Genomic DNA, 60,948 nt, shown 5'->3' with positions numbered 1-60,948 from the left:
TGAGAAAATAAAGTATAAAGTGAATAAAGTAGAGAGAGTAAAGTAGGAGAGAAAAAAATTACTATCATATAAGGAAACGACTCAACTATAAAGAAACTACCTGAAATGGTAAAATGATTCAACTATGAAGAAACGGAGGGAGTATTAGAGAATATGGTCTATCTCATTAGAGAAAAAAATATACCAAAAATAAAATAAAATAATTTTATAGAATGAGCCAAAATGGAAAGAGTCTCTATTTTTTTATGATAGAAAGAGTATTATAATAATGTACAATTAGCCCCGTTGAATATCCAAATTTGGCAAATAAATTTAATAATGTTGTTATAATACAGATGATGTCACATCTGCAACGGAGCTTTACATTAACTATATCATCAATTATCAGTACTATTATCTAAGTCTATGATACAATTTGCAGCCTTTAAATTACCTCTAAACAAAATGTTTTAATTAACCATGCTAAATTAATATTAAGATACATCTGTGAGGGGTCTCTACTTGAAACTACTCCATATACACTGCTTGTACCTGCCAATGACAAGCATGGAGGGCCACATCGCGTCGTTGGGCTTCCACACCACGCCATCCCCAAGAGCCGGTGACACTTGGACCCTCTTATAAAAAAATGGAGGTCGGATGGCGCTGAATACAGCTCATGCGCCCTGAGACTCTGTATTCAGGAGGAGAGATGCCCGTCTGTGAATCAACGGAACAGTTCCGGGAAAGACCACATTATGAATTTGGCGAAGATGTCCGTCTCCAGGAACTCAATGTGAGCAGCACGTCCGATCAAGGTGTTCAAGTTTCTTCTTTGTAAGGAGATGTCGAAATTGACATCACAGCGCAGCAACACACGGTGCTCGGAGGAAGGTGCTCGGATCTGGTCCAGATATTCGTTTAGCATCTCAAGGAAAAGTTTGCCCTTCTTCGAGTAGTCTCCTGAAGATGCAGGGCACATTTCGATTCTCGCGGAATGATATGGAACATAGCCATCCTGAGAATCAGATTACCAATGAGTTGAAAGGAAAAACAGAATAGAGGCAAAATTAACCAAGGAAAAGAGAAACTACCTGAGGTGAAGATAACAGAATTATGTTTTTGAAATGCTCCAACGTTTTTTCCTGCAAAATTTTATAATTCAAGAAAAGATTATTAGAAAACTCGAACATCTAACACAGGAATTCTATATACCATTTGATCCTTTACAGAATAGCAAAGACTTTTTAGGTTTCACCTTGCACAGTTTGTATAAGAACGTATTTTGCAGATCAGGATCATCTGTGAAAGTCAGCTGATGAATGCACTGTGTGCCTTTGAGCTTCTTCAAGAGCCACAAACCCCCATTGAATAACGAGTTCGAACTGTAAAGATAACCAAGATGTGGGCCAGATACCGAGACATACGTGTGCAGGAATCTCAGATATGGTTCCATAATTGTCTCTGCAGGGAAATGTGAAAATGAGCAATGGACAAGAAGTCAATTGAGTGAGTGTTCGTTAGAGCTTTAGTGTCTAAACCTGTGAGTGCAGTTCTTAGAATGATATTTCCGATGGAATGACCAACGAAGCTAAGTTTGATTGTTCTCAAGACCCCAGATCTAGACGCCTTATCCATTTTCTTTTTCACGAATGATACAACTTCTTGTGCTAGCCTCTGGCCCATTTCTCTGAAGTCTCCAGATGTTTTATCTTCGTTAACCTCCGACATAAGAAATTCTGCCTTTGGTTCTATTAGAAGCCATTGGTTTCGGACAAGCCGCAAGTCCAGATGATGGCCCTGCACATTGTATGAACCTTTTGCAATTATTAAGTGACAAATACACCAATAGCAGCTGACAGAATAATGTCTGTGATAAAATATCCTTTTAGAGAAGCCATAGCAACAAAACAAATGAACACAATGTTGCATTTCCATTGTCAAACTAACAAGTGAAGCCAACGAGCACCATAGAACATGCCTGGAATCCATGGACAAAAACTACAATCTTCAGGACACGACCAGTTTGATGAGTGGGGCCAGATAGCTTGTTTGAAGGGATAGAGTCAACTCCAGCAACCAAGCCGTTTGTATATTTCTGGTCCAGCTGATTGAAATAGAAATTTCCACTGGTTGAACGAACAGGGGCACTGACAACTCGCTCTACAATTACGATGGGGATGCGTGATGGGTCTCCAAATATATGCAAGTCTTGAATAGAACGATTATTGATCTGCAGTCAAGCGTTACATACTCAAAATCTTTGTATTGCTCAATCTCCAACCAGTGAGTGAGATAATGCCACAATCATAAAGAAAGCTAACCCTCATCTGTGCAATACTACGCCTATGAAGCTCCGCCCTCATAGCAGCAGTCTGAGCAGGCTACAGAGAGGACCCGAAAAATGTTAAAAATAAAATTTACACAAACTGACTTGTGTAGCTAATAAAAAAATTACTGAAAATGATAAGGAATGAAGTAGTTATGGTGATAGAATTACATCGCAAGTTAATTTCCGCACAGAGGATCCTCGACCACGTAAACCACGAATGGCGGTATCATCCACTACACTGCTCATATACTGATGGGGCATCTCAGCCTTAGTGTAAACCATCCAGATGGACCATTCAGCTTTACGATCAACAGCCCACTGGTTGCAAAGAGATTCAAGAATCTTCTTCGCGTTAGCCCTGAAATACCCACAAATTTTATAATTATAATTGGAGAAATTAGGTTACTGAGACAATGCAAGCATGTCTCACAACCACATAATTGCGAAGTAATATTCTACTACATTCCTAAAAGTTGTGGCTTCTCTATATTGCAATTGTAGCATGAACAATGCAGAATCAGAAACATGATTAGTAACTGACGAGAAAAAGTTTAACTGAAAGACAAACCTGTGGAAGTTTAAAAATGTACTCCACAAGTAATTCACTTGATTGCTTATCAAATCGAGTGACTTGACCAGCATCTCTTCAGAGAGTGAATAGAGAAAACCATCAGGCTGAAAATCAACTTTACCATTGTGTTTCTGCAAAAAAAGGAATATAGCAAAAGATTAGGTTGCAAAAGCTAACATGTTATAAAAAATAGAACTGATAGGGCCAAGGGTCGATCACAGTGACGGAAAGTTCATAGCGTGAAGGACCTGTGAAACTTCAAGGGGTTTGCTTGAAACTTGCACTCGAATTTCAGCATCTGACGAGTCCTGATCAGATCTTTGAGTGGTACCGAAAAATATGCTAGAAGAAATATCTTCCACTTCAATTGGTACATCAATAGCCTTGCTGAGCTTTTGTAGCTCTTCTAGAAGTATGTCGTGAGCACTTGATAATGCTTTGAAGAGCATAACCTGTTCAAAAGAATAACATAGCAAGAACTTTACACAATGACAAATGGAAAAGAATGAGCTTTGAAAGTTCCACCAGAAGCATACAATTTGCAACAAGTGACGAACAAGTCAAAAGTATAAGGCATCTAAGCAACAACACATATTAATCAGTGGAAGCTCATACCATCATACAGACTACTACCTCCATCCCACAATAGGAGTCTCATTTAGTGTGGGCACGGGTTTTAAGAAATGTAAAGAAAAGTTGGTTGAATAAATTAGTGGACTATGGTCCCAATCATATATATTAGTTTTATAATAAAATATGAGTGGAATAGGTTGGTGGAATGTGGGGCCTACTTACCATTTATGGTAAAAGTGAAAATGTGACTCTTACTGTGGGACGGACCGAAATGGCAAAATGTGACTCTTATTGTGGGATGGAGGTAATACTATTTTAAGACTAATAAAATATCATGAGTAACCAGATTCTAGAGAAAGCATCAGAGACAGATAGCAACACATGCACAATTGCACATGTAAGGGTATGAGTTATATATGATAGGCATAAGGAAGCAATAGAGAGATATATATCACAAGAAAACGTACTTGCTTTATTTTATTGTGCTCCACAGCAAGGTCATGTTTGTCAGATATAGGATCACTGGAAAAACAGAAGCTCTTGTTACTTCAACAGAATATAAGAAAGACTTTGGCAAAAGAAATACGAATTAAAGAATTATCTTTGTAATATGTTATATGTTCAACATCATTTTCTTCTCCCTTAATTCTTTTTCCATTAATTCATCTACATTCCTGACCAATGTCAGGATGTCCACAGTCCAATTATTTATCTAAATCGTGTCCTAAAACTTACTCATCCCTACAAGAGAAGTTTTACAACTCCTAAAGTATCAAAGCCCATGCAAACAGTGTAGCCTACAATGGAACATGCAATGGTAGATGATTTAAATATGAAGTCAGTGCTCAGGATTATGGTCCAAGCCCACCTAGGTGCATCAGACATGATCATCAGCAACAAGTTACCAACACTAAAAAGTGGCGGAAAAAAAACAGTTCTCTGAGACAAATTAATATGATTTAAAGAAAAGGAACGGACCTGGGTACCTTCAGCGAGGAAGTGTGAACCTCACTTTTCAGCAGGCTAGCATGTACACTTGTATCAACTAATACCGCGTGAAATGCATCAAAATGAACGGGACAGTAGGCATGCAACCCTAAAAGTGCTTTAGGAGGGAGTCGGAATTCATGGACTGCAGCAGGGGATGTATCCAAGCAAGCATCAACATTATACCTAGAGTATTACATTCAAATGACTCAGGCCAAGTTGAAATAGAGCTTAACATATTGGTTTATTATCTCCACTCACTATAACATGTAACAGAAAACAAACCAGAGTTGTTTCTATGTCACTTCACGAGAAATAAATTAAAAAAGAATTAGATCCGTTAACCTGTTCTCCAAAACAGGAGCATACAACAGCTCAAACTTCACAATAACAGCAGAGGTCGAAGGATCCTGGAAGTTGAAACAACAATTCAGATGCTATAAAAACTACAATATGAATAATATAAGTGAGCCTGCATGTGAGTATGAGTGAGAAACCAAACAAAAGAAAATATGATATTCCTGCTCTAAAACAGTGTCCTGCACAAGCTAGAGATGGCATAATAACAGTTGGCTCTAAACTCCACCTAAATGCGTAGTGGCATCATTTAAACAATTTATATCTCAGCTACATTCGCTTTATCATAAAAATCATTCGACTCTAAGTCAGCTATTGTTACTTCATTATAAACTAATTTTGATTTTATTTCCAGTTATTACACAAAAGGTAGGCCATCCACTTTATCTTTCTATGTTTGTTTCTTGACCTTGAGGAATTTATAGTACTCCAGTACACATGGATAACATAAACGTTACCTCAAGTTTGCTGAGAGATAAGTTGAAAGAGACCATCATTGCCAAAAGTATATCCTGTCTTGCATATCTGATGCGGAAAGGTTGTGTTGAAAAGCTATGGTCAGTGTCATCAATTCTCCACACACCATATATATCATCAGAACCCAAATCAGGTGCTGCTTCGGATACAGAAACTATGTCAATCCTTCCAGTTCTCATGATATTAAAAGAGAAGTCATTCCACTAACTAATCAGACAGCAAGCCTTTCCAGATCATTACAAGAGTTAGGGGTATATACATGAAAAGACTGCCGCAACATATGGCCTATTTGCAGAAAGCTACTGATTGAGTCATACAGTACAAAACGCCACTAAATTATCATCAAGAAAAAAACAGATTGACCTTTATTTATTTTCAAAAAGTTGCACACCAAAAATTCAGACTTGATGAAAATATCAATATTAATAAAAGATACAGAATCACAGATTGACCTTTATAAATTAAAGTTGATATCTAGTGGAGTAGTAAATTAAATTGGAAAACTAACACATATATCAATAAAGTACTTTTAAATTGTTCACCTAAGGTATAGGGCCCTAGAGGATATTTTGAATTTGTCAATTTGAAAGAAACCAAGTACAGTAGCAATGTTTTTCAGTAATTCCTAACTCAGCTCCACAGAATAACATGTCTAAAAGACATTTTAATAAGATGAATAACATGGACAAGGTGGACGGAAAAAAAACCCGCCTTGACTTTAGAGAGTTTGAAACATATAATAAGCACACAGCTTAGTATCGACTAGATTCATGGGGGTTTAATCTCCTCTGTCTAATTCTTCCGTCAAGTTCATAAGAGGGGAGAACATTAGAATCTGGGAGTTATTCTTCATCCAAGCTCATATAACAGTGAACTATTAGAAAATTTGCAATAGCAAATATTGCAGAGCCATGGATACCTCACAAGACAAGGGATCTACCAATTAAGTAAATGCTAGGAAATTACCTTCATATTGAACTACTCTTGCTGGCGTTCCAAAGGAACCAGAATCATCATTCTCCCACCTAATTGTTATCTTAAGTTGATACCATCTAAAATGTCAAAAAAAAAGCAGATAGAAATTATTAAATGCAAATAAGCATGCCAAAAAGGTTCAACAATGGAGTATAAAAGTTAAACTACATTAAACCTCACCCTTGCTGAAACAAGTCAAGGTTGTGAAATCGATGGATGTATATTGAAATCTCATGTATAGCCCCTAAAATAGGCAATTTAAGTGTTTCGCTTTTATGTTTGAGATTGATAGCATTCAATGGAGACTTGTGAGGCTGAACAAACTTTGGCTGATGTAAGGATTTGGCATCAGGTCCCTTCAACCTCCTAGGACCCATCGATGATGATTTATTGAACCCATTGATCATCCATTTGAGATGCTGAAGTAAAACTGACATTTATGATATACTTCCCAGGTAGAAGTTAGCATCCCTCCAGTTCATCAAATCAAAACACAATTCTTTATTGGTTTAGATTTTTTATGCATAGTATAGAAGCTTCATGGCTGGGAAAATGACATTGAAAACATTTCCCCCCGACTATATAAGTGTCTCTAAAAAGCAGCCCCTTCACCAGAGATCTTCTGCACTATGATATAAATACCTCATCATTAATATTAAATAAAATGAGGACTTGAGAAGAAATACAGAGTAGAAACAAGACACTCGACGCACGAGTTTTCTAAGTGTGTTACTGTGCACATCGTACAAGGATATACATTTCTCCTTGGCAACCGAGTTTTCTGCGAAACTATTGATACAACCTTAAATAATGTTTTTGTAAATTGATTGACCAATCGGTCTTTATATTACTTAAAACATCTTCTTATAGCATCAAAGATACTCTATAATTTTTTGTTTTCTAGAGCTGATACTCAGTCATCAGTCAGTCAACAATTCACTCACTACCAATCAAAATTAAAAAATCAATAGGTTATAAATCCTAGTACTAAATTTCATATGAAAGAACTCAATACATCAAATCCTCCCACCGCAAGCAGCATCAGTCTACAACAAAATTCCAGCATTACTCTGTCTGACTATATGTAAGTAAAAAGGATCAAACAAGATCAAAACTTTTGCAACCGTCAAATTGTGGGATAAATACATAACTCATACAAAATGTACCACCTTTATTTCATATTATACAAAAAGTTTGAAGTTTACATAAATCATACAAAAAGTTTCATTTGTGTTTCAGTTTAGTAGATTCCGTTATATGTATTTAAACGTCTTTAACTCTTTGTCTATGTGAACTTACTGCATTCGGATACTACTAAAACTCACTAACTTCAGTCTCACTACCAAAAAAAACTCATATAATTAAACTCACAATCAAATACTACTACTCAGCATATCCAAATTGCTACAAACAACAATTAGAGGTGAAATTGAATTCAAAACAAATGAAACAAGCAATTAGAAAAACATTTCGAGGCATTGGCAGTTGAATCCGCTAATCTCAATAACAAATGAGTTGGCAAACCTGGGAACGGGGCCTCCGTTCACCTTAGCAGTTGAGAGGTATAGTCGAGAGAAATAAGGAGCTTTGATCCTCGCAGTCGCAGAGAGAAGAGGGGAGTCTTCAACAGTAAGGTCGTATTTGGGTAGCTCAGTTTTCTTAAATTTTTATTTTAATATTTTCTTTCACTTTTTATAGCTGAAATTATTGGAGTTGTGACTATGCTTTAGGAAACATTTTGTTATGGACACATATTAACATACACCTTACATTTGGATGGATGCTGAAATTATTCAAATCCGAAATACTAATTTATATCCAATAAAATTGATCCTCTTCTTTTGACCTAAGAGAGAGAGAATAATAGTAGGTGGATTTCAAAAAACCACTTCAAATACACAAATTTTTATTCATGTAAATTGTATGTATAGTATTTTTTTTTATTCATTTACTATTGTATTTAACATTATACATCGATAGATAATTTACTACTACTATAATGCTATAAGAAGAATTGTTATCTACGTTTAATTTTAGTTCAATGTTTTTCATTAGTAGCTATTAAATGGGCTTACTACTTTTATAAGTAGGATTGCTCGTTATTATATTTTGTAGCATGGTTAAAAATGACAGATTCACATTGCTATTTTATTGTTAACTTTGTTGATTTTCTCTTATTGTTAGTTGTATGATTGTTATTTAATTCAGCTGTTTCTTTATTTGGACGAGTTCTAATCTCTAACAAGCATGGATAGACATTAAAGTAACAATAATTTAATTTCCTATATTTTATCTCTCAATTATTAGGAGCAAATAATGATGAATAGTTGGAGAGTAATTTTAACATGGGTTGCCTGGGATGAAATCACGAAGATACATCCAGATAATGATTTTTTAGAGCTTTATTATTGGTCTTTACCCTATGGGCAGCATGAAAATAGAATCCTTAGAGCATCAATAACACAGCTGGGCCTGGCCACAACTCGCGAGTCCTGGCCCGTTTTTAGCGTTGGAGCAATTGGAGTCACGGTCCGGGACGGTCCTGAGGACGCAGTTGCGTCCCTGAGCCGCTCCCGAGGCCCGTCCCGGCCTAGCGTTAATCGTCTTGGGCCGTGCCGCGGTGAGTCCCGGCCCGGCGTTATTTGGGGTTCGGGCCAGGATGCTAATTCAAATATTTTTATTTTTTTTAAATTCAAAAATTTATATATAATACCACTCTTCCATCTATTTTCATATTACTTCAACTTCATTTCTCTCACCCTCACAATAAAATTCAAAAAATGCCTCCTCGTCGTGAAGGTCAACGAGCAATCGAAGCTCAAATGGCTCGAATGTTAGAGACGGCGATGCCCGCAATCCAAGAAGAAATCAACAACGAGGTGGAACGCTATCAAGCTGCTATCCAAGCGTGGAACGAGCAACACGACCGGGAACTGCGTACTCAGATGTATATCCACCGAGACCGTGAACAAGCTGGTTTGCGGCTTTTCATGGATTATTTCTCTGCAGATCCTCGATGGAGTGATCAGATGTTCCGTCGCCGGTTCTGAATGTGGAGGCATGTGTTCCCGCGTATTGTCAACGCAGTTGTAGCTCGTGACGCGTACTTTATGCAAACCTTCGATGCTGTCAGGCGGCAAAGTATATCGACTTTGCAGAAATGCACATCCGCCCTCCGCCAACTCTCTTACGGAATAACTGCAGATATGTTTGATGAGTACCTCCATGTGAGTGAGCATACTGGACGCGCTTGCCTAGCCAAATTCTGTCGGGCAGTGATCGAAGCATTCAAGGACACATACTTGAGAAAGCCAACGTCCGACGATGTTCGCAGATTGGTGCGAATGCACGAGGAGACCCACGGCTTCCCGGGGATGCTGGGCAGCATCGAATGTATGCACTGGCAGTGGAAGAATTGTCCAATGGCTTAGAGAGGAGCATTCACTAGCGGGCACAAGGGCACACATCCAACGATTGTGTTGGAGGCCGTTGCCGACCAATGGTTGTGGATCTGGCATGCCTACTTTGGAGTCGCTGGGTCGAACAACGACCTCAATGTGTTGAATGGGTCTCCATTGTTCAACGACTTGTGTGCCGAGCGAGCGCCTACCGTAGAGTTCACGGCCAACCACCGTCGGTACACTATGGGATACTATCTGGCAGATGGGATCTACCCTAGATGGCCCGTGTTCGTGAAGACCATCATATCTCCGACCACGGATAGGAGGAAGTTGTTTGCCAAAAAGCAAGAGGCGGCTCGGAAAGATGTGGAGCGCGCATTTGGAGTTCTCCAATCACGTTGAGCTATAGTGAGCGGCCCGTGGTTGGCACCGTCCCCTAATCGCCGACATCATGTATGCATGTATCATAATGCATAACATGATCGTTGAGGACGAGGGAGACAACGCCACTTTCTGGAGTGACGATCCGCTCGCCAGCGCCAGCAGTAGCTACACCGTCACCGATCCGGTCGTGCAAGGTGTTCCTCCCGACGTGCGCAATGTCATGGCCCGTTCAGCGGCGATGCGCCAAGAAGATCAACACACACGCCTCCAAGCGGATCTAATTGAAGAAATTTGGAACCACAATTGACTTATGTTTTAAATTTTTTTTTCGAATTTTTAAATTTCAATGTTGTAATTTTCTATTTTCTTACTGAACAATGAATTTTCCCGGTTTTAATTGTTCAACGTATTCTATTTTACGATTAAAATATGTTGTGAATAGTGCAAATGAATAGTTGTGACCTGAGTTGTGGCTCGAGTTGTGGCCTGCGGTGTTAGTGGAGTTGTGGCCTGGAACCCCTAATTTGAGGGAATGATGACGTGGAGGGAACTTGCGGCCCAAATCCGGGACGGAATTAAGGATACTCTTAGTTCCTCTTAGTTCCTAAATTAAGCTATAGATACATATAAAAGTTCACCTTTTTAAAATAAAAATAGCATTTTTTTCCTAAACTATATCCATTTTTACACATTTTACTCTCTTAGACTATCTTTTCTGTTCGCCTCTCTTCTCTATCTCTTAATCAGTACGTGGTACTACATTAAGAGGAGGAATGTATTGACTATTGATTACAAATGCAATAGAAGAGATTAATGTGTATTTAAATGAGGGTAGCAAAACAAAAAAAATAACATTTCATCTTAAAAAAAACACTTAAACACATGTTAAATGAAATCAACTAAATAATAATCGTGGTCAGTCTTAGTTTAATTTTGGGCATATTGTGACTCGGTCATGCCTTATCAAACTTTGTATCCTAGTTTGATTTTTGCCCAATTTTTAAAAATGATTCGAACTACCAATAAGTGAACTATTTTAATTTTCTAAACTAACAAATGTCACAAGCGTGTGATAGTATTGTTCATTTTTTAATTAATCAAGGTGTTCAGCAATGTTTTTAAATTTTGTGAGCAATAATTTTATGTTTTACACATTTCAAATGCCACAGTTGTCTCATAACTATAACAAGTCTTTCGTATTAAATATACTCGATCTGTATGAATTTTGATTTGTTTACACATACTCCTTCCGCTGTGAACTGGAGTCCGGTTTTTCTATTTTAGTCCGTCCGCGAATAGAAGTCCGGGTTCACTTTTACCATAAATGGTAATATGGTACCAACTTCAACTTACTCATTCCACTCATATTTCATTTAAAACTAATATACACAAGTGAGACCTCTATTCCACTAACTTATTTTCATCCACTTTTATTAACATTTCTTAAAACTCATGCCGCCTAGGAATGAGACTTCTAATGATGGATTGGAAAGTATATATCTACACTCCAAATTTCAAAAGATAGATCCGAACAATTATGATGACAATAAAATTAAGTGATTCAAGTTGAAAGAAAGTACATACGACATACCTGCGAAAATGGACTTGTATGTATACAGAATTATGGTAGTATTAAAAAATTAAGCAATGACATATTTGCTATTTTTGACGTTATTTTTCATATAAAATTTATTATAGCGTGTGGACCTCATATCTCTCGATTATAAAGACGATGGAGCCTGCAGGGACGTAGCGCAGTTGGCAATGAAGGGATCGATCTTGCTGCAATGAGCCTGAGTTCAAATCCCACAACTGCCGTGTAGTTGCTTCCATCTCTCAAGCAAGTGTGGGAGCCCGCAGGGGCGTAGTGCAGCCTGAGTTCAAATCCCACTGTTGTCGTGTAGTTGCTTCCATCTCTCAGGCACAAGTGTGGAGGCCGCTATGACGATTCTTTTGCTGCAATAAAGACGTGGATATTATTGAATTATTAGTCCAATTTAAAATTTAAAATTAAATTTAATCTTACTTCCAAAGTGCGTCAAAAACCAAATTTGAATATCTCAGCCATGCTTTATTTTTCTTCATTGACATTATGGTGTGTTACATATCAACAAAATACAAGTCTTTTAGTTGCATTTACCATTTAAAAGACACTATACTAGAGATCATGAATCAGTAGTAGTAATTCTTATACTAGTAGTATATAAACAATGAGTATACAATAAAAATGATCATGAATCAGCTGTAGCAATTCTTGTACTACTAGTAGTAGTAGATAAAAAATGAGTATTTAATTTTTTTTTTGAGATAATGAAAAAAAAAACTAAGGATAAGTTGCAGTAGAAACACAAGTACAAAAACATTAAATGACAGTATCAATACAATACCCTTTTCCCTCCAAAAGCTATCTCCATGCATTGGGACACGTGTCGGTGTAACAGAACCTCCACATCACTCCCGTGGGACCCACAGTGTGTGGCCGGATTCCAACCTTCCGTGGCGCTTCCGTAAATCTGCCTCCCTGACAAGGGCAAAACTGTAATTCAATCAAACAGAAGTTTCAATTCATAACAGACAGCTCTGCTGGGCAAGTGCGCAAAATTAATAAGAGACCAAAACAAACCGAAAAGAAACTATTTTTCGGTCTGAGAAATTTCAAGCTAATAAAAGGTTTGATTTTTTTCAGAGATTATGGACGCCGACGAGGTAAATTTCGCCGCCCTTTTGGGGAATTCCGGCCGCCCTCTGCGGCGGAGCCCTTGTTTAATTCTTGAAGCAGCACTACTACCAACTACCTAACTGATTCTTTATTTTTTCTTTTTTTGTTTCTTTTTCACAGTTGTTGCATTCATTCTCTGTGGGTTTTGATTCGGTCTTGTTTTGATGGGTTTTTCCTTTTTCTTTTAGCATTTTTTTTCTGGTTTTGGGAGTTTGTTTGGGTTTCTGTGTTTTTGAAAACCTCAACGACTCCTTTTTTGTTGCTTGCAAATGGTGGTGTTTCTCGGTAGTTTTTTCATCTTCATTTGATGATTGTCGTGTTCTTTTAAGAAAAGTTGTGATTTTTAGTTGATCTTAGTTTTTTTTTTTTTATCTCGAATTCTTTTCTTGTTGCAAAAGGGTTGAATTTTGGTACTTGTTCACAGCTTTCTTTAAATCTTTCTTAATTGTGTAGACATGCAGGAGTGAGAATTTCTTGGAAGGGGTTTGCTTATCGATTTATTTTGTCCGATTTTGATTTGTTTTGGTAGAAATTAACGGCGTTGAAGAAGGCATATGCTGATATAATATTGGGCATATCTAAGGAGGCAGCGGCGAGGGTTATGGCGTCTGAGAAGAAGTCGGTAAGGTATCAGCACGAGCTGAAGGCCACGAAGGAGGAGGGCGTGCGAATGCTGATGCGCCTTAAGCATATGATGGATGCTAAGGTGATGCGTTTGAAGCTGATGTTTGATGTTTGATTTTCGTTTATTTTGGAGTTATTGTGATGGTTTTGGGGAATTTGTAGGTCTCTATCTGTCAAGAGTTGTTTTTTTTTTTTGATGATATTGTTGATTGATTGTACATTTGATAGGGTATTGCATCTGAGGTTTTATGTTGATGGTTATAGTTGGTTTGCATTTATGTTTATTGTTTTAGTATTTATGCGAGTTCATGGTTGCTCAAATGGTTGTTGCCTGGGGATAGATTGAAATGAAATGTAGGTTATGTGAGGAGCTAAGCATGCCTTGTGTCCACGGAACTATGAGATTGTTTGGGGAAAGTAAGCTTTTTTGTTTCGATGATATGTCGTTGGATCAAGTTCAACTTTGCGACTCATGGGATTCATGATGATATTTTGTTTATATGGTACCAAAATGGCATTGAGATCAGCTACTTGTTTTTGTCTTTTGTACCCACCTCTCTCGACACATTTTGATAGATTATCTCAGTAATATGTAAATAGGGCAGGGTCGTGGAAAACATCTCTGCACACAGCCGATATATATCAATGCTAGCTCAGATAAGTTGACCTGTTTCTTTCTTTATGTCTCATGTGTTTTGAGTCTTTTGAACTCTATGATTCATGGGAATCGAGAAAAGATTTTATTCAAAATGTAGCAAAAAATTCGAGAGAGTAGCATTCGTTCCCACATGCTGTACTCATTATAGTGCTTCCAATAATGTTGAAGGACCAATTCACTTATTTTTGTCTTTTCTTCTTGATATGTTTGTATAAGGATGACATACGTCTCATTTTTTGTTACTGACATATTTATTCAACCTCGCAGAATAGTGAAGCCGAAGCAGCAGGCGTGCATCAGCAGAACAAGATTGAAGAGCTCGAGGCTCAACTTCAGGAAGCTGAAGATATTGTAAGAGATCTCAGAGATGAGTTGTCAGAAGTGCAAGCTGAACTGGAAAGGATGAAGAACAGAAGTTCACATCATATAGTTAAACCCAAAAACACTTGTTTGGTTGAAATACCTGTAGAGGATAAAATCTCTTCTTGCCAATCCTATGAATACCTTCCTCCTAACAAATCTTCTGTAGCTCTCGGTGTAACAGTTCCACATTCACTCCAGAGAAATGAATGCCAAAAATGCTATAACAAGATAGCTTGTATATGTGGTGCATATATCAGGGACCGAGATTTGCCTTCTATAATATTAAGAGGCAAAGATCCCGGGCTCTACAGAAATGGATGTACACAGAGAATCCGTGCATGTGAAAGAAACCATTCAGATAGGGATTTGAGTCTCTCAGTGGAAACAGACAAAGCGACTGACGAGAAGAATGTCACAGAGCAGATGGAAGGTAGACATACATCTGAGACACCAGCTTCTGGAGGTAAAATTCTGACTGACCTCGAGAAGAAACTATTGGCAGAAATCAATCTCGGCACCTTCCAATCATTTCCCCAGAAAAGGAGGAGGGCTGTTAGACGACGAAAGATGATAAAACCACTGGCAGGGAAAGAACATTCTCTGTTGCAAAAGCCCGATCAGTTGCCTGCACATTCTCCGACCAAGGACGGTATTCCAGCTGATGTCAGTGCTGAAAATCCTTCTGAGATAGGTCCAAGATTTCCGCGTGATGAAGCTGAACTGCAAACTCAGCAGGAATGTACAAAAGCTACTGAGGATAACTCCAAGATTGTGGAAATTTGTAATTCATCAGTGCCAATGGGTGGAGGAGTGAATAAGGAAGTTATGCCTTTGGATTTGATAGCTGGGTGTTTGGAGAGCTTGCCTACCGATAGTGAAATGGATGTGGCATCTCATAGTTTGAATTCATTTGATATCACTGAAAGCCTTTCCAGGCGACCTTCAAGGGAAAGAGTGTTCAAATACACATTTCAAAGGAAACGAAAGAGAGAAGCTTTGGTTGTAGCTGAAGTCAATGGCACTTGTGAGACGGAGAAGAAAATCAGAGATGAGCAAAATGGTAACGTGAAGCAGGAGCAATCCAAGTTCAGCTTGTCAAAGGAGTCATCACGAGAATGTAGGCGACTAACTCAAGTTGCTCGTCAGGTTGGTAAATTTGAAAACTGAAACCGAATCTAAATGCATTATGCATGAACATATGTTTGTTTAGCAGGCTCATATAGTTCCACCATAACTGCATTTTCAAGGTTTTTATTGAATTCTGAGATTGGCCAATTCCTTCATTGGCTTGTATCTCACCGTTTCTGCTCAGTCTTCTTTCATCTGGCATGGAGCTGTCTCAGAAAGTACCTTTGCCATTAATTTGCAATTTCCATATAATGCTGTGAGAACTTTCACTCCTTTTTCTCCTGTTTAAAGTGTCTTTGCCTAACAAAACCCGTCTTTGGACTGCTATAAGTGAAAGAAGGTAACATGACTGTGTGGCTACCCGACCTCAAAGGCACCAATAGAGCTACATCAATGTGTGTGCTGAACTTCTAAAACTAGACTGTCTTCAGCTACCACTATCATCTTCTTACTCGAGAAAAACTTGTTCCCCTTACTCGTGTAACTGACATCACTTTCAAGCAAATGCACACATGAGAGAGAGAGAGAGAGAGTTTCTGAAAGTGTCAGAGTATGTCTTGGGTGTTAAAGATACTGATAAGTGATGGGGGGCTGAGGGATGTGGGTGCCTGAATCATTGCCTAGTTTAAGTTTTACTCTGCCGGAACATGCGATAAAAGTAAAATCTTTTCTGCTGTTTGTGTAATATTCATCAGAGCCGATCCATTTACTCGTTTGACTTGCTAATTTACTGATTGATTAATATGCTTTATAACAGAAGAACCCCCCAAAATATTCAAACCGAAGATCTTGCAAATCTGATAGTTAAACATGTCTTCATATCAATCTCATGTACAATGTGATAGTTTACTTAGTTGGATAAAAATGCAGATGACTTTTTTATTCTGCCCTTCAACTTGCATTCCTTGAAAACTGTTATTTTTTGTATGGTGTGTATTTAGCCTAAATTGCCACCTATCTGTATGTTTCATATCATATTCATGGATACAACATATCTCACGATCTTCATGTTGCTCGTCTATGAGCCGTGCAGCTTATATCTTTATCCGACAAGAAGTGGTGGCGCTGAACGCAGCTGGAAATAGAGAGGACTGCGAGGAAGGTGTAGTAGTGTTAGTTGGTAAAAAAGAAAAGTGAGTGAGAAAGAAATGTGGAGGTTATGTTAAATTAATTTGATGAGTAACTGAATTGTAACTTTTAACAAATCATTTTGAACCTTCCATTTAATACCGGTCTTATTCATCTCTCAGTTGTTGTCATGTGTGATGCTTCTATTGAAAATTGATCTGAGAATTATGATCGACTACATTATTTTATAGAAAAATGCGTCGAATTAGATCTAGTTTGTTGCTACAAATTCATTTTTTTACATAAAAAAAAGTCCTAGTGAAAACAATTATATTCATTTTGTCAAGCAGCGGTTAAAATTGACATTCTCGTATTTTAGAATGCAGACAAAAGTCAGATTTTCGCAATTTTTAATGTAAAGTCGGCCTCAAAAATTAATAAAACCAAATTTATAAAAGGAAAATAATGTAAAAACGTAAATACCGAGTGCTGCAAGGGTAATATTGTAACTTCGCTAATCCACTGGATGAATATTGGGAAACTGAAATTTTAGCCCAGGGATTTTGTGCATGTTTTGCTTTCTGATAAACCCTGATTTTCACAGATTTAGGTCACAAAATTCTTGAATTGAGATTCTGCGGGACGAGAAGGAATCGTGCGATTGAATCACCGGTGTGAGGGAAAATGGCGGTCGCGAGTAAAATCGGTGATTGGGCTTTCAAAGCGTTCACGGCGGGGCTCGGCCTCGCCACCGTATACATGACCGCTACTTTCTCCCTCAATATCTACCGTGGTCTCGCCTGGCACAAGGAACAGAAGGTTTTAATCTTGCTACTGCTTGTTCACTTTCGCATGGTTACTGAATTTTTTTTTTTAAAAAACCCCGGCTTTATTGTGTTTATACATTTTTGTGCTGTATTTCTGTGTTCAATTGAAATTTAATGGTGTTAAGATTATGATAATCTGTTTGAGATAGTTTCGGTTTGTTCGCATATGTCTTATTGCACAATAATTTAGGGAAATGGAATTGTAGATCCCGTGAACTATAGGAATCAATTTGAAATGATTCTTAGATTTTTGGTCATTCTATTCATTGGTAGAATCGGAGCATTCAAGTTGCTGATTGCCCCAGTGGCAACTGAAAGCCTGAGGTTTTTGAAGCTATTGTTTGGATGTTTTTATGTATTCTATTTTAGAGCAGTTTCAAGCCTCATTTCTGTGGTTTTAATTATTTACTAAGATCAATTTCTTAATTCAGATCGACCCATTGGATGGGCACGGTGGGCATAACATCCACATCATGCCTTAGGATGAGTTAAGATTTGCAACATGAATCCCCGTATAGAATAGCTCTCTCCAGCTTGTGGGTGAGGGATTTCTGTTCTAGTTTGCGGCGGTGCTACACAAGATGAGATTCCATAGATTAGAAAATGTAATACGAGGAGAGTAGTTTTCCTGATTAGCTGGTCACTGAGTTACTCTTGAACCAAGATGAGATTCCATAGATTAGAAAATGTAATACAAGGAGAGTAGTTTTCCTGATTAGCTGGTCACTGAGTTACTCTCGAACCATCTAGTACTCCTCTAATGGTCATCTTTGTGAAAATATTGGATCTGGAATCAGTGTTTTTGGTGTATGGGGTTTTTACGATCCATTCCGGTAATCTTGACTACTTGAGCCCTATGTGAACATAATTTATAGTAGAACTAATAGTTAGGCTTCTGGCTACCAGTTTCTTACAAGAACAAGAGAATTCCAGTGGATACTTGTAATCTTGTCTTTTACCAAAATGCGATGGAAAATACTGCTTAAAATAATAATTGGAAGGTGGCTAAATAGTGTGTAGAGAACTATCTCCAAAGGAGAATTCCCAGCTGTGAAGAGAAACATGACGAGATGTGAGAATGACTGTGGGGATCCTGGTGCTTATTTTCTCTCCATATTGAGCCTAAGAGCCTTTATAACTGATAATTGGTGTTGAAGGTGTAAACTTTTCATCCAGATATAATTCTGATAGTCTTTATCAGATCTAGGTAATGTATGTAGCTACTAACTGTCTACTGGGAATTGAACCATTGTGTTCACACTTCACTGCTTGTAGTTTATTACCTTTTGCATATACTAAATGCATTTATTTCTGAAGGCCAATGAGTTAGTTTTTAATTACTTCCCCAGTCATCATTCTGATGTTATTCTATTATGTTTACATTTACAATATCGGAAGGAGAAACCTCTGATGCTTTCTTAATCCGACAATATTATTTCACCATAGTAGGTTTTGCTATATTGGGTCGTGTGCTGTCAATGACCAATGCTTTTCTTTTGCAGAAGGCGGGAAATGAGGGAATTTTGCAGAAGACTGATCAAAACCCAAATTGATCATAGCTCTGCCTAACCTTTGAAGCCGAGGTCTTGTAATAATGTTCCTTTCTGCTATGTCTAGCTGGTTGAATTTGAATCCAACTATCCATGGATTGATTGAATCAGGTAGACAAATTTTATGCAGATGAAAAGAATGGATCTTTCTTCTTCTTTTGATTTATTACAAGGAATGTGGAAGTTTACTAAAATATTGTTTTTTCAATGTTCATTGTTACACCAAAAAACAGGTGAATTTTTGGTTGCTAGTATCTCGTAAACCTGTAATATATGCCTAGTTGGGCTGGAATAGCCTACTTCCATTATTGATTATTTTAAACGGCTTTAAAGATCACTAATATTTCTATGCTGTTATTTCAAGTTGGATTTACACTAGGATTGGATGCACGTTTCAATCACATCAATTATAGTTACTTAGGATATTAGAAATGAGCCATTCGCCCTCTTAAAATGCCTCATAAAAATGCCTCATAAAGAAGGATTTTCACCAAAGTCATATGAGATGGAATAAACATCAAACTTCCATATAATAGACAAAACAAGATATACACGAGGACCATTTAACATGCCCCTGCATGTGTAGGCTGGAAAGAACATCAGACGTCTACACGTGAATAGACAAGACAAGAGAGATAAAGAGAACCATCATCGATATGGATTAGAATAAACATTGAGCTCATTAATTTTTAGTAGTTACTCCCTCCGTCCGCGAATAGTAGTCCCGTTTTTCCATTTTAGTCCGTCCGCGAATAGGATTCTCGGTTCATTATTACTATAAATGGTAAAGAGACTCCACATTCCATCAACTAATTTCACTCACATATCATTTAAAACTAATCAATGCAAGTGAGTCCCATATTCCACTAACTTTTTTGCATCCACTTTTCTTAACATTTTTTAAAAGCCGTGCCGGATTGAAATAAGACTCCTAGTCGCGGACAGGGGGTACGATTTAGTAACGATAATTAGAATTTTATTGGTGGGTGTATTGGACTGTTGTGCATTCAGATGTATTTGGAGAGTGTTTTGCAGACCATTATCTGTACAATATGTCATTACATTGGACGGGAATCTAGAATACGGGCCATAATTCAAGTTATTTATAAAGTAAATGAAAATTGATTTCATAAAAAAACTTGTCAAAGTTATTTAATTGTTCATTTCTTACTTTTTTAATTCTTTAATGTTAGTACTCAAACATTAGGGTCCTACGAGAGATGCTTTCGATGCACGAAAAGCGTACTATAGAATTACTTGCAAGCATAAACGAAACACAATCAAGTATCTTAGGAAGTGGTCCTTATTTCTTAGGCATAAAAAAGAGACATTACAAAGCGGTCTACCCTCATCAAATCATTCAATTCGCCATCATTCTGAGTCAATAAAGAATGACAACATTTTCTCACTACCATAAAGAAAAATGTTGAAGCACAAGCTTTTCATTTCTCGAGCATATTATGCATCTATACTTCATGATTCAGTCCATTTGATAATGGACACATCTACTGCACCTGCTGGCAAGTCTTTGTTCTTCTGCGACTCTGGGAGCTCGTATACTCGTCCAGAGACGAGGAGGCTGTTCATCCTTGTTTTACTGAGGAAATTGTATACACACGTGGGTATCAAGAGTATGGAGCAGCTTAGGCTAATTCAAAATGAGCTATATTATGCTAATTCATTTGTATGGAGCAGCTTAATCTCTATTTGGGTGCCTGCACTAGAAAAGCACAAGCGATCAAGAGTCTATCAAGCCATGAAATACATATTGATCAAGTATACGTGGATTAGACGATCAAAAAACTCAAAGTTGTTTCATCTATCAAAGTATGGAGCCTAAGCAACCACTGCCTAAGTGGATGTTAAAAGACATGAAAGAGTCAGAGATGATAGCTATAGATGAGAGGGTACCTCGAGTAGCCCGGGCATATGGATGTCACGCATCAAGTAGTACTATTATATACAGCTCTACTTGAGGAAACTTCAGGAAAACCTGGGGAGCCACAAGGAATTTTGGCCAGTGGGTTCATGACCAGCGCATGGCGACCTTGGAGAAACCCTTCACCATTTCCAAACAATGATGGGTTTCCACTAGAAGCGGAAGGTAATCGAGGAGTAAAAAAACGAGATCCCGCTTTTCTCCACAGCTTTGAGCTCAAGAAGTCAGTACCAGGTAGCTTGCAGCACATAGCTCCTGAAGTAGACATCCTTCCAGTTGAGACAGCTAGATCGAACGAAATTTCATCCAGAGCAAGCTCTAGACCATGTACACGCGCCTCAAGGGAATCCATTCCCTTCTGTGAGCTTCCGATAAATTTCTAGATTTCGTACAAGAAGGTAATGTCAGATATTTACTGTATCAGGAGGCATCATCACTTGATTGGCTATATAATTTCTACTACTACTATTTTAAAATTGTGTTTAATAGCTGAAGGAAAAATTGATTTAGGGAATACAAGTGAAAGAAAGTTGAGTACCTGAAGCATGTCCATCAAATTGGATTGCTGACTTTCAATCTGAAGAAGTTGGTTACATATCAAAGATAAGTCATCACACTCTCTCTGGTTCCTACAGATATCTCCTGTTTCATTACTAACAACAACGCTGGTGTCACAACATGGAACAACACGCGAGCCACCTCTAAAGAGCCCAAGCTTATGCTTCCCATTGTTCTCCTTGAAAAGGGCACGTTTAATTCCTGACTTTTCAAATGCTTTCATCTCTCCATCACTGGCTTCCATAGCATGTTCACCTTTACCGTCGGATAGTTCCACACCGTAACAAGCAGCAGGAGTGACAATTTCAACTTTCATGTCAGAGGGCTTCTTCCGATCTAACTTCTGGAACATTGCCGGGCCTGTTTTATTTGCATTTGAACCAAGAGGACTTCTTTTCCGCACAGTCAAAGCTGGAGAACCATCAGCATAGGGCATCCTTCTCCTTGGTAATAGAGTGTTAGACCCAACAGAGCAGGAAGTCTTGGAGACAGGAGGGTAACAGCCATCACTGGCTTTTTCTGAATGCGAAAAACAAAGAAGTCAAGTGATTTTTCTAGGAAAAGAAGCATGATTTACACAAGAATCTTTACCAAACATGAACAAATTTAAATGGAGTCATATAGATGACTGGGAAAGAAAAAAAACAACGTGAAAACTACGATGGGATATTACATAAACTTCATAAAAAGGCTTGTTTACTGAATTCACGTCCTTCATATATGGAGTTACACTGCCAACACAGTCTATCATTAGACCATGACATCAATTCATAACATAGTATACCTCTAATCAGCCTAAACACCTAAGCTATAGCACAGATCAATCAAATATCAATTCCACAAACTAGAAGCAGAATCAATAAGTCTAAATGTGATGAGAATATGTAAGTACTTGCAGAAGGAATCAAATACAAAAAAGTGAAAGAAAACAACAAAAGCAAATCACAAACCGACATCACAGTTCACATATGCATAAGAGTTTGAAAAGGCACAATCAGCTCAAAAAGCAGCTCATCACACATAATCCATAATCGAATCACTCTAATCCATTATATGAGGAAAGTAATGAACTAATTTCGAACACAAAAATCTGAAAGAATGAAGAAGAAACGATAACAGTAACTTGTAAACAGCATAAGGAAATCATGTATCCTACGTTTAGACGACGCCTTGGATTCTGGTAGCGGCGCGAACTCCTCGGGTAAATCTGGAATTTCCTTCCAAGCTTCAATCATCTGATTCATCGTCTCCCTTGCTGCTTTCACCTGATCAGATCAAGCCATACTCATCAAATATTATCTATTCAGAAACTAAATTCAGATTGATTCACTCAAATCTAAATAACAACAAAACATCGAGACGCTATACAATTAGGCATCGAAACAAATCGATTGAATGAGTTAAAGATCATAAAAAAATCATAAAGAAGCAGACCTTATCAAATCTCTTAGCCTCAAAAGTCTGCAAGCACGACGCCTTATACTCAGAAAGTGATTCCTTCTCCACGGCTGCGATCTTCACCAACGCCTCCGCAGCCGCCTTCCTCGCGGCCCAGTCATCACTACTTAGGAAATCCACCAACAAATTAAGCGAATTCCGAACCACATTCCTCCCGCCACCACGCAGCACTCCCTCCACCGCCACCAAACTCCCCACCAGCGCCAAAAGCGCCGGCTTCGCCTTGAAACTGTCGCTCTTTGCCAGCTTCTCGATCCTCGGGAGCAGCCTCCTCAAGCTCGCGGCGTCCGGATTCCTCGATCCTTCGATCACCGCCGCAAAACACAACGCGGCGCCGGTCTGAGCATTGGAATCCTGCTCCGTGAACAACGATTCAACGAACGGCTTGATCATGGACGCGAACGGAGGGGAAGTGACGTGAGACGAGAGGGATAGAGACGCGGCGACGCAGGCTGCGCGGACCGAGGAGTCGGTGTCGCGGAGGCGGCGGACGACGGCGGAGAGGATTTTCGAGAGGTACGGAGAGAGAGAGTTTCCGTGGTGCTCGGAGAGGATCGAGACCATCCTGAGACACTGGCGGCGGACGAGCGACTTGTCGGAGGCGTCGGTGGCGGTGACGGAGGAGATGAAGGAGGGGAGCGCGTCGGCGGTGAGATTTCGGGCGATCGATTCGAGCTCCGACGCCGCGGCAGAGTGCGTATCCCGATCAGAGAGCTTGTGAAGGCACGTGAGCACGCGGTGCTTTAGGTCACGTGCCTTGGCTTGCTTCGCGGAATTGGGGGCTGACATTGTCGAGAAACAGCTGGAGACATGTGAGATGAGTGGAGAATTTAAGTTTGCGGCGGTGGCGGAGGCGCCGGCGGTATCCCCGGCGGCATCACGGTGGTTCTGGTTGGAGGAGATGAATGAGAGGTAGTTGATTCTAGATTTACTTTTCTTATTCAATTTCTCCTTTGGGATAAATATATAACGGTACGGGGTAGTATAGTAATTAGACTTCTAGCATCAATTTTCTTATTGAATTTAAAAATAAAAATGTAAAGAAAATTTGGAAATGTGAGAAAATGAAATATCATTTGAAGCACTATTATATGTTTGGATAGTTTGCTTTTCTAGTGAAATTGTTTTCTTTAGTTTCTTTTCCTTTTTTTAGCTATGATTTTAATGTAACTTTTACTTTTTTTTTTCTAATGTACTAAATTGATGAAAATCAAATAATAAAAATAACGCTATTAAGAATAATAGTTATAATAAAAGGATAAAACTAAAGTTACAAAAAGAAGTCCATGCACGATAGGAGTGGTTGATCTGTTTTACGTATGATTGTTGGCTTGAACAAAACAAATGTAAAGTAGGTGAATAATCTTGGGGTTGTTGCTATAATTTTTTTTTTAATGAATGTATAAAATATGGTAAATTATTTATCTATGCATAATTATTTATTTCAAGAATTATTTTTAGAGGAATATTCACAATAAACAATATGGTCACATCATTCGTCTCACTATTCTGAAACAGGATATAAAACATATTTTGGGAATTTGCCCAAATCATACATAATTACCATATTAAATTATTAGTCAAGTTAGATTTGCTTTTCTGTGATTCCCACCATTGCCTTCCATTATGTTGTAAAAGCAAATTTTATTTCACACGCGAATCTTAATTAAGGAAAAAATAACTCAATTTAGCTATTTTGGTGTTTCTGTAAATAAACTCTTTTGGATTCTTGGACTAAATTAGGAAATGCGAAGATATATTATTAAATTGGGAGTAAGAAGCATCATTCACCCCAAAACAAAGTGGAGTGTCAAAGCTTTCAATAGATAATATATCTTGTTACTAAATTTGTAATTCAGCATAATAGAATTTAGGTCTGTCAAATCGGGTATCCGATCCGAAAATTTCAGTTACCTGATCCCGAAATTTCCTAAAATCAATATCTGAAATTCGATTCGAATTTTATTTTGGATACCCGGATACCCGACTTGGGTATCCAGTCCCAATTTTGATTTTGACTTTGTTAAAATAATTTATATGTTTCTATAAAGTCAATGGGTTAGAAAAATTAAATTGCACATAGCAACATGGATATGATATATATCATTCATTTCTGATATTCTTCAGTTAAAAATGAAAACATTGCATAGGTTGGATTTATTACATTTTATCCAAAATTTAGGTGATTAAAATTTTCTTCTTGCGCGAGTATAAATAAATTCTTATATTTTATCCATGCACCTTAATTTATTAATCGACGTAAACTCCCTAAAAAAATTGGATTTACAAAAGATACAATTGATTATGAAACACACGCAATCACTATTTAAATTTTTAATTTCTTAAATATTTTAAATATTTAAAAATCAGAATAAATACATAAATTCATAAATTAAAAAAATCGGATAATTCGGGTACACCCGATCGGGTATCAGGTAACCCAATATCCGATAATCCAAAAATCACTACCCGATCCCGATCCGAAATCCGAAAAATCGGATTTCGACCCGACTTTTTCGGGTTTAGATATCGGGTATCCAATACCCAGTATCCATTTTGACATGCCTAATAGAATTTATGGGGATTACATACCTCTTTTAAATAGACACAAAAGCTAGCTAGATCTAGTTTCTACTTAACAAGCCTAGATCTAATTTAACTTTTTTTCCACTTCGTATTTTACCGAGAGCCAATTATACTGCTTTTTTGTTTATAAAGATTCAGTTCCTTACAGAAAATAAATAAGAATATTTTCAAAAATAATGCAGCGAATTGATTTAGGAGGAATGCCTTTTTCTCTATAATAGGTACACTTTGGAGTTTGGAAATACAATTAATATGAAATATATACTATATTACTACAATTTATTTAATTTCAAACATATTGTTTTATATGTACTATATGTATATTTAATTATTTTTTTTTCACCACTGACCTAGGATTCGTGGCTTAAGTCAACCGTTAACAAAATGATTAGAGATAATATTGGGTCTCACAGTTTAATCAGGCTTCATTATTTATCCCTTTTTTTTCATCATTATTTATCCGACCACACTTAAAATCTGCATTCATGAAGAATTAAGTAATCTGTCTCCTAATTAAGGTATATAAATACACAACACAACCTTTTTAATTAATATCAATAAACTAATAACTACCATGTCATAATAGTTGTTATGATCCCTACATAATATTTTTAGAGTTGAATTAATAATTTTTTATATATATAGATTTTAGGAATTTGTTATAGTCTATATATAAAGCCTATAATTTAATGCCTTTAATGATCAGCTGCATTTCTTAATATCCACCATACAAGTAGGAAATTGAAACAGTGAGTTATACTGATTAATAATTTAGACGTAGCAAGGCGATCAAGATGGAGGAGTGTATAGTTGAAGGAAAGCTTCAATTATTGTGCTTCCTTTTCAGCTAAATAGATAAATAAAAATAATGAAGCTTTTTTTAGCATCTTAACTACGTTATTACGCCCTACTATGATTAAGCTTTGTTTGATGATCAAGGATCAATAGTGCAAGAAAAAAAATGAAAAATGAAGAAAGAATTAAGAAAGAAGAAGAAGATTGAACTTTTATGTTAGAATAAGAAAATTACGTCATTGCGTGGCATTCATATATCAGTAAAATAGGGAGTATATAAGTCTGTGTAGTAGCCAAGTGGTAAATAGTGTAACTTAATTAAACATATTGACACTTAAAAAATGAAGAATTGCAAATTACGGGATAACATGATCACAATAATTAATTAATGTGCATTTAATTATGTTACAATTAACCTCTCAAAAACATTACGTTACAATAAAAGACATTGACAGTTTCCACTTTGTTATTGGATTCGATTATAAATAAACAAATTTATTTTTTGTTACAACTTGTGACAGTATTAATAGTTTTGCGTGGAACATCAGTACATGCATGGTTGAGAGTAATGATATTTGAACCTAATTTCCGCCGCACGAAATTGAAGTGTCAACATAATTGCTCATAATGAAATGAATATATCAATGTAATTAATATTTTTATAATATAGTTTATTGAAATGAAAATCCAAGTATCCAACCTTACAATACAAAAATTAAACTATATATTGAGCATCGTAGGGATGTGACATTTTTTACACAAGAATATACTCCATGAAATGACAAACGACAAACAAATTCCTACATTAATTTCAATTTTCAGACTAGATTGCATACTTATTAAATCCGTGGAGATGTGATCCATATATTTTAACAATAATCATTATTATAGTAGTTTATTTATTTATTGAGTATTGCCGACAAATTTATCGTAGTTAAGCATCATACTTTATGTACTATGCCATGCCATGCATCTAACATAAAATAAAATTACACGTACACTACAATACACTATACATAGGTTCTATATAAATTATAATTTGACTTTTGGTCATAATCAAATTAAATTACAACTACTCAAGATTTTTTAAGTTTCGCGTGTACATCTTTTTCCATTTCGAGAGCTTTGAAATCAAATTCGAGTACACTCGCATCTTATACGTACCCTTACTTTAAATTCCATAAAAAATACTAGTACTACTAAAAATGGAGTATGTTTTTTCAAATTCACAAATTTCGGTGAATTATCATGTTTCAAATTCACAATTTTGTTGGATATTTTAGTGTAATTGGATTAACTTGATTGATCAGTTATTGTTATAATGATACATCATTTAAGTATGGAGGTGCGGAGTGTACGTTTATTTGAATTCATTATGATGTTAGGGGCTTCGCCCCTAAACAGATGAACAGGGGTCCGGGGGCAGCGCCCCCAGGTAGCGGGGTCCAAGGGGCAGAGCCCCTGGCTGGGGTCGAAAATATAATTTCCAACAAAGTTGCTGTTTCAGAAATTCATCCGAAAATATAATTTCTGAAAAACGAAGGACTAATTTGCAATTTCGAAACCTATTTGAAAATCAGTTATTTTCAGTTAAATCCCAACGGATGCACTGTTTCGTCAACAACTGCATCGGTTCATCTTCTTCAAAATCCGATCAAGTCTTCTAGTTCATGATCTCGAATACACATAAGAAGGTTCTGCATTCTCTGAATTTTATCCGATCAAATAACTTTGGTAGAACCACCGAAATTAATTTGATCTGAAAGTGTTTATCACGACTTTCAGATATCCGTTTTTCTGTTCTAAATATTAAATCTCCCTGACAAATTTTCGGTGAATAACATGTTTTGAGTTCACGACGACCTTTATATTATTTGAGTGATCATATTAATTTCCTTAAAAATTGGTTTAGTTGGGAAATCGGGAATTGGTGTCGGTTTGTGCTGGCAATTTTGTTGGATAATCAGTCTCATCTCAATCACTTCCAACCTATTTTACCAACCACTTGATTTCAAACGATTTTTTCAGATCTATTTTAGGAAAACATAAGGGATTGTGATGGCCTTCTTTTATTCTAAGATAATCACACTGTTCTGCTAATATATTCCCACTATGTTACGATTATAATACTATAATTACGAACTTTATTGTATTTTTAGAAAATGTTACTCCATAAAGGAGCGGCCCGACTAAAGCTGTAAGACTGTATTTATGCAGCAAAAAGTTAAAACATTACTGTATTAGAAAAAAGTTAAAGTTGAATATTAATAAAGTACTCCCTCCGTCCCGGCTAAGATGACACATTCCTTAGCCGGCACGGGATTTTAGGAGTAATTGGTTAATGTGTTTAATTGGAGAGAGAAAAGGTGGGTGGAAGTATTAAAATAGAGAGAGAAAGAAAGGTGAATATTTTAATAGGGGTGGAAAAAAGTGGTTGTGTGTGTTAATTGGAGAGAGAAAGTTTCCAAAAAAGGAAATGTGTCATCTTGGTTGGGACAAACTAAAAAGGAAAACGTGTCATCTTAAGCGGGACGGATGGAGTAATAATAAACCAAAAGCGAATGTTATATAGTTATATGACCTCGACCATGACAATAATATAAATTATAACTATTGTAGTTAAAATTAAAAATTTATTGGGTCAAACAAGCATATCAAGAAAAAATTTGTAATCACTTATCTAGAATATGCACTTGGATTTGGATGATGCTCAATATGTACGTACATTGGATAAACTTGTTCAACAATTTGACAATCACAGAAAAAAGTGTGATAAACTTAAACCTAAAAAATGCCTTGTAATTAGATTTTTTTCTTGTTATTATACATTTTTTTTGGAGTATAATTTTAGACAAGTATACTTTTAATATATAAATAATTCTTATTTTAGTTTTTTCGGTAAATCATATCACTGGATAAAACGTCACCAAGCTAGGAATGTCAACCGTGGCCAATTTACAACTTACTACTACTCCACATGATTACTATATTCTCATTAATTAACTACTTCCTTCATCCGCGAATAAGAATTCCGATTCATTTTTATCATAAATGGTAAAGGGTCTCACATTCCACTAATTCATTTCACTCACATTTCATTTAAAAGTTAAAACTATACAAGTGGGGCCTATATTCCATTAACTTTTCTCCATTCACTTTCTTAATATTTCTTAAAATCCGTGACTCCAAGGAATGTGACTCCTAATGGCGGATGGAGGGAGTAATCCAATTTTCGTACAAATGACATGGGATGGGAATTTTTCTTATTTTAGACAAGTTTTGATTATTTGATAGCATTAGTTGGAGTCAAAAATTTACTTTAATCTTAAAATACCACATTCATAGAAAATTTATGAACTTAAAAACACGTTATATATATATATGTTGGAGGCTTGGAGCTTACATGAATTTCGCCTATACACATATATATATAAATGGGGACACCGTCAAATTTAGGATTTTGGTACATTGTAAGGAGACACGTCTATTCAGCATAATTGGTGGATAAAATGTCACACTCAAATATCTTACATATATCGACATAAGGGGGTGCTCGCATCTGAAGCGTTCATATGTCTACATTTTAGTTCATCAAGTCTAGCAAAATTAAGAAATCAAAATATTCCAATAATAATAAAGAGGTCTTGAATTATGTTGAATTCTTTGTAATATACCACTACCATATTCAATTTCGGAATTCATACACTTGCAAAATATGTTAAGCACTTCTCTATCAAATAATTCTTGCACAACAAGTTGACTATCACTTAACTAAGATGAAATGCAAATTGAAAGATTGGTAGCTAGCATGAAATTGACTTCAATTAATGCTTTAATTGCTTAATCATAGTAATCATATTTCCCAACTCATTTTGTTTTATCCTCCGATGTCTTTTCGAGATAATTAACTATTTCACATTTTTCTAGATATATAATACTACGTCATTTGTCTTATAAAAATATGTGCATTTAAAAATAACACGAGAATTAATGTACAATTGGTAAAATAAAAGAGAAAATAAGAAAAATAGTTAAAGTAGTGTTAATAGATATATTAATGTTTAATGGTATGCTCTAATGGTATAAGTTGTAAATAAATTGATGTATATATATATATAGGGTGGGATGTAATCAATTGCTAACTAATTACCAATCCCAAATTGAGACCAATTTTCAACCATTAGATTAGAAGATCTTGTGGTTAATATGATGCCAAGTCTAATATATTTTAAATTTAAATAAAAAAGGGTATTAATGTCAAATCCTATATGTAGTAATTATAACTAACTACTTTCTCTCTCCTCAAAATCATCTCAAATCTTTAAATTTACGTAACTCTCTCAATTTACATTATTTTTTCGCAAAAAATATATCAAATTAAAGATAATTTAATAAGGATTCCAACGAGATCTCAATTGCATATGTTCCGACGATGTTCGGGTGATGAAATTTGATAAATTATATTTCAATTTTCGTACATGTTGATAAACAGCTATTTTCAACAAATGCAACAAAAAATCTCAATATATTGTAGGCAAAATCTCAATATTATGCATGTCCAATCTCAATAAAAATGTGTTGATATTTTCTTGTCCTTGTGTTGATATTCTAATGTCATATTGTTGATATTTGTAATACACAATGTTGATATAAAAAAACACTCACGAAAATTATCATACGATAACATAATGACGATATTACCCTTTTGTTGATATTTTGTCTACTATTTATTGAAATTTTGTGAGCTTTAATCTCATCCACTCATTTTAAAATCTAAGGGTGGAGATTTAGTCTTGATTTTGGATTAGGGTGCTAAAAGCATTAGAATAGGACCCTATATAGGGTATTGTTAGGTTGAGATTTATGAACCTAATTGAGAATTGATATGCAATCTCAGCCACTCATCCAGAATATTTGTGAAATGTCAACAGCATGTAGTTTATGTCAACACAGGGGCATAATTGTAATTTTATTAATTTTTTTAAATTTTTTAAAATAATTTTTTAATAATTTTTAAATTTTTTTAAATTTTTTGTCAACTACATATACAATTTATGTCAACTACACATCAAATGTCAACAACTTTATTCAATAAATACTACTATTTGACATGAATTGTACATATAGTTGACATTATATTGTGTAGTTAACATGAATTTTATATGTAGTTGACATGGATTGTACATATAGTTGGCATTATATGTGTGTAGTTGACATGAATTGTGTGTGTGGTTGACATGGATTGTACACATAGTTGACATTATATGTGTGTAGTTGACATGAATTGTATATGTAGTTGAACCTTTTTTTCAAAAAATTTTAAATTTTTTTTTAAAAATAAAAAAAATTAAAAAAAATTAAAAAAAATATTTATTGAATAAAATTTACCATGATATTACTATTCTTCCCTTTCATAATTAATTAATCTAAAGATATTTTTCATGTGGAAAAATCTGAACCACTCATTTAATAAAAATGAGTGACTGATATTACATCTCATTTCTCAATTAGCATAAAAAATCTCAGTTGATCACAATTCATATTAAATAAATAGTAAAAATAGAAAGTACATATTTTTATGAGGCAAAAGGAGTATCACTTGAAAACCAAGGAAAGATTGATCAAGTATTATTCACTAAATAGTTAAATTATTGTCGGTTTTGATCTTCTTTAATCCCGAAAATACAAGAGTGAAAATGGCCATGTCGACAACTCGATTACTAGACATGTCACATAAGAAATATTTGAAGTAAAGATAGGAAACTCTTCCTAAGTAAAGATAGGAAACTCTTCCTAGGAATAGATAGGGGAAATATCCAAGGAAAGAAAGTAAGCCCAAGTTTGTAATTTAAGGTTCCTCTTATTAATATGCTGTGCACCGTATATAAATATTACCTTCACTCGATGCACTTTTAACCTTATTTGTTGTTTTATATATTAAGTTTAATTTCAATATATTAAAATAATATTATTAGCAATTTTTAATTTTATAAAATTCATAAAAATAATTGGATTTGTTGTTTTATTCGTTTATTTAAAGTTATAAATAAAACAAATAAATTGAACTTTGCTTTTTATAAATTTTATAAAATTAAAAATATCAATAACAATTTTTTATAATATTAAAATCAAAATAAGTATATAAAACATAACAAACATCGCTAAAAGTACATTGAATTAGAGCGGTGCTCATTTATATCATTTCCCGTCCCATGTTTATCGTTTTAGTCCAACAATCATACTCCTCGTAGTGGAAGGCATGGTTTATTAGAAAATTGATTCCTGTAATTGGACTATATCTAAAAAGGGCTTTTCGTGTTATATTTAGAAGTAATGTTCTTTATATAATGGGGGTAGGCCCAATTAAGGTACTGGGCCCTTAAATCTCGAAGAAGGGCACCCCAGTTAAATCTATTCTCTACAACGTGCATACATATTTTTTTTATATATTTAACTTTTGATTTTACTAACTCATTCCTTAATGGCTATCTATAACTAGTTTAAGCTTATAGAATTTTGGAGATCTAATAATCTACTCCCTCCGTTTCATAGTAATGGAGACATTTTTTTTTGACACAGAAATTAAGAAAAATTGTGTTAGGTGAGTTAAGTAAATGAAGAATAAAGTGGAAAATGTAAAAGGTAGAGAGATGAAGAGAAAATAAAGTAAGAGAGAGTAAAGTAGGTGTGGAAAAATGTGTTGACTTTTACTAAAAAGAGAAATGACTCTATTACTATGGAACGGAAGGAGTATAAATTATCATATGTATTTTTATTTTATTTTATTTAATTATTAAAAAGATAATACTAACAATTATTAGGATTAGAGAACACACTGTCAATACAATGTATTAAATATATTAATACGAAGACATAAAAATGTCAACACAATTTCATATTGACATTATATAAGTATTATATTGACATATTTTGATAACTATGTTGATATTATCTGATTGTCGAAAAATATCAAAATTCATGATTTTTTTTCAAATTATGACATCGAAACATATGCAATTGGGATTTCGTTGGAATTCTTATAAAATTATCTTTAATTTGATATATGTTGTGTGAAACAATAATTTAAATCGAGATAGTTATGTGCATTTAAAGTTTTGAGATTTTTTTTAAAGTTAATAATAACTAATTTGTTAATTGACATTTATACCCTTAATTTGATATTTTTTTAGACTGCATTCATATTGGTGGTTGGAATGATATTGTGCCTTGATTTAATGGTCCAATGCCAATCATTTAGTTGTAGTTAGCAATTTAAGAACGACTTAGCAATACAACATACCCCCACTATTACTAGTATTAATTATTTTATTCAGGGTTTATATTATGCAATTAGGTACTAGAAAAAAGGTTAACAAAAAACTAAAATAATTACTCTTAATCAATGGATTGTAGCATAGTTGGCAAATAAAATTGTGGTAATCTTGAGGTCACGGATTTAAATCCTGCCACTCAAGAGATTCTCAGCCTTAATTCGCAAACTCGATTGAATAGGATTAGTCGGACGTGGTTTAAAAAAAAAAGAAATAAAACTATTGACCCCTTTCAAAACTGTCATTGTTTTTAATTGTTGACTTAATTACCCTAATAGACTGATAGATTTCGTATAATAACCGTTAGTCGTATAAAAACTTAATTATCATTAAATTGTTGAAATCAATTTTATTAGTGTTAGTTTAGGGAGTAAGACTTTAGGAGTACGTGTACAGTACAGCTTACTATTTACACGTGGGATCTTGAAGACCTTTTTTTGCGTTTAGTTTCATCACATGTTAATTGACTTTTTACTCTTTTTTAGTCTTCTTTTTGTTAGTTTTTTTTAAAGGAAAAAGGGTATAATTTGCTTACATATATCCCCTCCGTCCCATTGAAGATGACCCACTTTCCCTTTTGGTTTATCCCAACTAAGATTACCTATTACTTAAAATGAAAACACTTTATCTCTACTTTATTCCCTCTTTCTTACTTTACTCTCTCCTCTTAACACACAAAATATAACTGCATAAAATCCCGTGCCGCCCAAGAAAGAGGTCATCTTTCTTGAGACGGAAGGAGTACAATTTTATATTTATAGTAATAGGCTATGTCTTAGCCTCTTAAGCCTTAATTAAGTACATGAAATTAGGGCTGGCAATTTTTGACACGACACGATAACACGACACGAACCGGCACGAAATTAATGGGTTTGGGTCAGAGCTTATCGTGTTCGTATCCTTATCGGGTCGACCCATTAAGGACACGAAAATTTCGTGTCGTGTTCGTGTCGGGTTCGTGTTATCCGTTAACAATGCGTGTTCGTGTCGTGTTCGTGTCGTGTTCGTGTTATCCGTTAACAAATAATATTTTAATATTATTATTCTTATTAACACATAATATTTTAATATTATTATTCTTATTATTTTCATTTTTCAATACTTATTTTCGTGTCATTAATGGGTTCGTGTCGTGTTCGTGTCGTGTTGACCCGAAACAATTCGTGTCGTTAATGGGTTCGTGTCGTGTTCGTGTCGTGTTCGTGTCTGAGGGTAGCGGGTCGTGTTCGTGTTCGTGTTTGAGGTTTTCTTAACGGGTCGTGTTCGTGTTTGTTGTTATCGTGTTCGTGTCGTTATCGTGTCGACACGATAACGACCCGACACGCACGATTTGCCACCCCTACATGAAATTAACAAAAACGCATGAAACTTTTACTGGGAATAAATAGTAAATGTGTCACAGTAAACTTTTCCTTTACTCACCGTTTTAATGGTTTTATATATGTGTCATATTTCATTGCGATTCTGTCGTCTTGGCGGCCCCCACACTCCGGCCCGATATCCAGGGGGGAGGGGTGGGGGGATTAAATCACGGTAACACAGTAGTCCGTTAAGAGGGAGGTCTTAACCCATTGGCTATCAGAAGCCCATCTCCTAAGGCCTCACACTTGTGCCTGTGAGATGGAAGCAACTACATGATAGCAGTGGAATTTGAGCCAAGGCTCATTGCAGCAAGATCTGCCTCTCCGTTGCCAATTTCGCTACGTCCCTGCGGGCAATGTGTCAATTTCATGTATTGACAAATAGTAGGTATCTTGATAAAAATTTGTCAGCTCTACCATGAAAATAAAATGTTTTATTTGACTATTTGTATGTGTTGAGAAAATCAACTTGAAATTGATAAACGATAAATAAATTTTTAACACCTATCAAAGTCAAATTGAAAAACTGCTCTTTGAATTAACATTATTCTTAACAGAAATAGAGATCTATAGAATTTAATAAAATTGATGAAGAATAGTGAAAATTCCGAAAATGCATCTATTTCCCCAAAATGCTGGGGATATTTTGATTACAAGTAAATCGAATCGATTTGAGTTTATATTATTCCATGTATTTACAGCGATGATGAATTCGAGGTTTGAATGAGTTTAATCAATCAAATTAAAAATTAATCATTACGACAACAGATACTATAGTTAAAGTTCAATATCATAGCTTGATAATAACATTTATTTTCTTTGTAGGAACGAAAGAATATGAAAGAGTAGCCAATTGTATTTGTTTCAAAAATATGAATCCAATTATTTTAGTTTTAAAAGTTGAGATATTAATTGATTTGAGAAAAATAAAATCCGCTAGTTAATCGTACAGAAAAGATCTTTTTCGGGGACAAAGGCCCACAATTTATTAAACTATCGTAGAAAGTAATGGGAGATTAATTATCATTAACTAAATATCATTTCTTAATCAGATAACATACTTCAAAAAATAGTAGTATCACGTAAAGACCCCGCTGATACGTAGAAGATATGTGGGAAACAAAGGGCAAAATGGTCCAAAGGAGAGTATTTATGAATCACATCTTTCCAGTTGTGCAGCTCACGCTTATTTGTTTGAAGAGTGGAAGAGGAAAAAACGAAAGGGTTGGAGCGAAGCAGAGCAGTTGCCGTTATCCACACTCTCTCTCTATATCTACCGGTTTCTCTCTCCATCCGTTTCTCCGGTCAACCGGTTTAGGGTTTTACATATCCTCCAACGAGCTGACGCAGCCATGGTTTCCGATTCGATCCCCAACGCCTCCATGGCCTCATCCAACCTTAGGGATTTCGCCAAGAAGAAGAGGGTGCGCATTACTTGTTGTCTGTCTTGATTTTTCTAGGAAATGTTTGCTATCTGCGTGATTGATTGTTTTGGATTGGGCATTAGGATGATAACTGTTTTTATAGGTGAAATTTTGTGACGAATTTTTTTATTTTTTTTTGAGGGAAAGTTGTTTGACGGCGTCTATTTGTTCTTTTTTCTTGGTCGGTTTTTTATTGTTTCTTTGAATTTTCATTCTTTTTAATTTTCGTTTAAATCTTCATTGTTACTTAGTTGTAGATGCTTTAGAAATTTGTGGTATATATTTGTTTCTGCTATTTCTGAGATCGGCTATTTTGTTGATTGGAAACTGTAGGCAAACCGCTCCGCGAAATTGAAGCAGTGCAAGCTTGATGCTCGTCGTGAGCAGTGGCTTTCTCACGGTTTGTGAACTTCCTTTTTTCTCTTTGATTTTTCTGAATGTAAAAAATGGATCTTGTATTTGAGGATGTTATTTGCCAATATTCAAAATTTTGATTTTCCATTAACTATTGCAATAATTAGTTGTACATGTACTCGGTTAGATTTGGTGATCTGGGTTATTTATTCTACCAGTGAAAAATAAGGGTGATTACAAGGGGGAAGCCAATGGTGGAGTGATTGCATCCATTGGGGCATCTGTGCATTTAGAAAATCAGACGAGACAACCGATAGGTAAACTGGAGATTAAGACGAAAAGTGAGGAGGGGATTTATGGAGATGTATCATCAATGCATCATTTCAGTGACTCAGATTCCGTACAGTCCAATAGCCCAACCAGCCTTACCAGTAGTGTTTTGGGCAGCAATGATTCTGGGGCCAATTTCACTGGAAGTAGCAGTAGCAGAAGCAGTAGTAGTACTAATGGTTCTTGTTCAGGGAACATGAGTGAGGAAGATGAAGGGGACGCTGGCGGTGATGATTGCTTGGATGATTGGGAAGCCGTTGCTGATGCATTGGCTGCCACTGACGACAAGCAGAAAGATTCCCCTTCTTCCGAGAATCACGAACGTTCTACAGAGTCTGGTTCTCCGGTGGATGCAAGTGACCAGATGTTTTCAGGGATTAATATCCCTGGGATCCATACAGCCAATGCTAATTCAGAGAGTGGAAGAACTGATAATCGGAGGGCCATGATAAATTGTTGTGCTTGGAGGCCAGATGATGCTTGTCGTCCCCAGACCTTACCCAATCTGGCCAAGCAGTACAGTTTTCCATTGAAATCCGAGCGCCATCTAGGCGGGGGTTCAGTATGGGTCTGTAAAAGTGTTGGAGCAATCCCCAAAGCATGTCCGATATGCTTTGAGGATTTAGACTACACTGATTCAAGCTTTTGCCCCTGTGCATGTGGTTTCAGGCTCTGCCTTTTCTGTCACAAGAGAATTCTTGAGGAGGATGCCCGTTGTCCAGGCTGCAGAAAGAAATATGAGGTTGAACCTATTGATGGAGAGGCGACACTGGACGGAGGCAGCATAACATATCGATTGGCTCGTTCCTGTAGCATGGTCGCAAGGTCTTGAAGTCTCTGTTCCTTAAACTTGTATGTTGGGTCTCTCTTTCTGCGGCATGTCTTGCGTGCATTCTTACTATTAGACTGTTTTTGGACATCGTAGAGATGTTGGTATATAATATATATTGAAGTTCAGGATACTAATCTTTTGTTCATGAGTTTGCTTGGTATATCTTGTACCTGTGCTTATGCGATGTAGAAGACCTATTAATTATTATGTGAATAGATAAAATGACAGAGAAATGAAATACATGTGGTTCTATCTTGGTATGTTGTTCCATATTGAAATGATTAATCTTTTGAATATTAATATCAAAGGTGTTTTCTCAGGAACTGTTTATGCACTTCTTGATGGTGGAATACTGTGCAATTTTTTTATTGTGTATATCACTCTAATTTGAACAAGATTAAAGTGAATTTGATTTCTTTGTTGTCCAAATATTCTAATGGTTCTTTAAGTTTCCCAAAACTTCAGTGGCTTGATTTAGTGAATTAGAAGGCTTAGTGATCATCATGGTAGAATTGCTGAAGAGGACATCTATCTGTGGGTGCTGTTGCAGATTATTATTATGGTAATGAGTTATATTGTTTTTTTATAAAAAGGACAAAGGCTCTGGACATGGTAATGAGTTATATTGCACTTGCAGTGATATGCCAGTAAGAATCTTGTTAAGTTTAAATGCAGAAAACTACTATCCATATTGATGAATTCGTTCAACCAATTTTGGTGGACTGATGGCAACTATGATTTATGAAGAGATATAGTATAGGTGTACTTTATGAATGGCAGGAACAAATAATGCTAATTTGTTTTTATTGAGTGAGATAGAGAGGATTCTGTAGAATTTATGATATTCTTGGATTCTATAGAGGCTGTGCTGTGCGATTGAGTTGTTGTTGAATATACAAGGTTGCAATACTGTCACTATTTGATTAAACTTTGTTTCTTGGCAGAAAAATCTGGAATAGTGACAGGAATGACTATATATGCTTTCAGTGAGGAAGCTGGTTGCTTTTAGTATATGATATACTATGATGTATGTATATCATAGTGACAGGAATGGTTGCATATCTTGTGGATAGAAATGTTCTTTTTCTTCAATTGTTCATGACAGAATATCGATTTAAGATGGGTGATTATACAAGTAAGAATGATTTGTTTCTGATGACTGCTGCTATTTGCAATATTTCAACGATGTCTCCTTGCATAGATGTTGGCCTATTTGGATACAGGATATGCTCTTCAATCAATTCTTGACAGAAAAAATCCATTATTTTCGAGCCTTTTAGCCATTTCAAAGAGTCTATCAAGCCATCTAAAGGGACATGGTGGTTTGGAGAGGCGGCCGTCGAAGTGGTGTAGATTGGATTTTGTTGGCATGTTTAGATTTTAGTGATTAAGGACGACAAGAATAGAAAAAGAAGCGTCATCATATTTTAGGTTGTTTCAGTTGTGAGCTCTATCTAACAATTATCAAGCGGTATTTAATTTATTAATATTCATATTTTAAATTTAATTGAAAATTTACAATAGTAAGTTTCTTGTGTGTCTTAATTGTGAGATATATGGCCTGTGACCTGTGTACACTTCAATTTTTCGTCCACTTCAATTTTGTTGCCATGAGCTTTTACTTTTACCTTTCTTATTGATAATTAAGGATTTTGTGTTGCTTAGGGTGTATAATTAGTTTGTACACATTCTCTTAATTTAAATGTTTTAGAATTATTTATTAATTTAAGATGAGTGTCTGTAAATCTTCCTAAGCTTAAATTTCGGTGATAGAATTAATTGTGGTTTATTATATTATGGTATATTCATTATAAATTTTGGCAATACAGTTATATTTGATTTTAATCAATAACGCCAATTTTTTAGGCAGAAGACATGTCATAACCAAGATCTAGTATACTCCGTTGACTAATTGAAAAACGTGGAAGTGTCCAAAATTTCTGAATGTCCTTTGATAGCTAGTTGCCCCCTTCCTCCTGATTTTTATTTCTTGAATTGCATGCAATTCAACTATTCATTAATTTGAGTGGTTAATAAATTTTTACATGTGCAAGTTTGTTGTAAAAGCGCGTCAATAGTAAAATAAAACACTCAACAAAGAATTCAACGCAAATCATACAAAATAAATTTTGGCTGTTGTCTAAACAGCATATCTAACATTCAATTTTGAATTATTGGATATTTGGATTATGATTAAGTAGTAGACTTATATAAAATGTATTGTTTTGATAAATTTTGATTTGTCTATTCCATATATGCAATCAATTCAAGGTTTATAGTTATATATATTACAAGTAATAGTTTGTTGATTAAATCTGCATTCTACATGTAGAGGAATGATATGCTACATACCTTATGTGGGCTCCTTATGTGAGCACCACTCTCGTTTGAAACACTTTTAGCGTTGTTCGTTTCGATTTATCTATTTAGTTTGATTCTAATACATTAAAAAATGTTATAGCAATTTTTAATTTCACAAAATTCATAAAAATCAAAGCTCAATTTGCTCGTTTTCTCTATAATTTCAAATAAATGAATAAAATAATAAATCAAGCTTTAATTTTTATGAATCTTGTGAAATTAAAAATTGCAATAACATTTTTTAATGTATTAGAATCAAACTAAATAGATAAATCGAAACGAACAACGCTAAAAGTGTGTCGAACGAGAGTGGTGCTCACATAAGGAGCCCACATAAGGTGTGTAGCATATCATTCCTCTCTACATGTATACTACAAATATATAGCTAATGTATAGGATGTGTATGTGCAGTCGGCGATCTTATCAAGTAATTGTATCACTATATGCATGATGTAGAATCAATTCGATTGCTATGTGGAGTAGTTTTTTTTGGCAATTGTACCTTTTTTAACACATTATTATCGTAATTCTTGGATTACGATATTATTGCTGACCGATTCAATAAGTACTAGCCTTATATAAAACATACTACTATTCCCTATTTAGATAAATATTGATTATCTGCATTATTCTTATATATTGCATATATAGCTAATATATTAGATGTGTGTGTGCAATCGACGATCTTATCAAGTAGTTATATCACTAAATGCATGATGCAGAATCAATTTGATTGCTAGTTTTTTTGGCAATAGTGCATTGTTTTCAACTCAATTCTATTGTGAATTCTTGGATGATGATGTATTGGTGATAGATTTAATAAGTACAAGCCTTATATAAAACGTACTGTTTAGATAAATTTTGATTATCTGTATTATACTAATGTAGTAGCATATATAGCTAATATATCGGATATGTATGTGCAGTCGACGATCTCATCAAGTAGTTATGTCACTGTATGATAGTACTTATATAGTATTGCATATATAACTAATATATCAGATGTGTATGTGCAGTCGACAATCTTAATAAGTAGTTGTATCACACTATATACTACTCCCTCCGTCCACAAACAATAGATCACTTTTGCCATTTTGGAACGTCCACAAAAAATATATCACTTTCTTAAAATGGAAAGTTTGACTCTCATGCTTTTCCCACTTTTTCTTCCCTCTCTCATACTTTACTCACTTTTTTCCCTATCTCTCTTACTTTATCTACTTTTTCTCCCTCCCTCTCTTACCTTACCAATTCTACATTAAATCCGTGCCATACACAAAGTGATCTATTTTTTATGGACGGAGGGAGTAGTTTTTTGCCGATTGTGCATTTTTTTCACAACATTACTATCTCAATTCTCAAACTATCCAAAATATGATGTTTCTTCTCTTGTTTTTGCTTCTCCTAATAATTATCATCTTCTACTTCCAAGTACAAACATATAACTAATATATAGGATGTGTATGTCCAATCGACGATCTTAACAAGTAGTTGTATCACTATATGCATACTTAGTGATTAAGGGAGACAAGAATAGAAAAAGAAGCGTCATCATTTTCTTAGATTATTTTATCAAGCGGAATTTAATTTATTGATATTCATATTTTAAATTTAATTGAAAAATTACAATAGTAATTTTCTTGTGTGCCTTAATTGTGAGAGATATGACCTATGTACATTTTAATTTTTTTTCCACTTCAATTCTGTTGCCATGTGCTTTTACTTTTACCTTTCTTAGTGATAATTATGGCTTTTGTGTTGCTTAGAGTGTATAATTAGTTTTTACGTGCACATTTAATTTAAATGTCTTAAGACTTTTAGTTAATTATTTATTAATTGACTAAACTCCAATTTTGGTCTCTTACATTTGCCCTAAAATTATTTTTGTTCCTCCTATACATTAAGTTTGTGATCTTTTGATCCCTAACATATTGTTCTGGTATATTTTGGTCTCAAACAAGGTTACAAACTTAATGTATGGAACCCGAAAAGAATTTTATGGAAAATGTACGGACTAAAATTGGACTTTAGTCCTAGACTTTAATTAAGTTATTAAATTGATCAAACATTTTGACTGTTAATTAATTTAACAGAAAATGGTTATTTTGGACCAAAACAATATGTTCGGTGCCAAAAGGTCACGAACTTAATGTATGAGACCAAAAAGAATTTTAGGAAAAATATAAGGGACAAAAATTAACTTTAGTCGTATTGATTTTAGATTATTGTCTGTATATCTTCCTAACCTCAAATTTTGGTAATAGTATTAATATTGGTTTTTTATATTATGGTATATTCATTATAAATTTTGGCAATACAATTAGATTTGATTTTAATCAATAAGTCCGCTTTTAGGCAGAAGACATTTTATAACCAAGATCTAGTATACTGGACTACACTATGAGCAACTCTATTAGCTAATTGAAAAATGTGAAAGTGTCCAAACTTTCTTAATGTCCTTTTATAGCTAATGACCCCCTTCCTCCTGATTTTTATTTTTTGAATTGCATGCAGTTCAACTATAGAACTACTATTCATTGATTTGAGTGGTTAATAATTTTTTGCATGGGTAAGTTTGTTGTAAAGGCGCGTCAATGTCACATTAAACTAAAAACACTCAACAAACAATTCAACGCAAATCATACAAAATATATTTTGGCTATAGTCTAAACAACATGTCTAACATTCTATTTTGAATTCTTGGATATTTGGATTATGATAAAATTGGTGAATGATTTAATAAGTAGTAGACTTATATAAATTGTATTGTTTTGATAAATTTTGATTCGTCTATCCCATGTATGCAATCAGTTAAAGGCTTATAGTTATACTACATATTACAAGTAATAGTTTGTTGATAATTGAATCTGCATTCTACATGTATATTGCAAATATATAGCTAATATATTGGATGTGTATGTGCAGTCGGCGATCTTATAAAGTAATTGTATCACTATATGCATGATGTAGAATCAATTTAAGTGCTAGTCTTTTTGACAGTTGTACATTTTTTTCAACATATTACTATCTCAATTCTTGGATTATGATATCATTGGTAACCGATTCAATAAGTACTAGCCTTATATAAAACATACTACTACTATTTAGATAAATATTGATTATCTGCATTATTCTTATATATTGCATATATAGCTAATATATTGGATGTGTACGTGCAATCAACGATATTATCAAGTAGTTATTTCACTAAATGCATAATGTAGAATCAAATTGATTGCTAGTTTTTTGGCGATAGTGCATTCTTTTCAACTCAATTCTATTGTGAATTCTTGGATTATGATATCATTGGTGATAGATTTAATAAGTACTAGCCTTATATAAAATATACCGTTTTAGATAAATTTTGATTATCTGTATTATACTTATGTAATTGCATATATAGCTAATATATCATATATGTATGTGCAGTTGACGATCTCATCAAGCAGTTATATAACTATATGATACTCCGTAATACTTATATACAGGGACGAACCTACAGTGGGCCAAGCCGCCGCTCCAGCAGGCAGTGGTGGACCCAAGAATTTTATATTGGGGGTGCCAAAATGACATAACAAAAAATGAAGAGAAATATAAAGAAATTAGGACAAGAAAACGTTAAAAATGGTGCCAAAATGACATAACACAAAATAAAGAGAAATATAAAGAAATTAGGACAAGTAAACGTTAAAAATATAGTACTGTTAGGCTCAATGACTCGAACTCAGCTCTCAAGTTTATGAAGTTTTTAAGGTAGATACCCCCACCACTTGAGCTGATACTATATTACGAAATTCATAGATTATATATGTGAATATAATAGTTAAAGTTGTTGGGGGTTCCAATGCCACCCCACCCCTCCATATAGGTCCACCACTGCCAGCAGGGGCTTGGCCGGCGCTGATCGGTTGTCCCTGCTTACGTCTATTTTATGTTGTTTACAAAAAGGGATGAGGAAAAGAGGGAGGGAGATGATAGAAGAAAAAGATAAGTTAGAAAGTAGTGTATCATTAAATTTATAACGGTGTTGGGGTCCACTATTAATTAAAGAGTAATTAATTCTTTGTGTTTTTCAAGAGAATTGGAAAGTACTACACATAGAAGTGTATAATCGAATTTGCAGTATTTTAATGTTGACCCTAAACCCCACTGTGGTTGTCCCTGCTTATATCTATTTTATGTTGTTTACAAAAAGGGATGAGGAAAAGAGGGAAGGAGATGATAGAATAAAAAGATAAATTAGAAAGTAGTGTATCATTAAATTTATAACGGTGTTGGGGTCCACTATTAATTAAAGAGTAATTAATTTTTTTGTGTTTTTCAAGAGAATTGGAAAGTACTACACATAGAAGTGTATAATCGAATTTGCAGTATTTTAATCTGTGAAATGATACCTAAAGCTAATTTTCTTGCATTTACAGTTTAATACTTGAGTTTATGTTTAACAAATATTTTGCATATCTCCATAATATCCATAATATCGCAATTTGTGTATTTCTATTTGTATCTCTATTTCAATATATTAAAATATTAGAGTACTTAGTAGTCATTTAAATAATAAAAAAAATGTCAAATGGAGTATTAGTTAATTTATTTGAAAATACAGTATTAAATCTTGAATTTTAAAGTTTATTAGAATGCTTATTTTTCCTTATTTAAATAGTAAAATATTATCGTTTTAAACATTACCGATAATTGAAAAAAATTGAAAATTGCAATGTGATATTATGATTTCTAACATTATGAGACTCTCCAATTATTTTACTAAATTTTATAATTTGAATGAGAATTATCTCATATAAAAATATATTAAATTTTGTAGTTTAAATATATCATGTATTTGAGTTTTAATCACTTTATAAATTTATTAAATAAAAGAGCTTAAAATACAAAAATATTATTTTAAATATCTATTTATTTATAATCAGAATTATTTTTATGGATAATTTTAGCACCGACTTATTTACATTTCTAGTTCCGTCCCTGCTTATATAGTATTGCATATATAGCAGATATATCGGATATGTATGTGCAGTCGGCAATCTTATTAAGTAGTTATATAAACCTATATAGTATTTTTTGCCTATTGTGCGTTTTCTTTCAAAACAATACTATCTCAATTCTCAAACTACCCAAAACATGATGTTTATTCTCTTGTTTTTCCTTCTCCCAGTAATGATCATCTTCTACTTCCAAGCACAAAAATATAAACATGCCACCAAACTCCATCCACCGGGGCCAAGGGGGCTGCCGTTCATCGGAATTCTGCACCAGTTCAACGTCCGATCTCCGCACACGTACCTCCGCCGCCTCTCCAACAAGTACGGCCCCGTCATGTCCCTCAAGCTCGGACTACGGCCAGTCGTTGTGATTTCCTCAGCAGATGCCGTGAAAGAGATCATGAAATCACACGACGCCATTTTCTCCAGCCGCCCGCTTCTTGTTTCCCTGCAGAGGCTCACGTACAACGGCCTAGATGTTGCGTTTTCACCCTACAACCAAGTGTGGAGGGAGATGAGGAAAATCTCCACCATCCATCTCTTTGGCGCGAAGCAAGTTCAATCATCTCAGCCTATTTTCAAAGATGAAGTGCGGAAGATGATGGCGAAGATTGCTAGAGACGCATCTTCTTCCACCGTCGTTAACTTGAGCGAGACGATGTTGTCGCTTTCTAATAACTCTATATGTAGAGTTGCGTTTGGGAAGACCTATGGAGATGAAGGCTATGGAAAGAACCGTTTCTTTGATCTTCTTCGCGAAATGCAGTCGCTTCTTGGAGGTTTTTTTGTGGAGGATTACTTGCCTTGGTTTCGATGGGTTGATAGATTGCTTGGTATGAATAAAAAGCTTGGCAAGAATTTTCATGACATGGATTCTTTCTATGAGGAACTGATTGAAGAGCATATGGATCCGAATAGGCCAAAATCTATGGAGGGAGACATCGTTGATATATTGCTAAGGATTAAAGAAAATGGAACGACGTCGTTTGAGCTTACACTGGACCACATCAAAGCACTACTAATGGTATGTATGTTAATGTAATGAATATCGTATTTGGTTAATTAATTTGAGTGAACATATTATGACTATTGTAGCCTTGTTTGCAGAATATAATAGCCGGAGGCAGCGACACGGTTTCAGCTGCGTTAGTGTGGGCGATGGCCGCGTTGGTGAAGAAGCCTTTGTTGATGAAGAAATTGCAAGCGGAGATAAGGCAGTTGGCCGGAGAGAAAGATTTGATCGATGAAAAAGACATAGAGAAACTTCCGTATTTAAGGGCAGTTGTGAAGGAGAGTCTGAGGTTGTATCCACCAGCTCCACTGTTAATACCACGAGAGACGACCAAGAAATGTAGTGTAAATGGTTATGAAATCGAAGGTGGAAGTACTGTGTATGTCAATGCTTGGGCTATTGCAAGAGATCCTGCGATGTGGGAAAACGAGGATGAGTTCTTGCCTGAGAGGTTTTTGGAGTCTGGCCTTGATCCAAGGGGCCAGACTCCGGAGTTGATCCCGTTTGGATTCGGGCGAAGAAGGTGTCCGGGGATCGGAATGGCAACGGCTGAGATGGAACTCACATTGGCAAATGTTGTGGGCAAATTTGATTGGGAGTTGCCAGTTGGAATGAAGGAAGAGGATATTGATTTTGAGGTTTTGCCTGGAATCACAATGCATAAGAAGAATGCTCTTTGCCTCCTTCCCAAGCTCGTGATAGCATAGATCTTTGTAGACTATCTACTTACTATAAATGTCTAAGTAAGTAATGTTATAAACTAGGCTCTCAAAATGTTCTAAACCCTGTGAAATATTTCAATTATTATGCAAAAGTTATAACTAGCTTGTATCGTTTACTTGTGGTTAGTAATGAACGGGTTTTGGAACCTAATAACTTGTAGTTATCCCTTAGAATGTCCAACTAGACATTTATTTTGTAGTATTAATAATCATAACTTTCTATATACTAATCTACAAGTTTCCCTCGTGTGGGAAGCCTATTTCCAAATACATAGAGATATGAGGTGAGAAAACACTTATAAAAACATCCCTAAATGTGCATGATTAATTTATTCAATGCATGCCACAACGAATAGACTAACAAATGGGGTGAGAAAATAATTGATAAAAACTTTCCAAATGTGTAGAATTTACTTAAGTACCATATCTCACAAAGTATAATGTTTTACATATTCAGGGGCCAACTTAAGTATGGATCATTGTGAATTTTAGCAATTGCTTATTCTTTTAATTGTTCATAAATTATTTAGATGTCTGTAATTAAAAATTGTTTTTTATTAAAAAAAATCAGCAGATAATGCTTGAGGCTCGCATTCCAAGGAATGTCGGCAATGAAACCACCTCAATGGTTGAGCGTGCTACATGCACCACGTATGTCAGGCGAACTGTCGTCAGTTTTCCTTTTCACATGAGCTGTCTCATACCGTCAGCCCATACAACGCCGCTCGCAACCATGATCACATATACTCCATCCGTCCCCGATTAAGAGTCACACTTTTCCATTTCGGTACGTTCCCAATTAAGAGTCACACTTCATTTTTACCATAAATAGTAAGTAGGTCCCACATTCCACTAACTCAATTCACTCACATTTTATTATAAAACAAATATAAAAAAATAGGTCCCACATTCTACTAACCTTTTCAACCAACTTTTTTTTACATTTCTTAAAACTCGTGCCCGGTCAAAGTGTGACTCTTAATCGGGGATGGAGGGAGTATATTTTTTTTAAATAAAAAGGTTAATCCATCTAAACCAAGGTCGAATCCTAGCTTAGGGGACATGGCAGGACTCTACTTGTTGGAGAGGTGGCGGAGATCGGTCGTCAAATTAACCGGCGTAGATTGCTGATGAACGGTGGGTCCGGCGGTAGGGTTTGTTGGCATGTTTAGATTTTAGTAATTATTGGGAGAGATAAGAATAGAAAAAGAAGTGTCATATTTTTTAGTTTTTGTATGAGTCGTGTACTCTATTTACTGGATAAGATCGCGACCTGCATATACACATCTACTCCCTCCGTCCACGAAAATTTGTCCCAGTTTTCCATTTTCGTCCGTCCCCCAAAATTTGTCCCATTTCACTTTTACCATTTTTGGTAGTGGACCCCATATTCCACTAACTCATTCATACTCACATTTTATTATAAAACTAATACTTTAAAAGTAGGACCCACAATCCACTAACTTTTTCAAATCACTTTCCATTACATTTCTTAAAACCCGTGCCCGGTCAAACCGGGACGAATTTTCGTGAACGGATGGAGTAATATATTAGCTACAATGCAAATTTAATCATCAACTAATTATTCAAGTTGTTATTTGTATAACTATAATGTTGAATTAATTGCATACATGGGATAGACAAATAAAACTTTGGCTTAAGGCAACAAATTGAAATGGACAAAAAATTAAAATGTACACAGTACATATCACTCCCAATTTAGGCACTCGTGACACTTGATGTAGAACCAATTTGGTTGCTATATGTATTAAATACTAGTATTAATTTACTCAGAGCGTATGCCAGAATATACTAACAAACAGGGTATGAAAATAATTTATAGTAGTACTAGTGTCGGTAATGGCACCATCTAAGTGGATTCAGCGAGCGGTTGCTAGTTTTCCCTTTCGCGTGCGCGGTGGGCTGTCTCATCCCGCCCGCCTCTGCTTGCAACCGTCTCACATATATTAAGGTTTTCTAAAAATAAAGGTACACTATTATAGGTAAATAGACTAAATTATTATATACTCCATCCGACTCTGAAAAGTATGAATTATTTCTTATTAGTCCGCCCTTGAAAAATATGAACTTTCTAAGTTTGGAATAGTTAAACAACACATTATCCATACACATAATTTTATTTACACTACACTCTTAATGATGTGGATCTCACTCTCCAATAACACCTCCTTTTGTCAACTTCTCTCTTATGTTACCAGTTATACATTAAAACTCGTGCTGAATTATACGTTCATAGTACTTTTCAAGGACGAGGGAAGTATGTATTTAATTCATAAAAAATGATTAAAAAGACGATTGTGTTTCAGTGTCCAAAAAAATGTTCGAGGATGTGGCGGAACTAGAAATAGTGACAAGACGGTGCTGAAATAGTAACAGAACAACATTTTCTCAAGTTATATCATATGCCAAAATTCTAGGACACTTTAATATAAAAAAATTAATATAATAATTCAAAAACTAAACTATAAAGTAAGTAATAAATTCATGAAATATTACCATTTTTTCGTATCAAACCATATCCCTAAACTCTTGCTCTCATTAGTAATTAATATAAAACATTAAAAATATAGTAAAAAAATAAAAAAATAAAGAGAGTATAATCGAATAAGGAGTAATATACATAACAAATACATTAATTATTGATGGTATAAGGAATTAAAATTCCTATAACATACATAATTGATAGTACATGAATTAGAATTTACAAATTGATGGTATACTTTTGTAGGCAAATTAATGGAAAAAAGAATTAAATATATGACTTAGAGTTATTAAAACTAATGGCTCAATCAAAATATTAGTATTACTTCTTGGGAAAAAAATAATACTATGTAACTAGGGATGTCACTTGGGCTAACCTGCTCGGGTTCGGGCCAATCCATTCGGGTTGTCGGGTTATTCGGGCTGTGAATTTTTCAGATTATAAATTTTCGGCCCTAATCCTAAATCTTCGGGTTTCGAGCTAACCCACGGGCTATTCGGGTCAATAGTAATCTTATATGTTACTTTCTATCCAATCCAATATTCTAAGTTATTAAAAAGCATAGTTGCAAATTTTAAAGTATTATCAAAGTAATCAAGAGAAAGAAAATAATAGCAATTGAAAATTGTAACAAAATAGATAAACATATCGTTTAATTAATAGCACATATGAATCTGACTACAATTAACTAGAAATCATGCATTCCATATAACTCTAAGTTTCAATTTGAGAGAGAAGACATAATTACCATATATTCTTCATATCAATGTTGTACTAGTATTTAATATTGATATTACCGAATATACTTCATATAAGTATATAATCCAAAATTTTAATTATATTTTTATATTAAATGCTCAACCCGTGGGCTAACCCGCAACCCATTCGGGCCAGCCCGCATAACCCGCTGACTCGAACGGGTTAGCCCGTATAGCCCGCTTCTGAATATGGGTTGCGATTTTTCGACCCTAACCCTATGATTTTACGGGGTAATTCGGGTCGACCTGTGAATTTCGGGCTAGATTGACATCTAGGCCTGAAAATTTAATCTGCGGGTTTCGGGTATTCCCGACCCAGTCCCAATACCCGACGAATTATGGGTACCCGAAACCCGAAATAAAGGGTTTGGGTACGGGGTTGGGTAGTTAATGTTAGGATTTTTCGGGTTTAGAGTACCCGAAACCCGTATTAGGGTACCCAACTAATACCCGATTAAACCCGATTAATTATGTATTTGTGATAAATTTTTTTATTTGGTATAGGACTATGGCTCGTAAGGTAAATCTAGGGTAACTTTATTTAATCACATGTAGATTTATGAATTTTTCGTATGCATCACTTTTTCAAGTTTTCTTCACGCCGCTGCTGTTGCTCTCTTTTTGCCGTTTGCTCTCTTCTTTACATTCGTGTTCGGTTCATGTTGCATTATTTATGTTCTTAATTGTTATCTTTAGAAAATATATAGTTAATTAGTGGGGAGTGATCAATTGCTAACTCATCATTTAATTGCTAACTGCAACTAATTCAAGGCCATAAGATTTTAGAAAACGTGTGGTCTATAATTTGCCACGTGTAATTTTTGTTTTTATTAATTAAATCGAAAAATATAAAAAAAACTCTTTTTGGATGAAAATGTCAATATAGTGTTTTGAAAATATCAACACAATGCTTTAAGAATGTTAACCTATTGCTTATATTGACATTCTACATGTATTATATTAACATATTTTATATAGTATGTTGACATTTCTGTTGTACGAAAAAATTAAAAAATTTCAAAAAAAATTTCAAATTTTGACGTCGGAACATATGCATGTAGGACATCGTTGGAATCCTTATAAAATTATCTTTAATTTGATATATGTTATATGAATTTAAAGTTTTAGGATTTCTTTTAAAAGTTAGTTATAACTAATTTTGTAGTTAATTGACATTAATACCCCAATTGATATTTTTTGTGCATGATATGAATACTCAAGGGTTGAATGATCTTCACCTTTAATTTAAATATCTAATGCCTATCATTTAGTTGTAGTTAGTAATTTAGGGGTGAGTTAGCAATATAACACACCCCGTTAATTAGTTATCCTTTCTCCATTTTATTTACATGTTCATTTAATGTCTTAAAAAGTTATTTTAATCTCTTTTATAATCCCTTTTATGTTTCAATTTATACCAAAAAAAAATTTATTTTAAAATTAAGTAGCGTCTATCTGTCTAAGATCTATTTTATATAATATAGAATTATAGTCAATAAATAGTACTCCCTCCGTCCCGGAGTATTAGACTCACTTCTTTTGGGCACATGATTTAAGGAATTGATATTTAAATAGTTAAAGTGGAGAGAGTAAAGTATGAGAGAGGGAAAAAGTAGGGGAGAGAAGAGAGAAAAAAGTAGGTGGAGAATAAAATAACATAGATGCTTTTTGCTAAAAAAGGAAACGAGTCTAATATGTTGGGACATCCCAAAAAGAAAAGTTGGTCTAATACCTTGGGACGGAGGGAGTATAAGTATTGTGTGATCTTAAAAATTTCTATTATCATCACAATTTAATTTATATAAAAGAATAAATTTTAAATATAATAATTCCGGGTTTATGGGTACCCGATTAGTTGGGTTCGGGTACCCGCATCGGGTATTAGGGTACCTAAATTCACATACGAGTCGGGTATTGAGTATGATATTTTTGAGATTTCGGGTTCGGGTACCCGAATTTTCGGGTTTGGATACCCACAAATACCCGAACTTACACCCCTATGACATCACTACTCGTAACTAACAATTAATGAGTCATTGTTATTATTTGTCAAAAGGCGACGAATCGCGGAGCGGATCTCCTAATCCACATTCCCTACTCCAACTCTAATACACACTCACAACTTAATAAAATAATACTACCACCACTTGACCATCACTTATATAGTATAACATTATTTTATTAAGTTGTGAGAGTGTGTATTAGGATTGGAGTAGGGAATGTGGATTAGGAGATCCGCTCCAGACAAATCGATAGCGAAGATTTTTTCAAGAATTAAACAGGAGGAGGAGTATTATTTAATATCTGGGCTACCAAATATTAATGGGCCGATTAATTCTATTCTACCGCTTCAGCCCAATATCAGAAAACAGTAACTTCATCTTCTTCCTTCGGTATTTCACATTTTCTGCAACTGGGCGGCACCCTTACAGTTTCCGGTGGTATTAGTGATCAGGAACCGGCCAAGGCCTCGCTGGCGCGGGGACTTGTCCTACGCTGGTTCCGCCACTGGTTCGAGGCATCCAAATTTTGATTGTTTTGTGTATATATTGATTAGTCAGAATGTACATATAAATTGGACACTAGAGATCAACGGATATTTGATAAAATTGATACAGTGGGTTTATACGCATAACAAGTCAGTTGATAATTAGACACTTAATAGGGGTAGGCTAAGAATAGTAAGAAATGAGTTATGTTACGCAAATTGTTGAACAAAACAGATGCACGCTATATGCACGTTATATGCACGTACGGGGAAGTACTTGTTGGAGACGCAGTCGATTAATGGGGTTGTACTTGTTGGAGAGACGGCCGATGAACGGTGTAGATTGCCGATGAACGGTGGCGCTGGTGGGTCCAGCGGTTAGTGTTTGCTGGCATGTTTAGATTTTAGTGATTAAAGGGGAGAGATGAGCATAGAAAATTGAGTTGTGAACTCTATCATGATTCATGAACAATTATCAAGCTGTGTTGATTGATATTCATATTTTATATTTATTAGAAAAATTACAATAGTGAGTGTCATGAGTGCCTGAATTGTGAGAGATATGTTGTCAATTAAGCTTTTACACTAACTTTTGATTGTTAATTAGGATTTTTAGGGTGCATAATTAGTTTTTAGCATTAAATTTAAATGTTGTAGTTAGTTATTTATTAAAGGGTCTGTAAATCTTCTTAAGCTTCAATTTTGGTAATCTTATAATTGTGGTCTATTATCGAACATATTTTATACTCCATTAGATAAATTTTGATATGTCTATCCCATGTAAAACATCAATTCAAGGCTTACAGTTACAGTTAAATATATAACAAATACTCCGTACTAATAATTCATTGATAATTAATCTGCATTATACCAGCTAATATATTGGATGTGTATATGCAGTCAACGATCTTATCCAACAGTTATATATATCACTATATGCATGATGTAGAATCAATTTGATTGCTATTGTTTATCAACACAATAAAATGATGATTCTTCTCTTGTTTTTGTGTCTCCCAATAATCATCACCCTCAACTTCCAAGCACAAATTTATGAGCAAGCCACGGAACTCCATCCAACGAGGCCACCAGGGCTCCCTCTTTGGCGAATGTATTGAACAAAAATAGGTGCACGGTATATGCACGATATATGCACGTAAGTAAGTAATGTTCTAAATAAAGCTATTAAAATGTTCTAAAGCTGAATGATACTTACTAAATATCTGATTTATATTATGAAAGTTACATTTAACTATACGAATTTTTTAATAACTTTTTGGGGGCGGAAGTGAAAGGGTTTGAACTCTAAATTAAGGTATACCTTTAGCTTTCAAAACCACCGTTCCATTAAGCTTGACCTTCATTTTGTATTTAAATCATCACAGTTACTTATACTAATCAATGGATGGGAAAACAATTTATAATAACTTCCCTAAATATGCATGATTAATTTGCTCGAGTGTATACCACAATGAATAATACACTATCAATCGGGGTGAGAAAATAATTTATAAAATCTTCCGAATGTGTAGAATTTACTCAATAATTTCTCACAAAGTATATTTTTTTACCAATTCAGGGTCCAACTTAAGCATGGGTTATTGTAAATTAAAGTAGTAGTCGTTTGTTTTTTAAATAAATTGGATTTTAATATATAAAAAAATATTTTAAAAAAATATTAATTAATTGTAGAAAATGCTCGAATGCTCGCATTCCAGGGCCTCAGTGGCTGAGCGCACAGCACGCCCTAGTCGCTACATGTGTATTGGTTACTATATGCATGATGTAGATTGTAGAATCAATTTGATTGCTATGTGGAGTGGATTTTTTTGGAAATTGTACATTTTTTAACACATTATTATCGTAATTCTTGGATTATGATATCATTGCTGACCGATTCAATAAGTACCGGCCTTATATAAAACATACTACTATTCCATATTTAGATAAATATTGATTATATGCATTATTCTTATATATTGCATATATAGCTAATATATTGGATATGTATGTGCAATCGACGATCTTATCTGTATTATACTTATGTAGTTGCATATGTAGCTAATATATCAGATATGTATGTGCAGTTGACGATCTCATCAAGCAGTTATATAACTATATAATACTCCGTAATACTTATATACAAGGACGAACCTACAGTGGGTCAAGCCGCCGCTCCAGCAGGCAGTGGTGGACCCAGGAATTTTATATTGGGGCTGCCAAAATGACATAACAAAAAATGAAGAGAAATATAAAGTAATTAAGACAAGAAAACGTTAAAAAATGGTGCCAAAATGACATAACACAAAATGAAGAGAAATATAAAGAAATTAGGACAAGTAAACGTTAAAAATATAGTACTGTTAGGCTCAATGACTCGAACTCAGCTCTCAAGTTTATGAAGTTTTTAAGACAGATACCCCCACCACTTGAGCTGATACTATATAACGAAATTCATAGATTATATATGTGAATATAATAGTTCAAATTGTTGGGGGTTCCAATGCCACCCCACCTCTCCATGTAGGTCCGCCACTGCCAGCAGGGGTTTGGCCGGCGCTGATCTGGTAACCCCACTGTGGTTGTCCCTGCTTATATCTATTTTATGTTGTTTACAAAAAGGGATGAGGAAAAGAGGGAAGGAGATGATAGAATAAAAAGATAAATTAGAAAGTAGTGTATCATTAAATTTATAACGGTGTTGGGGTCCACTATTAATTAAAGAGTAATTAATTTTTTTGTGTTTTTCAAGAGAATTGGAAAGTACTACACATAGAAGTGTATAATCGAATTTGCAGTATTTTAATCTGTGAAATGATACCTAAAGCTAATTTTCTTGCATTTACAGTTTAATACTTGAGTTTATGTTTAACAAATATTTTGCATATCTCCATAATATCCATAATATCGCAATTTGTGTATTTCTATTTGTATCTCTATTTCAATATATTAAAATATTAGAGTACTTAGTAGTCATTTAAATAATAAAAAAAATGTCAAATGGAGTATTAGTTAATTTATTTGAAAATACAGTATTAAATCTTGAATTTTAAAGTTTATTAGAATGCTTATTTTTCCTTATTTAAATAGTAAAATATTATCGTTTTAAACATTACCGATAATTGAAAAAAATTGAAAATTGCAATGTGATATTATGATTTCTAACATTATGAGACTCTCCAATTATTTTACTAAATTTTATAATTTGAATGAGAATTATCTCATATAAAAATATATTAAATTTTGTAGTTTAAATATATCATGTATTTGAGTTTTAATCACTTTATAAATTTATTAAATAAAAGAGCTTAAAATACAAAAATATTATTTTAAATATCTATTTATTTATAATCAGAATTATTTTTATGGATAATTTTAGCACCGACTTATTTACATTTCTAGTTCCGTCCCTGCTTATATAGTATTGCATATATAGCAGATATATCGGATATGTATGTGCAGTCGGCAATCTTATTAAGTAGTTATATAAACCTATATAGTATTTTTTGCCTATTGTGCGTTTTCTTTCAAAACAATACTATCTCAATTCTCAAACTACCCAAAACATGATGTTTATTCTCTTGTTTTTCCTTCTCCCAGTAATGATCATCTTCTACTTCCAAGCACAAAAATATAAACATGCCACCAAACTCCATCCACCGGGGCCAAGGGGGCTGCCGTTCATCGGAATTCTGCACCAGTTCAACGTCCGATCTCCGCACACGTACCTCCGCCGCCTCTCCAACAAGTACGGCCCCGTCATGTCCCTCAAGCTCGGACTACGGCCAGTCGTTGTGATTTCCTCAGCAGATGCCGTGAAAGAGATCATGAAATCACACGACGCCATTTTCTCCAGCCGCCCGCTTCTTGTTTCCCTGCAGAGGCTCACGTACAACGGCCTAGATGTTGCGTTTTCACCCTACAACCAAGTGTGGAGGGAGATGAGGAAAATCTCCACCATCCATCTCTTTGGCGCGAAGCAAGTTCAATCATCTCAGCCTATTTTCAAAGATGAAGTGCGGAAGATGATGGCGAAGATTGCTAGAGACGCATCTTCTTCCACCGTCGTTAACTTGAGCGAGACGATGTTGTCGCTTTCTAATAACTCTATATGTAGAGTTGCGTTTGGGAAGACCTATGGAGATGAAGGCTATGGAAAGAACCGTTTCTTTGATCTTCTTCGCGAAATGCAGTCGCTTCTTGGAGGTTTTTTTGTGGAGGATTACTTGCCTTGGTTTCGATGGGTTGATAGATTGCTTGGTATGAATAAAAAGCTTGGCAAGAATTTTCATGACATGGATTCTTTCTATGAGGAACTGATTGAAGAGCATATGGATCCGAATAGGCCAAAATCTATGGAGGGAGACATCGTTGATATATTGCTAAGGATTAAAGAAAATGGAACGACGTCGTTTGAGCTTACACTGGACCACATCAAAGCACTACTAATGGTATGTATGTTAATGTAATGAATATCGTATTTGGTTAATTAATTTGAGTGAACATATTATGACTATTGTAGCCTTGTTTGCAGAATATAATAGCCGGAGGCAGCGACACGGTTTCAGCTGCGTTAGTGTGGGCGATGGCCGCGTTGGTGAAGAAGCCTTTGTTGATGAAGAAATTGCAAGCGGAGATAAGGCAGTTGGCCGGAGAGAAAGATTTGATCGATGAAAAAGACATAGAGAAACTTCCGTATTTAAGGGCAGTTGTGAAGGAGAGTCTGAGGTTGTATCCACCAGCTCCACTGTTAATACCACGAGAGACGACCAAGAAATGTAGTGTAAATGGTTATGAAATCGAAGGTGGAAGTACTGTGTATGTCAATGCTTGGGCTATTGCAAGAGATCCTGCGATGTGGGAAAACGAGGATGAGTTCTTGCCTGAGAGGTTTTTGGAGTCTGGCCTTGATCCAAGGGGCCAGACTCCGGAGTTGATCCCGTTTGGATTCGGGCGAAGAAGGTGTCCGGGGATCGGAATGGCAACGGCTGAGATGGAACTCACATTGGCAAATGTTGTGGGCAAATTTGATTGGGAGTTGCCGGTTGGAATGAAGGAAGAGGATATTGATTTTGAGGTTTTGCCTGGAATCACAATGCATAAGAAGAATGCTCTTTGCCTCCTTCCCAAGCTCGTGATAGCATAGATCTTTGTAGACTATCTACTTACTATAAATGTCTAAGTAAGTAATGTTATAAACTAGGCTCTCAAAATGTTCTAAACCCTGTGAAATATTTCAATTATTATGCAAAAGTTATAACTAGCTTGTATCGTTTACTTGTGGTTAGTAATGAACGGGTTTTGGAACCTAATAACTTGTAGTTATCCCTTAGAATGTCCAACTAGACATTTATTTTGTAGTATTAATAATCATAACTTTCTATATACTAATCTACAAGTTTCCCTCGTGTGGGAAGCCTATTTCCAAATACATAGAGATATGAGGTGAGAAAACACTTATAAAAACATCCCTAAATGTGCATGATTAATTTATTCAATGCATGCCACAACGAATAGACTAACAAATGGGGTGAGAAAATAATTGATAAAAACTTTCCAAATGTGTAGAATTTACTTAAGTACCATATCTCACAAAGTATAATGTTTTACATATTCAGGGGCCAACTTAAGTATGGATCATTGTGAATTTTAGCAATTGCTTATTCTTTTAATTGTTCATAAATTATTTAGATGTCTGTAATTAAAAATTGTTTTTTATTAAAAAAAATTAGCAGATAATGCTTGAGGCTCGCATTCCAAGGAATGTCGGCAATGAAACCACCTCAATGGTTGAGCGTGCTACATGCACCACGTATGTCAGGCGAACTGTCGTCAGTTTTCCTTTTCACATGAGCTGTCTCATACCGTCAGCCCATACAACGCCGCTGTGACGCCCCGGAAATTTCGATCCTTTCTTTTGAGATAAATCGGATTTAGTAGCTTAATTAATTTTCTCTTAGAAGTTGTGTAATCGTACTTTCCTCGTTGTATTCGACTTTGAAGTAATTTAAGTATTCTCGTTGGATGAATAAAGTGCAAGGAAGTTTTGTGTCAAGGATAAAAGTAAAGCTATGCTTTTATTAGATAAATAATTGAAGAAAAATTTGCACAAGAGTGTCGAAGAATTTATTCACATAGTGCTTACATAGGTGAAAGTGACAATACACTCTTATATTACAATTCTTCTCTAGAGACTCTAATTACATGAAAATGGAAAGTATGACTATGGTTTCCAAACCAACCTTTGGATCTTTCCAAGAAGAGGATCATGAGGATCTTGAGGAAGATCATCTCTTCCTCTCTCTCGATTTCTACACCACCTTGATAGCCAAGCTACACCAAAGAAACCTACAAAGAAATAGCCACCAAAGAGGTTAGAAAAATTCCAATAAAAGAACAAGGATTTTTGGCTTTCACCAATAAGGTATAAGTGATGATCAAGACATCACATTGCTGCCATGGAATCGAAAAATATGCCCAAGAACCGAGACATCCCCAATTCTCCACATAGAGCAATAGAGACAATAGTAGACAAGGGATGAAGTCATCATCTAGGCCTAAAAGGGAGTAAACAAGACCCCTTCTTACACCAAGAACAAGGCTGAAAATACAGCCAAGGATGTCATCCAAAAATTGCATCAATTTGGCAAGAATCTCACAATCATCAAGCTCGAAAGAGAAAGAGCTAGCAACCCCAAAATAGGAGCCTTTGCCTCCAAGATTCCAATCACAAACAGCCAAGCAAAGTGGCTATATAAACCACCCAACGCCACTTCTCTCCCATACCTCTCAAGCACCCCAAAGTTTGAATTTTGTAAGAAGTATCGAAGGAGAGGCGGTGGCAGAGAGAAGGAAGTGGCAGCCAAGATTCAAGGATTCACCAAGTGAGGTAAATTCCTCAACACCCTCTCGCATCATGTAGAACAACGAATAGCTAGAAACAAGAACTTAGAATTTTCATAGGATCCTCACAGCAAGGATGAAAACAATAGCAATCATGTAACACTAAGTTGAAGCTCAAGAGCTTAGAGCTATGCAAAATTAGAGATAGCCGCATGATACCCCCTCCCTAAGAATTCAGTGGCATAGTATCATAAGCAAGAACTTAGCAAGATTTCAATTTGAGCAATATACCACCATAAGCCACACAAGACTCCAATGGAGAATTTCTTTTCCAAAAATAAGCTACTGCCATAACTCGAAAAAGGAGTAAGGGGTAGGGGAGGAGAGGACTTAGCTTAGGCGGAGGGGCGACCGGGCGACGGCGAGCGTCGACGGAGCCGAAGAACTTCCGCGGAGAAGCTGCGGATCACGGCGGCAGTAGGGGCGAGGCGACCCGGCGACGGGCGAGCGTCGACGCAGTCCGGAAGCTCCTGCGAAGAAGATGCAGGTCGCGGCTGAGAGAGGGAGAAGGAGGCGATGCCTCCTCTCTGCCGCTAGGTTCGCCGAGGACGCCGGCGCTGGACGAAGAGCGCTCGTCGGAGAACGCCGAGGCGAATTCGCCGGCGACGCAGAGGAGGCGCCGACACAGAGCAGCACCCGGCGAGGCGGCGAGTTACGGAGGCACGGAGTTGAGGCGATGCCTCCTCTCCACTGCTGACGTCGCCGAGAGGGAAGAGAACTCGCCGGAGAGCGTTCGCTGGAGAAGGAGAACTCGATGGAGGAAGGAGTACGTGCCGACGGGACTCTGAAATCCGTCGAGCTAGCGGCGATTTCACCGGAGAGGAAAGGCGCGCTGCCGTGTTCTCTAATTTTAGGGATTTGAAAAACTTAATTGGTGAATGGAGAAGTGAATGAGAGAGAAGTCCGATTTGAGGGGGGGATTGGAGTCACCCCGGGCGCGAAACCGCCGGAGAGGCCGTGAGCTAGCGGCGATTTCGCCGGAGAAGAGGCGTGAGAAGAGGAGAACTCACCGCTGCTTTCTCAGTGGGAAAACTCTAATTGGAAATTTTGGGGAAGAAGTAAAAGAATGATGTTAGAGGGAGTTGACCGATAGGAGTATATTTTGGCTAATCAAATATTACTTTGGGCCTATTCCACTTTATTTCAAAAAGAAACTTGGGCCTAAGGCAAATGAAGTTGCTGGACCAAATTTAGTAGTGAGGCTAAGTCTTTTTAATTAGTAGATTGGGCCAAGGACTTAATTATGAGAAGTTGGAATTT

The 60,948-nt window shown here is 35.5% G+C and overlaps 7 protein-coding genes and 1 long non-coding RNA gene across 11 annotated transcripts; 6 read left to right on the top strand and 2 right to left on the bottom strand.

The window, feature by feature from the left end:
* Nucleotides 1–290: 290 nt before the first annotated feature.
* Nucleotides 291–7,922, bottom strand: LOC125190619 (uncharacterized). Of its 2 annotated transcripts, none has more exons than XM_048087962.2 (16): nt 7,776–7,922; nt 6,432–6,873; nt 6,243–6,328; nt 5,258–5,412; nt 4,788–4,852; nt 4,434–4,628; nt 3,923–3,977; nt 3,131–3,334; nt 2,880–3,013; nt 2,480–2,669; nt 2,304–2,363; nt 1,961–2,212; nt 1,521–1,779; nt 1,238–1,443; nt 1,074–1,124; nt 291–997 (listed from the first exon to the last, which is right to left on the bottom strand). In XM_048087962.2, the coding sequence occupies exons 2-16, from the start codon at nt 6,686–6,688 to the stop codon at nt 707–709; spliced, it is 2,460 nt and encodes an 819-aa protein (XP_047943919.1). In that variant the 5' UTR covers nt 6,689–6,873; nt 7,776–7,922; the 3' UTR covers nt 291–706. The 2 variants fall into 2 exon arrangements, with proteins under 2 accessions (XP_047943919.1, XP_047943920.1); XM_048087963.2 differs by having other exon boundaries at nt 6,432–6,878; nt 7,776–7,914.
* Nucleotides 7,923–9,031: 1,109 nt separating this feature from the next.
* Nucleotides 9,032–10,054, top strand: LOC148926911 (uncharacterized). The gene is made up of 3 exons (XM_089059290.1): nt 9,032–9,227; nt 9,339–9,644; nt 9,915–10,054. The coding sequence occupies exons 1-3, from the start codon at nt 9,032–9,034 to the stop codon at nt 10,052–10,054; spliced, it is 642 nt and encodes a 213-aa protein (XP_088915416.1).
* A 2,570-nt stretch (nt 10,055–12,624) lies between these two features.
* LOC125190734 (uncharacterized) lies at nt 12,625–16,777 on the top strand. The gene is made up of 4 exons (XM_048088113.2): nt 12,625–12,742; nt 13,285–13,461; nt 14,305–15,546; nt 16,562–16,777. The coding sequence occupies exons 1-4, from the start codon at nt 12,728–12,730 to the stop codon at nt 16,595–16,597; spliced, it is 1,470 nt and encodes a 489-aa protein (XP_047944070.1). The 5' UTR covers nt 12,625–12,727; the 3' UTR covers nt 16,598–16,777.
* Nucleotides 16,778–17,109: 332 nt separating this feature from the next.
* LOC148926910 (uncharacterized) lies at nt 17,110–19,310 on the top strand. Its single transcript, XR_016130442.1, has 2 exons — nt 17,110–17,415; nt 18,926–19,310. It is a non-coding gene; the product is annotated as an uncharacterized LOC148926910 (long non-coding RNA).
* A 948-nt stretch (nt 19,311–20,258) lies between these two features.
* Nucleotides 20,259–23,871, bottom strand: LOC125189061 (TORTIFOLIA1-like protein 4). 3 transcript variants are annotated; one of them, XM_048086236.2, is made up of 5 exons: nt 22,905–23,871; nt 22,627–22,735; nt 21,451–21,989; nt 20,885–21,291; nt 20,259–20,693 (listed from the first exon to the last, which is right to left on the bottom strand). In XM_048086236.2, exons 1-4 carry the CDS (start codon nt 23,715–23,717, stop codon nt 20,917–20,919), a joined length of 1,836 nt encoding a protein of 611 aa, XP_047942193.1. In that variant the 5' UTR covers nt 23,718–23,871; the 3' UTR covers nt 20,259–20,693; nt 20,885–20,916. The 3 variants fall into 3 exon arrangements, with proteins under 3 accessions (XP_047942193.1, XP_047942192.1, XP_047942194.1); XM_048086235.2 differs by having other exon boundaries at nt 20,259–20,688; XM_048086237.2 differs by having other exon boundaries at nt 20,259–20,570.
* A 12,313-nt stretch (nt 23,872–36,184) lies between these two features.
* LOC125189107 (uncharacterized) lies at nt 36,185–38,196 on the top strand. The gene is made up of 3 exons (XM_048086311.2): nt 36,185–36,425; nt 36,759–36,825; nt 36,998–38,196. Exons 1-3 carry the CDS (start codon nt 36,354–36,356, stop codon nt 37,939–37,941), a joined length of 1,083 nt encoding a protein of 360 aa, XP_047942268.1. The 5' UTR covers nt 36,185–36,353; the 3' UTR covers nt 37,942–38,196.
* Nucleotides 38,197–45,362: 7,166 nt separating this feature from the next.
* LOC125187536 (6,7,8-trihydroxycoumarin synthase-like) lies at nt 45,363–47,152 on the top strand. Its single transcript, XM_048084146.2, has 2 exons — nt 45,363–46,326; nt 46,410–47,152. The coding sequence occupies exons 1-2, from the start codon at nt 45,442–45,444 to the stop codon at nt 47,019–47,021; spliced, it is 1,497 nt and encodes a 498-aa protein (XP_047940103.1). The 5' UTR covers nt 45,363–45,441; the 3' UTR covers nt 47,022–47,152.
* A 9,121-nt stretch (nt 47,153–56,273) lies between these two features.
* On the top strand, nt 56,274–58,062 carry LOC125199753 (6,7,8-trihydroxycoumarin synthase-like). Its single transcript, XM_048097662.2, has 2 exons — nt 56,274–57,236; nt 57,320–58,062. Exons 1-2 carry the CDS (start codon nt 56,352–56,354, stop codon nt 57,929–57,931), a joined length of 1,497 nt encoding a protein of 498 aa, XP_047953619.1. The 5' UTR covers nt 56,274–56,351; the 3' UTR covers nt 57,932–58,062.
* Nucleotides 58,063–60,948: the final 2,886 nt, after the last annotated feature.

The sequence above is a fragment of the Salvia hispanica genome, chromosome 5 (genome assembly GCF_029641045.1).
Source record: "Salvia hispanica isolate PSC_SH4W2 chromosome 5, Shi_PSC_v1, whole genome shotgun sequence".
NCBI lineage: Eukaryota > Viridiplantae > Streptophyta > Magnoliopsida > Lamiales > Lamiaceae > Salvia > Salvia hispanica.
The sequence above is the reverse complement of the archived record's forward strand: the minus strand, read 5'-3'. Positions and strand labels throughout refer to the sequence as shown.

Bases quoted from the DNA above. Each gene is read 5' to 3' on its own strand.
- LOC125190619 (XM_048087962.2), bottom strand. From the start codon at position 6,688: ATGTCAGTTTTACTTCAGCATCTCAAATGGATGATCAATGGGTTCAAT. The intron at 3,014-3,130 runs GTCCTTCACGCT...CTTTTTTTGCAG, and splicing joins AACCCCTTGAAGTTTCACAG to AAACACAATGGTAAAGTTGA. The intron at 2,213-2,303 runs GTTAGCTTTCTT...GCTTGACTGCAG, and splicing joins GTAGTATTGCACAGATGAGG to ATCAATAATCGTTCTATTCA.
- LOC125199753 (XM_048097662.2), top strand. From the start codon at position 56,352: ATGATGTTTATTCTCTTGTTTTTCCTTCTCCCAGTAATGATCATCTTC. The intron at 57,237-57,319 runs GTATGTATGTTA...CCTTGTTTGCAG, and splicing joins ACATCAAAGCACTACTAATG to AATATAATAGCCGGAGGCAG.
- LOC125189107 (XM_048086311.2), top strand. From the start codon at position 36,354: ATGGTTTCCGATTCGATCCCCAACGCCTCCATGGCCTCATCCAACCTT. The intron at 36,426-36,758 runs GTGCGCATTACT...TGGAAACTGTAG, and splicing joins ATTTCGCCAAGAAGAAGAGG to GCAAACCGCTCCGCGAAATT. The intron at 36,826-36,997 runs GTTTGTGAACTT...TTATTCTACCAG, and splicing joins TGAGCAGTGGCTTTCTCACG to TGAAAAATAAGGGTGATTAC.
- LOC148926911 (XM_089059290.1), top strand. From the start codon at position 9,032: ATGCCTCCTCGTCGTGAAGGTCAACGAGCAATCGAAGCTCAAATGGCT. The intron at 9,228-9,338 runs GTTTGCGGCTTT...TTGTCAACGCAG, and splicing joins CCGAGACCGTGAACAAGCTG to TTGTAGCTCGTGACGCGTAC. The intron at 9,645-9,914 runs GTATGCACTGGC...ACTATCTGGCAG, and splicing joins GATGCTGGGCAGCATCGAAT to ATGGGATCTACCCTAGATGG.
- LOC125190734 (XM_048088113.2), top strand. The intron at 13,462-14,304 runs GTGATGCGTTTG...TCAACCTCGCAG, and splicing joins AGCATATGATGGATGCTAAG to AATAGTGAAGCCGAAGCAGC. The intron at 15,547-16,561 runs GTTGGTAAATTT...TGAGCCGTGCAG, and splicing joins TAACTCAAGTTGCTCGTCAG to CTTATATCTTTATCCGACAA.
- LOC125187536 (XM_048084146.2), top strand. From the start codon at position 45,442: ATGATGTTTATTCTCTTGTTTTTCCTTCTCCCAGTAATGATCATCTTC. The intron at 46,327-46,409 runs GTATGTATGTTA...CCTTGTTTGCAG, and splicing joins ACATCAAAGCACTACTAATG to AATATAATAGCCGGAGGCAG.
- LOC125189061 (XM_048086236.2), bottom strand. From the start codon at position 23,717: ATGTCAGCCCCCAATTCCGCGAAGCAAGCCAAGGCACGTGACCTAAAG. The intron at 22,736-22,904 runs GTCTGCTTCTTT...TGATCTGATCAG, and splicing joins AGGCTAAGAGATTTGATAAG to GTGAAAGCAGCAAGGGAGAC. The intron at 21,292-21,450 runs GTACTCAACTTT...TACGAAATCTAG, and splicing joins ATTTGATGGACATGCTTCAG to AAATTTATCGGAAGCTCACA.